The sequence below is a fragment of the Thalassophryne amazonica genome, chromosome 10, assembly GCF_902500255.1.
Source record: "Thalassophryne amazonica chromosome 10, fThaAma1.1, whole genome shotgun sequence".
In the NCBI taxonomy this organism is placed as follows: Eukaryota; Metazoa; Chordata; class Actinopteri; order Batrachoidiformes; family Batrachoididae; genus Thalassophryne; species Thalassophryne amazonica.
In genome coordinates this window covers 10,476,413-10,548,501 of record NC_047112.1, presented here as the reverse complement: position 1 = coordinate 10,548,501, position 72,089 = coordinate 10,476,413, and the positions used below count along the sequence as shown (strand labels likewise).

The following is a 72,089-nucleotide window of genomic DNA, read 5'->3' as shown; positions in this document are numbered from 1 at the left end:
AAACTATAATTTTGACATGTCTTTGATAAAAATATAATTGATTGTGACATTAAACCTTTAACTTATATCTATAACTTGTCATTGGCAGATTTCCTTCCAAATGAAAGTAGCTAAAGTGGTACCGCTGTTCATATCTGGCAACAAACACATTTTTTTCAAACTACAGGCCAATCTCACTATTACCTCAATTTTCAAAAATTCTGGAAAAAATATTCATTATGAGGTTGGATGATTTTATATCCAAACATCACATGAATGAGCAGCAATATGGATTTAGGAAAATTGTACCACTGCACTGGCAGTAATTGATTTTGTGGAACATATCACAAATGCAATTCAAAACAAACTATTCACTGTAGTTTTTTTACTTACAGAAAGCTTTTGATACTATTGATCATACTGTATTAGTGGATAAATTATGTAAGTATGGCATCAAAGGATTGGCACATGATTGGATAGCCCACAACTTGTATAATGGGTATCAGCTTGTTCACTTGGATGGGATAAATTCAGAACTTTTGAGGTGAACTTGTGGGGTGCCCCATGGCTCAGTTCTTGGGCCTTTGCTGTTTCTTTTATATATTAATGACATATGCTTGGTTTCCAAGTCTGTGAGTTTATTTTATTTGCTGATGATACGACTGTGTTTTGTAGTGGGGATCATTTGGGACAGGTTCTGGACACGATGAAGAGGGTACTACAGAAGTTTAGGTAATGGTTTGATTCGAACAAATTGTCACTTCACTTTGGTAAAACAAAATGCATTGAATTTGGTAATGAGCCCAGGAACGCATGTAGAAATTTACGAATATGCGATGTTGAAATTGAACTCGTTAATGGAACTCAGTTTCTTGGGGTCTTTATTGACAATAACTTTGTTGGAAAGAAAACACATATAAATTATGTTAATCTATGTAAAATGTTAAAGATCATTGCCATTTTGTATAAAGGACAAGACTTCCTCCACCAACACTCATTAGTTACTTTATATCATTCATTACTTTTTCCATACATGACCTAGTGTATTGAAGTTTAGGAAACCACCTACAAATCTAACCCAAATCCCATATTTTACTTCAAAAGAAAGCTATAACAATTTGTAACAAATTTTTATTTTTGTTTTGTTCCTGGGTACAAAGTGTGTTTTCCTAACCTGTTATGCCTTAAATGGATAGAAAATAGCTACTATTCCACAGAAACATTGAAATAAAATTTATTTGATTACTTACTATGGCATGTTATAGTATGTTTATTGATTCTGTTGTGTTGAGATTGATTGTGTTCTGATTATGTTGTGCACTGCTGCTTGCATGTTTGTGGGTTTTTTGGGGGTTTTTTTGACATTCAAATTCATGGATCAATGTATACTTTGTAGCAGTATGATGGATATATATATATATATATGCATAAATTTTGATTTTGGTTAATGGCGTAGGCGTTTACAAGCTTTTGCTTCTGCGTACATCCTTTCGGGCACATGGGTGCATTGTTGGACTATTTCTCTCTTTCGTTGTAAGTTTTTGTTGTTCTGGACCTGTGTGTGCCGAATAAATTCATTCATTCACTCATACTGGCTCACTGACTGTGGCTGGATAAATGAAAGAATCAAAACGAGCGAATGTGACGACAGCAATCGGATGTTTAATGACCATCATGTAGAACTTGCAAATTCCTCATTACGAAGCAAATTCCTTGTCTGTGAAAACCTACTTGGCAATAAACTTGTATTCTGATTGTGGAACTTTGAAATATGTAAAGTTATAAAGTTGGGGAGCAGTGTTGGACAGGGGACGATCATCTCTGTGTTTACTGTGTGTCGCTTTGAGAGAAGTAAAATCAAAGGGGATGCAGTTGTGTTGCCAGATATGTATTTAATATATGTTACGTAGTTTGTCCCGTCTGGTTTACATGTATTGGATGTATTTTTAAAGCTGGTGGCGCCACAAATCCCTTCACAATAAGGTAAGTAATCATTATGTGCCCTCTATGGTGTCCCGGATGTAACAATGTGTGGTCAGGAGAATTGTACGTCATGCCCCAGTGTGGGAAGTGAGTTTTTCCAGACGTTTCTCCTTGTTGCTGACTGAGAAACTGTCACGTGGACACGCACAGAAACTGGGACACAGCAGATTTTCGTCAGTAAATCCACCGAGAGAAAGGACTGAGCAGAGCACCTGAGGAGAGGACGTGGAGACGCCGAGGAGGAGGAAGAGGAGGGGCGCAGGCCAGAGGTTCCCATCTGGACCTTTGGCCCAGTTAACGATCTGTGAACTCAGAGGACTTTTCCAAAAAGCAGCTGAAGACTCGTCTTTTTAATTCGGGTCACATTTTATGGCTTCTGTCTCATTATAACAAACTATTACTATAAAGTTTTGCATCTTTTTATTGTGGTTTTATTCTCTGTTTATTTTGAAGGGAAGCACTTTCTGATTTGTATCTTGATGCTATATCAACTGAAATACAATATATTGGTTACATATATTGCTAAGACAGGCACAGAATTTCATAAATGTTGCTTTTGTGAGTTGTGTGAAATTGTTACAAATAACACAAAAGGAATCTGCACACTACCAAGGTGAACTGGTTTAATTGTGACTCCTGTTGAGTAACCTGTTGATCCTCGAGCGCCAAATAAACACAAATAAAGAAAAAAGTCACAAAGGCATCGGGTGCACCGTGTAGGAAAAATAGAAAAGATGAAGAGGAAAAACAAGCAAAAGACTAGAGCAACATGCTTATAGAGCGCAAACCTCCGCCAACACTAGTTTCCAATTCCACAAATTTTACCTTGGAAAAAATTTTCAAGGTCGAGGTCCAAGTGACTTTTCATAAGCTAAATTAGATGTGATCAATTGCCAGGAGTAGGTATTGAATTCATACACTTGAATCAAAGTTTTTCTTTGTGGCATTGTCAGGTTTTTTTTGTTGTTGTTGTTTGTTTGTTTGTTTGTTTCAACTTTTTCGGTTTCTGAATTCTTTTTCAGATAATTTTCACAGAACATTGCTTATCTCTGCTACGCACAATATGTCATTGCTTTTTGCCACTTGGTTTCTGACTGATAACTGGAAGACAAACAGGCATAAAATTGGAACCTCCATCCAATTTGAGTGGGGTATGTAAATCCATAACAGCAAAATGAGAGTAACTGAAGCACTTTTGATTGAAATATGATGCAAAATGTACACCAAATGGGCTTTTCAATATTAAATTCAAATGTCCAAAAAAATCCACAATCTGGATCAGGTCAAACTTTGCCAGGTGATGGCGAGTGCCGGTCTGCACCGCACATTCAAATATGAGAGTGATTGGAGCATGTTTGATTGATTTGATTTCATGTAAAATATACATTAAAGGGGGTTTTCAATATTAAATTGAAATGGCCACAAAATCTGTAATCTGGATCAAACTTTGCCAGTTGATAAAGGACACCATCCTCACAACACTCCCAAATATGAAAGAAATTTGATCTTTTTTTGACAGAGTTATGAATTTTTGAAAACTCATTCAGTGTTAACTGATAGGGATTTTTTTACAATTTCCCAAGATTTTTCTTGACTTTGACCTTTGACCTATGACCTTGAAAATTAAATCAGTTCGTGCCTATTGGGATATGTTTCTGTGAAGGCTCTCTGTTGTCCATGTGGTTTCCATAGTAGAGAAGCTTGAATCTTAGGCTGGACCGGGCTGCTTGACGCGAGGACATTTTGCTTCTAATCGCAGAAGCTTCCTCAGCTAAATTTCTTGCTCTGGTAGTCGGACTGGAGTTATAAACCTAACCAAACCCCTCCTACCGAGAGGCAGACTGCTTCAACACAGAGCCCTACAGGTGCCCATAACTACAGAGGGAAGGGCTAAAGAACATCAACATGTCCGGAAAGCCCTCACAGTATGTGGGTACCCACATTGGTCCATGGATAAAGTGCAGGTTAAAGTGCAAGTCCCAAAGAAACAAAGAGACCAGACAGACAGGAGACGAGCCAAGAAGAAGAGGGGTGTCAATCCCTTATTTAGCAGGAGTAGGGGAAAAAACTACAGAGGATCTTCAGACAGCACAAAATCCCAATTTACTTTAAACCCGTTAACACCTTGAGACAGAAATTAGTTCACCCTAAGGACAGGATCCCTAGTTACAAACAGAGCAATGTGGTGTATTCTATCAGATGTCAGGAAAACTGTAACACTGCATAGGTGAGACTAAGCAGCCATTGCACAAAAGGCTATACCAGCACCGCAGAGAGGGCACCAGTGGACCTCAGTCTGCAGTTCATCTCCACTTTAAATACACTAACCACACATTTGAGGACAAGGAAGTTAAAATCTTAGCCAGAGAAAAGAAATGGTTTAAGAGGGGAGTGAAGGAAGCATTGTATGTGAAACAGTTTAAACCCAGCCTTAACCGGCCTTAAACACGCTTTGTCCCCTGTTTACAATGGGGTATTCAGGGAAAAGCAGTTTCAGTCTTTTGTTCATGGTAATGTGTTATTCACGTCATCAGGAGAGGCGTCAGTCCCATTGTTAGGAGGGACAGCTGCCGTGTCATTAGGAGGGTGCTAACTAGAGCACAATAGGTGCTAATTAGAGCAGTTGTTAGTCACTAGCCAATAGCAGTCTGCCTCTTGGTAGGAGGGATCTTCTTCTCTACAAAAGTCAAGACAGAAGTCAGACTACCAGATCAAGAAATTTAGCTGAGGAAGCTTCTGCGATTAGAAGCGAAACGTCCTCGCGTCAAGCAACCCAGTCCAGTCGAAGATTCAAGCTTCTCTGCTATCGGGATATGAATCCTCTGTAAAAAAAAAAAAAAATTCACATCGATATATGAAAAACTGTGGGTTCCAGGCTGTTCACAAACAAACAGGTGCAAAAACTAACATCCACCCAACTTCACTGACAGAGGTGATAAAAGGTACAATGTGGGAAAAGATAATTTACAGTAAACTACAGTGCTCCAGTATGACAATGACAGAAGCATGTCACCATGTACGGTAGAAGGTCGTCAGAAAATCCTTGAAAGGTTATCAAGCTTTGTCTTCACATCAAACTGAAGAAGACTCAGATCCTGTGCAGTCTCCACCCAACATGGTCAGTCCAGAGCTTCCTGCTGTGCGACAGGTCCTGAAGACCTACTTTGCTTTCCATACCTCGGGCAGCCATGTGCAGTCAAACACTGACAATGACAAGATCCAACACCAATTCAAATGTGCAGGAACTGTGTTTCACTGGCTTCCACTCATGTTTTCAACAACAGAGACCTTCAACATGAGATGAAAATCCTTGACTACAAAGCCATCGTCATGCCATCCCTGATGTATGGATCAGAGACCATCCCATGGGAGAGACCATCCCATCAATGATCAGAGGCCACCACCTGTAGACCCTTGAGCGATTCCACCAACGCTGCCTGAGGAGTATCCTCTGCATCAGGTGGGAAGACGGCCATATCAACGTCAGCATCCATGCTGAAGCCAAGCTCCAGAGCACTGAGTGTGTCATCATCAAGAACCAACTTTGGTTGGTAGGTCACATTGTTGGGATGGATGACAGATGACTTTAGAAGCAGATCTTCAACCCCCAGCTGAGTGAAGGAAAACGGTCCAGAGGATTGTAGAAGAAGCAGGACAAGGACCTCCTGAAGCAGAACCTCAAGAGCTGCTCCATCAACTGGAAGATCTGTGAAGAACAAGCGAGGCACTGAGCCAGCTGGGGAGCAATGATCACTTGAAGAGGTCATGTTGCCTTATGCTGAAGAGGACATGCCCTTGAAATGGGTGTTTCAACAAGACAATGACCCCAAGCACACTAGTAACAAGCACAATCTTGGTTCCAAACCAACAAAATTATTGCCTTGCAGATGTGAAGAAATCATGAAAAACTGTGGTTATACAACTAAATACTAGTTTAGTGATTCACAGGATTGCTAAAAGGCAGTTTGAACAATGTCTTGAATGTCCCATTTTCCTCAGGCTTTCAAAAGAAAAGCATGTTCACAGGTGCTGGCTTCATCCTTACATAGGGGACAACTGATTACACCTGTTTGTTCCACAAAACTGATGAACTCACTGACTGAATGCCACACTACTATTATTGTGAACACCCCTTTTCTACTTTTTTTTTTACTAATAGCTCAATTTCATAGCCTTAAGAGTGTGCATATCATGAATGCTTGGTGTTGTTGGATTTGTGAGAATCTACAGAATCTACTGGTACCTTGTTTCCCATGTAACAATAAGAAATATACTCAAAACCTGGATTAATCTTTTTAGTCACATAGCACTACTATTATTCTGCATTCTACTGTAATCTGGCATATTTACATGTAACTATGTTCATTAATATGCATTGTCCATTTCAAATAAAAATATGTATATGTGTGCATGTGCATGTGCATGCGTGTATGTGGTGTGCGAATAAGATGCTTTGACATGATTTCAGGAGGGTACAAAAAAAGGGGGGGGGGCAGCAGCTTAAATCATTTCACAGTAATTTTCCAGCCTTGTCCTTGCATATCCTCCCTCCTTTTGTTCTGAGTCCAACATCCTCCCTCTCTCCCTCTCTGATTGGCTGACTGGGATGATGACACACCACAGTCAAGTCTATATAACCCTGTGCCAGCTGGCTTCAGATGTACAGAAACACAGAGCTTGCATCTGAACTAAACGGATATTAAACCGGCTGACTGCTCCGACCTGCTGCTGCGATGTGCAAAGAACTCGCCTCTCTGCCTGCCTGCTGCTTGGAAAGGTACAAGAAGCTTCACGCAGACATGATCATCATTGCCACACTCACAGGATACAGAAGGCAGCACTGCTGCTGCATTTGTGCATTTTTAATTTGTATTTTTTTGCATGCATGTCCTGAGTCGTAAATCTGCGAGGTTTTGCAAACGTAATGCAAAGACCTCTTTGTGCCTTTGTGGTTTTTGTCAAAAACTATGACTAACCTGTTTTCCCTTTTCTGTGTGTGACAGGGCCAAGGAACTGAAGGCGAGGTTGGGAGGCATTTTGCAAAAACCTGATTGGAGTCTATTCTGCTGCAAAATTGGGAAAAATAAGTAAGCTGGCACTTCTATGGAAATAGTACTGCAGCTGCAAAACTTGAGGTTCAATCTAATCATTCTGCATGTTTTTCTTCTTCTTCAGACTGACCCTTGAAGAATGTCTCAGGTGGAAAGAGTCTTTTGAAAATGTGTTGTCCAGTAAATGTAAGTGGGCTTTCTGGCTCTTGTACACACATGCACACTCTCCTCCTACCTGAACTCCCACTTATCATAAAAAAAAATACATTTTTCTCATTTTCTTAGATGGGCTGTGCGCCTTCACAGCATTCCTGATGTCTGAGTTCAGTGAGGAGAACATCGCCTTCTACTACGCCTGTGAGGAATACAGGAACACCAAGTCTGCTGGCAAACTGCCCATCAAAGCCAAGAAGATCTACAACGAGTTCATCTGCAGTGATGCTCCCCGAGAGGTAAAGAAACCCCCAGTCAAAATGCCCCCCCCCCCCCCCCCCCCCCCCACACACACACACACACACACACACACACAAACACAAATAGAGTGCTTATTCCAAAACTCTGATTTCCATTGAGTGGCCAAAAAAACATGCATTACAACAATAAAACAATAACATATTTCATTGTTTTATAACATTAAAACAATCTGATTTCTTATACAATAATTTTAAAAAATCTTTAAAAGTAAAAATCCTGGATGCATCTGGACTTGGATCTACGTCTAAATTCATGTTTATATATCAGCGTAAATATTTGTGATTTCTTTTTGTTTTGTCAGTTTCTCAAGATCTTCATGAAGAACACAGTTAGGCATGTGTAGAGTGCTACCATGCAAGATCAGATGAGACTTTTGGAAAATCTGGACAACAGTCCAGATTTTATCAGTTCACAAAAATGGAAAAAGAAAATTAGAGAAAGCAAGGAAAAATATTCCTGGTTCCACCTCCTTAATTGGATGGACTCCAAAAGTTTGTGGTTTCCTCTTTGGCCCCGTACCCTACATTTCCACAAGTTTCATGAAAACCGGTTTAGTAATTTTGGTGTAATCCTGGTAAAACACAGGCAAAAAATATCAAATGTGGACTCGTGCAATTTATTGAAGATATAGGGACACAAGTCTGAGGACACGTAAAGCATTAAAAATACCTGAAAAAGTTTGGAACGGGCACCGGAGGTGAAGAAAGTTAATTTGGTTCTGGTTTGTCAGAAGGCACATTGAACAACATTTCTGAAGTCATGTATTGTGTCCAAAAACAAGCAATACACTTTCAAACTAAACTTCTTGTACTCGCTTCTTTTTCCAGGTTAACATTGACCACGAGACTCGGGACATCACCAAAGCCAACATGGTCATTCCATCACCAAATTGCTTTGATCTGGCCCAGCACAAGATCTACATGTTGATGGCCAAAGACTGCTACCCTCGTTTCCTGCGATCTCCAGCGTACCGGGACCTTGTCTGCCAAGCCAGCGCCAAGGCCACCAGGCAGGAGAAAAAAGCGTGACTGAACCCCACAAGCCGATGGATCAATCCTTGGTTGCCTTAAGTGTTGAGAAGGCAGGAGAGGTGTGGCTTCAGCTGCTGCAAAGATGGAGCCGGACGCAGATGCAGACGCTGAGGTAGTCGTAGCATCGGAAAGCGATGGCTGGGCGTTTTCAGAAGAGAAGCTGGAAGAAGCCTTACGTTCCCGACTGAGCGCAAACAGCGTTCTGATAGAAAAGTCGTACAAAAGTGTATCATGATAAAGACTCAAAGGCCGAGCCGGAGGAGGGCGGAGCAAGCATTTGTGATTGTGATGCACCATGTTTCATTGGGTTACATTCTTCATGAATTTGTATTTAATTGTATTTATTTGCCTGTATTGTACTGTTTTGTTTGGTGTTTTTTTGCACAATGTAAAGAAAAAAAATACAAGCAAATGTGCAAAATATATTTTTTATTTATGTTGCTGGGTTTTTTACACAATATGAAATAAATAAGTTATTTAAAAATAAATAACTGACTTGTCCTCATTGGCTGTTGAGTTTTCAAGTATGTGCAATACAGTTTATTTCACCAGTCACAAGAAAGACATTGGGAAAGAATAATGTTACTGTATTTTCTAGAGTATAAGTGACACATGTCAAAAATGCATCTTCAAGAGGAAAGAAGCATAAATAAGTTGCACATACTTTTCTGTGCCTTGATGTAGCGCGCTTTTTGTTATTGGCATTTATTCTTTTATCGTTGTAGTCTTGTGATTATTATTATTATTATTATTATTATTATTAATGAATTAATGGCAGCACGGTGGCTTAGTGGTTAGCACTGTTGCCTCACGGCAAGAAGGTCGGGGTTCAATTCCCGTGGCCTTTCTGTGCGGAGTTTGCATGTTCTCCCCGTGTTTGCATGGGTTTTCTCCAGGTGCTCCGGTTTCCTCCCACGTCCAAAGACATGCGGGTTAGGTGGATTGGAATCTTTAAATTGTCCGTAGGTGTGTGCGTGTGGGTGTGTCTGTGTTTGTTTGTCTATTTGTGGCCCTGCGACAGACTGGCGTCCTGTCCAGGGTGTACCCCGCCTCGCGCTCTATGGCTGCTGGGCTAGGCTCCAGCCCCCGCGACCCTTAATTAGACTGAGCGGTAGAAGATGAATGAATGAATTAATTAATTAACACTGGATTTTTCGGTATATACATATTTGGGGAGCACGGTGGATTAGTGGTAAGCACTGTTGTCTCACATCAAGAAGGTCATGGGATCGATTCCCACCTGTGGTCTTTCCGTGTGGAGTTTGCATGTTCTTGCTGTGTTCCCGTGGGTTTCCTCTGGGTGTTCTGGGTTCCTCCCACCCAAGACATGCTGGTTAGGTGAACTGGAAACTTTATATTTGCCCAGGTCTCCCTTGCAAAAGAGATCTTGGTCTCAATAGGACTAACCTGGTTAAATTAAATAAAATTACATGTAAGTTGTACAGACATAAAATGTGAAGAACTTGATAAAACCCAAAAAAACAATAACTCATATTCTGGAAAACACTACACCTACATACATGTGATTTTTGTTTTTATTTTTAATAAATTTGCCAAAATTACAAAAAAAATCATGTTGTCATTATGGGGTGTTGTGAGGAGAATTTTGATGGTAAAAATTCATTTAAAATTTGAGGGGAAAATTATTTACTCCATTTTGTAATAAGGCTGCAACATAACAAAATGTGTAAAAAGTGAAGCAACGTGAATACTTTCTGGATGTACACTATTTTACACACTTATAAAAATGTCATGCTTCATCTTTGCAGCACAAACTTGTTGCTCACTTTGGAAACGGCTCCTTTTTAAGTTGTAAAGTATTTTAGGAGTATGATGATATACGCCAGTCATTTGGCCTGCATCAACCACGAGCAAATTGTATCAATAAAAAAACGGGTCTTTCTCACAAACAGGAAGTTGAGAGCGATGATGTGTGTGCACCAACGTAATGGCGAGTGCAATAAATCCATATTATTCCCCTCACATGTGTTTGCACAGGCTAATAAAAGTCACAATGCTGCAGAATTACCCCCCCGCCCTGTAAAACACCGCGGTCCCATCACTGGGAGGAAGGCCTCGGCTCGGGTAATAATGTCACCGATGGTGATATTTAACCATCAACACGTGCTCGTTAAACGCGGCTGGATTTCTGCTTTGTGTATTCAGATGTCATCAGTGCAGAGTGGAGAACAGATGGCCTTCAGGTTTGCTGAATATGAACTTCACTGTCTCGCCATAGCAACCCCATAATATTTTGATCTGGTGGCGGTGACAGTAACGATCCGTAATATTTGTTTTGTCACAGCTGCCATTTATTGTTTAGGAGACATCCAGACACTTTCCAAGGTTGAAGGTTTGTTTGAACGCACTTCTATTTATAGTCCTGCTCTTGTTTTCTCGCTCTCCGGTCCATCATTCCTGCGTGTAATAATATTTCACTCGGTAGCAAGCGAATGGGAGGTTGGTTTGGAATAAATCCTTAATTGTTGTTTGGTTGTGAAGACAAACTAAACAAAACTGCACCTGGAATAAATGCCATGTGTAGGAATAATTATTTTTAACCACACAAATGATTACACAAGATAAAAATATTCCTCATTAACATCAAGCATTTCTAATAATAACCTTCGGAATTCCAAGCGGATTCTGGACATATTTTTTAAAAACTGTGGGTGCATTTTTCACCGTGCCTGCAAGTCCTGCATCACCACTCTTTCACCTGGCTGGGACAGGTGCTTACTGTGAAAGGAATGCACCAGTTGTCTGTCTGGGTGGTTGTCATCCAGGTGTGATGGGTGCATTGAATGCTCCCAGACTGACCTTGACTGTGGGCTCATTTTTCACTGCACCTGCAAGTTCTGCACCTCCGTTAAAACTCACAGTCATGCAATAACACTGAATCTATATGTACATTTTTTTAACAAGTTCCCAGTATATCAGAAAAAAAGGAACTCTATGTGCTATTCTATGATTGTTTCTTTTTCTGTTCTTTTTTCTGAATTTTTTTCATGACTTTTTTATGGCAGCTGCAGAATAAAGTCGTGTCAATGCTGTAACACTGGTTTAATCTTGGATAAATTTGGCTATTAAAGACAGGAGCATTTGTTCCCGTATTAGTTTGAGGACTGTATGAAATTTGAAAACCTAATGCTGATTTCTATTTTTTTACAGTTTCTGGCTTTGAAAAATGTTGTAATTTCAGCAAAATTCTTGCAAAAAAATGTGAATTACCTAGAAGGCTCCTTTCAGCAAGCAAACATAACCAGGTGTTCCTAAAACAGACATTAAAATAATGGAATGAAAGTACCTACATATGTTTTGGTGTTTTCAGGTCTGAAAGAAAACAGTCTACTTGTGCCTGTTCCTTTAACTGGAAAGGAGCTGCTGCTGACCACGCCCCCTCCCTTCAGGGAAAGGGCAGCTTTTCCATTTCTCTTCTACAGACTGTTCAAAATGTTGCAAGAAACAGAACGTTGCTCCTTGAGCATGTCTCGCGAAAAGCAAGTTCAAGATGTGCTTCTGTGACGTATGCCACAGATGTCGAAATAAACTGTTTCAGATCTGAAATTTCTTAAAGTTAGATCATTTCTACATGCAAAGTCAGAGCATTATGGTATTTTGACAGTGTGTAATAAAACAGTACAACAAATTAAGTATAAAAAGTAGGCATAAATTGATATTCAATGTGACCCCTTTAAATAAGAAGAAGGGAGGATTCATGTTAAAATAATGTTAAAAAGACAGAAATCTGTCTGTCTGTCTGCCTGACTGACTGAGAGGATAAAACAGAGCTGGAGTTTCTTCATTGTCCATTTCTGGACTCTGCAGAGTCACAAAAAGTTATAATTTGAAGGTTTCGTCGTCACACGTGGAAGTAGTCATGAAAGAAGTACAGATGCTCGGCATGTGGACAACATGTCATGGAGACAACCGTGTCCACGTCCTGGTTGTGCTGAGAATGCAGACGGTCACTAATGCTGATAATGTCCCATCCTTCAATGTTAAAATAAATTTTTTAAAAAGTTAGCATAATTTCCTACCTCTGTCCCGTAATCCGTGTATATCTGCATTAATCATGACCTTTCATCCAATGTAAAAAAAAAAAAAAGAAAGAAAGAAAGGGATCAGAGGGTTGTGCACTCCACACATCATAAGTTAAAGGTACAGGTTAATGTACATATATATCTGTAATGTTTTTCACTATGTATGATGTCACATGAGTTCTCTGTGATTTCATTATGAGGTCATCCCTACCATGCTTCTTAGGCTTCTTGGTTGTTGAGTTCTAAAAAAAAGTGTTTTTTTATTTTTTTTTATCCACATTTCCCTTGACCCGACCTTTGACCAAACTGCTCCAAAATCTAATCTCCTCTAGGTATCTGATCAAGTAATGTTCCCATCACGTTTGAAGGAAATCGGTAGAACCATATTTGAGTTCTCTTGGCCACAGACACATGCCACTGAAAACAACAACCACGCTGCTGCTGCTGCTGCTTCGCCAAATGCAGGGTAACAATGTCCTGGTTTTGCTTGAATATTTTGATCCAGCTCAAACTATAATGAATTTTTTGCAGCACGGTCCAACTATTTCATTACACATGATGGCATGTGACTGCATCTACATCAGTGCTTTGGTTTTTCCTTTTTGTGTGTGTGTGTGTGACATTTAACTTCTTCACTCTGAACATTTTTTTTATTTTGATGAAAGTTGGTTAACCCCCCCTTGGACCAGTGTGAGTGAGTGTAGATGGAGAATACAAACTGACAAAGCAGCACATGTTGTCCATGTTTGCATCATGCTGGAAGATGAGAGGCAACAAAAGGATCAGAAGCTCTCTTTGTTTGTTTGTTTCCATCCCCCTCATTACCCCATCCCCGTAGAGACGGTGCCTGCTCCCAGACCACCAATAACCAGCAAAAATCTATTAAGCATAAAAATTCAAAAAGAAAAAATAATATAGCACCTTCAACTGCACCACAGACTAAAACGTTAAATGTGGTCTATTAAACATTAGGTCTCTCTCTTCTAAGTCCCTGTTAGTAAATGATAATAATTGATCAACATATTGATTTATTCTGCCTTACAGAAACCTGGTTACAGCAGGATGAATATGTTAGTTTAAATGAGTCAACACCCCCGAGTCACACTAACTGTCAGAATGCTCGTAGCACGGGCCGAGGTGGAGGATTAGCAGCAATCTTCCACTCCAGCTTATTAATTAATCAAAACCCAGACAGAGCTTTAATTCATTTGAAAGCTTGGAAGTCCCAAAAACAGTTTATTTGTTATTATCTATCGTCCACCTGGTCGTTACTGTGAGTTTCTCTGTGAATTTACAGACCTTTTGTCTGACTTAGTGCTTAGCTCAGATAAGATAATTATAGTGGGCGATTTAACATCCACACAGATGCTGAAATGACAGCCTCAACACTGCATTTAATCTATTATTAGACTCAACTGGCTTTGCTCAAAATGTAAATGAGTCCACCCACCACTTTAATCATATCTTAGATCTTGTTCTGACTTATGGTATGGAAATTGAAGACTTAACAGTATTCCCTGAAAATTCCCTTCTGTCTGATCATTTCTTAATAACATTTACATTTACTCTGATGGACTACCCAGCAGTGGGGAATAAGTTTCATTACACTAGAAGTCTTTCAGAAAGCGCTGTAACTAGGTTTAAGGATATGATTCCTTCTTTATGTTCTCTAATGCCATATACCAACACAGTGCAGAGTAGCTACCTAAACTCTGTAAGTGAGATAGAGTATCTCGTCAATAGTTTTACATCCTCATTGAAGACAACTTTGGATGCTGTAGCTCCTCTGAAAAAGAGAGCTTTAAATCAGAAGTTCCTGACTCTGTGGTATAACTCACAAACTCGTAGCTTAAAGCAGATAACCCGTAAGTTGGAGAGGAAATGGCGTCTCACTAATTTAGAAGATCTTCACTTAGCCTGGAAAAAGAGTCTGTGCTCTATAAAAAAGCCCTCCGTAAAGCTAGGACATCTTACTACTCATCACTAATTGAAGAAAATAAGAACAACCCCAGGTTTCTTTTCAGCACTGTAGCCAGGCTGACAAAGAGTCAGAGCTCTATTGAGCCGAGTATTCCTTTAACTTTAACTAGTAATGACTTCATGACTTTCTTTGCTAATAAAATTTTAACTATTAGAGAAAAAATTACTCATAACCATCCCTAAGACGTATCATTATCTTTGGTTGCTTTCAGTGATGCCGGTATTTGGTTGGACTCATTAGTTACTTCATCCAAACCATCAACATGTCTATTAGACCCCATTCCTACCAGGCTGCTCAAGGAAGCCCTACCATTATTTAATGCTTCGATCTTAAATATGATCAATCTACTTTATTAGTTGGCTATGTACCACAGGCTTTTAAGGTGGCAGTAATTAAACCATTACTTAAAAAGCCATCACTTGACCCAGCTATCTTAGCTAATTATAGGCCAATCTCCAACTTTCCTTTTCTCTCAAAAATCTTGAAAGGGTAGTTGTAAAACAGCTAACTGATCATCTGCAGAGGAATGGTCTATTTGAAGAGTTTCAGTCAGGTTTTAGAATTCATCATAGTACAGAAACAGCATTAGTGAAGATTACAAATGATCTTCTTATGGCCTCAGACAGTGGACTCATCTCTGTGCTTGTTCTGTTAGACCTCAGTGCTGCTTTTGATACTGTTGACCATAAAATTTTATTACAGAGATTAGAGCATGCCATAGGTATTAAAGGCACTGCGCTGCGGTGGTTTGAATCATATTTATCTAATAGATTACAATTTGTTCATGTAAATGGGGAATCTTTTCACAGACTAAGGTTAATTATGGAGTTCCACAAGGTTCTGTGCTAGGACCAATTTTATTCACTTTATACATTCTTCCCTTAGGCAGTATTATTAGACGGCATTGCTTAAATTTTCATTGTTACGCAGATGATACCCAGCTTTATCTATCCATGAAGCCAGAGGACACACACCAATTAGCTAAACTGCAGATTGTCTTACAGACATAAAGACATGGATGACCTCTAATTTCCTGCTTTTAAACTCAGATAAACTGAAGTTATTGTACTTGGCCTCACAAATCTTAGAAACATGGTGTCTAACCAGATCCTTACTCTGGATGGCATTACCCTGACCTCTAGTAATACTGTGAGAAATCTTGGAGTCATTTTTGATCAGGATATGTCATTCAAAGCGCATATTAAACAAATATGTAGGACTGCTTTTTTGCATTTACGCAATATCTCTAAAATCAGAAAGGTCTTGTCTCAGAGTGATGCTGAAAAACTAATTCATGCATTTATTTCCTCTAGGCTGGACTATTGTAATTCATTATTATCAGGTTGTCTAAAAGTTTCCCTGAAAAGCCTTCAGTTAATTCAAATGCTGCAGCTAGAGTACTAACGGGGACTAGAAGGAGAGAGCATATCTCACCCATATTGGCCTCTCTTCATTGGCTTCCTGTTAATTCTAGAATAGAATTTAAAATTCTTCTTCTTACTTATAAGGTTTTGAATAATCAGGTCCCATCTTATCTTAGGGACCTCGTAGTACCATATCACCCCAATAGAGCGCTTCGCTCTCAGACTGCAGGCTTACTTGTAGTTCCTAGGGTTTGTAAGAGTAGAATGGGAGGCAGAGCCTTCAGTTTTCAGGCTCCTCTCCTGTGGAACCAGCTCCCAATTCAGATCAGGGAGACAGACACCCTCTCTACTTTTAAGATTAGGCTTAAAACTTTCCTTTTTGCTAAAGCTTATAGTTAGGGCTGGATCAGGTGACCCTGAACCATCCCTTAGTTATGCTGCTATAGACTTAGACTGCTGGGAGGTTCCCATGATGCACTGAGTGTTTCTTTCTCTTTTTGCTCTGTATGCACCACTCTGCATTTAATCATTAGTGATCGATCTCTGCTCCCCTCCACAGCATGTCTTTTTCCTGGTTCTCTCCCTCAGCCCAACCAGTCCCAGCAGAAGACTGCCCCTCCCTGAGCCTGGTTCTGCTGGAGGTTTCTTCCTGTTAAAAGGGAGTTTTTCCTTCCCACTGTCGCCAAGTGCTTGCTCACAGGGGGTCGTTTTGACCGTTGGGGTTTTTACGTAATTATTGTATGGCCTTGCCTTACAATATAAAGCACCTTGGGGCAACTGTTTGTTGTGATTTGGCGCTATATAATTCAATTGATTGATTGATTGATTGTTTGTAAGTGGTCACAGTTTGCAGACAAAAGCTGTCTCATGGATGCTGTGGACATTTATAACGCCATACTGACATCTGGTGGCAACATATGCAACTTCTGCTTCCTGTTGGAGGAGCAGATGACTGCAACTCTGGCACATCATGTGATCAGTTCTGTCTGTGGAGGCTGATAGGTAGACTGATGGTCCTTTGAAGCATAATTTTGGGGCGATGCTCGTGTCCCCTTTTCATAGACTGATCTTTGCTCCACTCCACCATTCATCTGTGACTTTTGGTGCAAGAGACAAGTTGCACTGTGCACAGTTTCTCCAACCAAAGCCACAGAAGACTGTAAGTCCTTCGGACTTGTCAGCAGTGTCTTGGTGGCTTCCCTCATTTGTCTCCTTCCCTCACTTGTCCCATTAGTGCCATACCATCCTACATGTATTTCTTAGTGCTGATGGCGATAAGTCCAAGACATATTACATGACTTGGAAATTTCCTCTATCATCCTGATTCTTCAAAATAAAATAATTAATTAATTAAAAAAAACTGTCAACTATACATATGATTTGAAGTTTCTTATACTTAATTATTATATGAATTATTTTTGGCATGTGAAAATACAAAAAAATATAAAAATTGTGTCACTCTCCAAACGCTTGCAGACTTGACTGTAGCACTGCAAAGGTGCCTTTGAGCAAGGTCCTTATAACCACAATGTTGGCACTACGAGGTCTGTCCAAAAAGTATCGTACCTTTTTATTTTTTCCAAAAACTATATGGATTTGATTCATATGTTTTTACGTCAGCCAAGCTTGAACCTTCGTGCGCATGCGTGAGTTTTTCCACGCCTGTCGGTTGCGTCTTTCGCCTGTGAACACGCAGCTGTAATTTAATCGCCAAGACTCAGTGGGGAGAGGAGCTCTCATGGCGCAGCTGTGTGTCGTGGATTATTTATTCAGATGAATCCCACCACTGAAACTAACAGGTAAGAATTTATATTTACTACATGTATTTTACTCTGCCAATCAATGCATTAATGGATGTATTTTGGTTGTTTAAGCCGCAGGGTTCAAAGCGTGTGAAAAAAGCGGCAGCTTTTAGTTTGTAAATGACGGTGTATCTAATACTGAGATAAACTGTGACTTCTAATACTGTGTTTTACTGCTTTGAAAGATGATGACAGTGTTTGGGGTTTTATTTTTTATTTTAATTTACTCATTTTTTGTGTGTTCTCTTTGTGTTTGTGATCCTTGAATTTACCCAGAAGCCCCTGCGGCGCTTAAAGTGAAACCGGTTTATCAGAAGCCAACAGTGTAGTCTGATGTGGCCGCGTCCAAATCAGTACTAATAGTTATCGGTTATCTGTAATAAAGATTAATTTTTTAGCAGTTCATCGGTTTATCGTCATAAAAGATAACTTTTCAGTTATCAGAGTAATGGTTATCGAAGCTAACGTTTTGGTTAGCTGTGCCCACCCCTGCATAATAACCGTCAGCTCCTCCGTCATGTTTGGATGAATCACTTCCTGTTTTAACTCTTCAGACATTAAACTTTAATAAAGACAAATAAACCTGCAGCTTTGTGTATTTATTTTTAATGGAAAATCTGATTTTAAATGAAGATGTTTCCTTCTTCCCTCATGAATATAAGGGGTTAGTGCACTTGGTTGCAGTGCAGAAGGTTCCAGGTTCAAACCCCACCTCTGCCACATTTCTCCAGGTAATGTGGAGTTGAGTCAGGAAGGGCATCCGGTGTAGAACTTGTGCCAAAATCAACATGCAGATCCGCCTTAGACCTGCTGTGGTGACCCCAAGTGAAAACAAGGGAGCATCTGAAGGGACTTATATTAAAAATGACAAAAAAGCTTTGAGTGCATTTTTAGTTCTGAACACTGGGTGGCGACAAAAGCCTGGGAATAAACTTGGAGGCCTGCATGTTTGTGTTTTTGGCCTTTTAAGATCACCTTACTTACATTATTACAACTAAAGTGTTTTGGAGGAAAACATAAAAAAATTGAATGACTATATATCATCTTTAATTTTGTGTGGAAAAAAATAAATGTGCTTTGAACTCTCCAAACCCACTGAAGAGTTCACCCTCACACACCTGAAAATGTGATTTTAGACCAGATTGAAGGGCTGCTGAGGAAGGAGTTGTTTTTTTAATTTATTTATTTATGACATCACAAAGACATCAAAGGATTCTGTGCTTCATGCAAACAGGCTGCTGTCAAAGCTTTGCTTCACGGCCAACATGAGCGTCTTTGTGTGTTTGTGTGTTTGCAAAAGGTGACTGTGTTAATGTGACAATTTTACAGAACAACAGAGAGCGTGAGGTCAGTTTGATGTGCCATCTTCGTCGCAAACTGATGTCACATCACAAAAACAATTCCCCCTCGTCTTACATCTGCTGCTGTCTTCCTCATTGGGCGGGGCTAAAATGCAAATGAGGACAATGTGGACAAGAGAAATTCAAGTTATCCTTCAGTCAAGGAAAAGAAGTCTGCTGGGAATGACAGAACAAGACATGCAATGCAGCGAGCAGACAACACGATATTGACATTATTTCATCACCTTCCTAAAATAATGGCCAAAGTCAAACATGACTTAGGCCGTTATTTTGGGACGGTGACGATATGAGAAAGGAACAACAAGATGTCGGGCTGCAGGCGTGTCAGACTGCAGGTTGCAGGTGTTGTGGGCTGCAGGCATGTTGTGTCTGGTTCACGTCCTCTGTCGTCTCAGGATCAGAAAAGAAGCTAGTATTCAGGGGAATCCCGCTTAGATCAGGCGCGACTTATTCTGAAGGACCAAAAAGTAATCTGGGTGCAAGGCTACAGGCCAAAAGAAAAGTTTATTGTAATAGTGCTGGTGATATGATGCAGTGGACGACAGGTTGCAGGTGCGAGCAGCCAGGTGGGCCCGTGGCGCTGGTGGTAGCTGCGGACTGCACGAAAGACAAAACCACAAAAATGAGAATAACCAAATAAATCCAAATGGGGAAAAAACAGAGAAGGAGCAAGAAGGTTAAATCTGACTAAATTCGAGGCCACCGTTACCACTATAAAGATGGAAAGATCTGAAAATGTTTCTCCTATTCAGATGAGGCTTAAGTGGGATGCCGGTGTGCCGCAAACACAGGTGTAGATGATGAATCAGCTCCACTGGCAGAGAAAATACAGGAACGAGTGGAGAACAACAAAAAGGAGCCGGACCGATTCTGCAGACCACAACAATTGCTCCAATAAATATGCTTAAACGTGACTGAAGGTCGGTTCAGGTGTGTTTTCTGAGATGTTGCTGCTTTAGTGCAACACTGCTGGAACTAAACCTTTAAGGCCACGTGTTTTTCTTTGTGTGTAACACATGAAAAGCTCAAAAAGAAATGACCACCAAATGTGCACTAATTTGTCCATTCTCCTTATACTCTCTTTTTTGTATCGTCAAAGTAGTAATAGTAATAGTAATTGTATCAGTAGTAACAATAGTAACTGTATCACAGTCAAAATGGGGAGTGCTTCCAAAGTGGATAGTTACCTACTTGAACATGCAGCGAGGCCACAATGAAGTATAATAATTGGTTTATTCGGCAATAGATTCGGGTGCTCAGTGGGACCGGATGTGGAGTACAGATATGTAGACTGGGTTTGAGTGTCTTTGCCTGTGCCTTTGACAAGACACATCATCTGTATTATCTCAGTCCACCCAACTCAAAATGGGTACCAGCCTTACCTGGAGAAGTGGGTGTGGCTTGTGTGACGGGGCCAGCAGGAGTCGCTGTGCAGTTGAAGTACGTACACCTCACTCCCCAACGCCATGGGTTTTAGCCTCGCGGTTAGAGTGTCTGCCTCGGGGGGAATACAAAGCAAGAGTAAAACCGCTACACTGGCATCCCATCCAGGTGGACACATGGACTCCCCTTTGCCTCCTGCTATGGTGTAGATAAGCTTCAGCACCACTCAGGGACTTCATAGGACTTGCATCAAAAAAGTAGAGCCAGTCAATGTCAAGTCAAGCGTGCAGTGGTGCCATGCATCACTATGGGTCCAAGGTGGCAACCACCAAAGCAGCCAGTGAGTCTGCTGGTTCATGAACTTTGTCAGTCAGGTCAACACCTGAGCACTTACTGTCAGTCCCTTTCCCAGCATGCATTCTGACTGATTTATCCTGTATTTGTGTATGTCTGGTTAATGACGTTGAACTCCTCTGTGATTTGAAAAGGCATTTTTGTCTGTAATTAAATCCAGATGTCTGCACAAAAACATGACCCGCTTTCCAGCATAAAACAGGAAGTGGAATGAAGTTTCTTCGTTTAACTGTATATTTGTCAAGCTCTCTGTCATGTCTACTGAAATGTATGGCCTCTGCACCTCAGTGCCTTCATTAAAAATCCAAACCCGAGGATGCGTCACGCACGCGGTCAGGTGTCACCTTTCAAACACCACATCAGTCACGCTGGACCAGTTCCAATAAAATAGCATGTTGAATATTAGCTGGAAAAAACTCATTTATACAACAGCGCAAGAGGTCAGAAGTTTGGAAAATAATGACATTGAACATAAATAATCTGCATCAGACGAACAGCTGTTACACAGAAAAATACATCGTCCAAGGAAATTGATTGATCTATTTATTTATTTTACAAATTGTGTCTAGTAGCATCTGTTACTGGAATTTAGGAAAGTGATGACATCACCAGGCGAGAAGGACGAGTGAAATGATCAGAAGTCGACAGTTTAGATAAATTATTGCAGCATCTTTTATCGGTAAATTCACATGACTCATAAATATGCTTAGAATCCATCATAAAGTTAAACATAATTGGAGCCAAATTTATTTATTTCATTGAGAATCTATTTGGCTAATATATTGGTTATTTGTGTTTTGGCATAACTTCACTAGGTTGTACGACAGGTCAGTAAAATGTATTAAAAGCAGGATTTATATGAATATACATTAACTTTACTTTTTGTATTTTACTGATATGTTCAATGGAAATTTATATTCTGCTTTGATGTTGATGCTTCAAACAATTTACATGGTCAAGTTTAGTCTCATTGGAGGGGTGGGCCGCTAAAGGGGTAAAATATGACGCATATGAATGTAGTTTCTCTACTTCCGGGGACAAAAAACATGTCATTTTCTGTGAGTTTTTGGGCAAATTACACGCAAAAACAAAGTGAAATGCAATAAAAAGTGACGATGTGGTGGGAAAGTGGACGTGTTGCGGTTTGTTTTATGACCCGGAGCTCAAACGTGTCGCACGCTTGAGCTCCGGGTCACCTCGTCTTTCTTTTTCCACGGGGAACCAACAAAAAAAAAAAACACTTTTCGCAAACTGATTTGATGATTGCAGCTGAAAACAAAGCAGTACACCATGTTCCCGTCTGAAGTTGCGCTGTGTAACGGGAGTGGCATAAGTGGTCAAATCTCACGATATCACACAGTGTTTAAACGAGAATGTGCTGCCCTATTTGTAACCCTAACCATAACCATAACACTACACGTCACCTCAAATTCGTGATACCATCATGAATAATCTTCTGACACCTTTACAAAAATGCAACATGTTTTGTGGCGGTATCCCAAAATAATAGATTAAATCACTTTTCATGACGCCATCATGAACTGGCGTGAGATCAGGTTACCCTACCGCATAGAGGGGGGAAAATAACCCAGAATGCATTGCTCTGTCAACATCCGGGTTTGTTTTTTCCAGTCAGATGAGTTTCGGGTCCCGTTGTTTACTTTACTTGACATCCACATTTTATTTTTATTTTTATTTTTCATGTGTCTAGGAGAAAGCCGCGCACGTTTATCCCATTTTACAAGAATTTTACAAGAGCGTGACCATAAAGGCTTGGAGAGGAAGTGACATCACAGAACAGCTGTGGTGCAGATACAGGACCTTGAAGCATTTATCGCTACTAGCTGCTAGCGACGTCTGTGCTTACTGTTGACCAATATTATGCAATCTTGCAAAAGGCAGTTGTTATGTGCCGACGCGGGTTGAGGAGCGGACCTGCGTCTGACTGAACCCAGCGTTAAATAACCAGAAAGCGGTTCCAAAAACAAAACATTTATTTCCCTTTGGGCTCTCCAGCGCCCAAAGGGATCGAAGCCCGGTGCTTCTGGACTCAAATTCACCGCCAAACACCCCCCAGGTGGACACGACAAACTGACTCTCTGATGTGTGCTGACAGCATGTGTCCCTCACCCGTCCTCCTTCACAGGCACGATGTGTCAAACCCAGGCGCGGTCCTCAACGTCTCACAAACGAACGTCACAAGGTCGAGTTCCCGGCAATTCTGCTTGAACAACTCATGGCTTAAATGCAGAACGCCATCTAATTATCTGCTTCAGCTGAAAGTCCTTAAGTCTGCACGTGGACATCCTCCACATGTGCAGCCAATAATGTTGATCAGGGTGAAGGATTCTTCTGCCAGCACCTTCTCCACAGACAAAAACCAGTTTGCATACCACCTGGAGAGCAAAGAAAAGAAACAACACAAAACATCCAGCCAAACCCCCCAACACACAACAGCAGTATTACAGTGATCTGTTGGAATAAATCAATCAATCAATCAATTTTATTTATATAGCGCCAAATCACAACAAACAGTTGCCCCAAGGCGCTTTATATTGTAAGGCAAGGCCATACAATAATTACGTAAAAACCCCAACGGTCAAAACGACCCCCTGTGAGCAAGCACTTGGCGACAGTGGGAAGGAAAAACTCCCTTTTAACAGGAAGAAACCTCCAGTAGAACCAGGCTCAGGGAGGGGCAGTCTTCTGCTGGGACTGGTTGGGGCTGAGGGAGAGAACCAGGAAAAAGACATGCTGTGGAGGGGAGCAGAGATCAATCACTAATGATTAAATGCAGAGTGGTGCATACAGAGCAAAAGGAGAAAGAAACACTCAGTGCATCATGGGAACCCCCAGCAGTCTAAGTCTATAGCAGCATAACTAAGGGATGGTTCAGGGTCACCTGACCCAGCCCTAACTATAAGCTTTAGCAAAAAGGAAAGTTTTAAGCCTAATCTTAAAAGTAGAGAGGGTGTCTGTCTCCCTGATCTGAATTGGGAGCTGGTTCCACAGGAGAGGAGCCTGAAAGCTGAAGGCTCTGCCTCCCATTCTACTCTTACAAACCCTAGGAACTACAAGTAAGCCTGCAGTCTGAGAGCGAAGTGCTCTATTGGGGTGATATGGTACTATGAGGTCCCTAAGATAAGATGGGACCTGATTATAAAAAACCTTATAAGTAAGAAGAAGAATTTTAAATTCTATTCTAGAATTAACAGGAAGCCAATGAAGAGAGGCCAATATGGGTGAGATATGCTCTCTCCTTCTAGTCCCGTTAGTACTCTAGCTGCAGCATTTTGAATTAACTGAAGCTTTTCAGGGAACTTTTAGGACAACCTGATAATAATGAATACAATAGTCCAGCCTAGTGGAAATAAATGCATGAATTAGTTTTTCAGCATCACTCTGAGACAAGACCTTTCTAATTTTAGAGATATTGCATAAATGCAAAAAAGCAGTCCTACAGATTTGTTTAATATGCGCTTTGAATGACATATCCTGATCAAAAATGACTCCAAGATTTCTTACAGTATTACTAGAGGCCAGGGTAATGCCATCCGAGTAAGGATCTGGTAGACACCATGTTTCTAATATTTGTGGGGGCCAAGTACAATAACTTCAGTTTTATCTGAGTTTAAAAGCAGGAAATTAGAGGTCATCCATGTCCTTATGTCCTTAAGACAATCCTGCAGTTTAGCTAATTGGTGTGTGTCCTCTGGCTTCATGGATAGATAAAGCTGGGTATCATCTGCGTAACAATGAAATTTAAGCAATGCCGGCTAATAATACTGCCTAAGGGACAGCATGTATAAAGTGAATAAAATTGGTCCTAGCACAGAACCTTTGTGGAACTCCATAATTAACCTTAGTCTGTGAAGAAGATTCCCCACTTACATGAACAAATTGTAATCTATTAGATAAATATGATTCAAACCACCGCAGCGCAGTGCCTTTAATACCTACGGCATGCTCTAATCTCTGTAATAAAATTTATGGTCAACAGTATCAAAAGCAGCACTGAGGTCTAACAGAACAAGCACAGAGATGAGTCCACTGTCTGAGGCCATAAGAAGGATCATTTGTAACCTTCACTAATGCTGTTTCTGTACTATGATGAATTCTAAAACCTGACTGAACTCTTCAAATAGACCATTCCTCTGCAGATGATCAGTTAGCTGTTTTACAACTACCCTTTCAAGAATTTTGAGAGAAAGGAAAGTTGGAGATTGGCTATAATTAGCTAAGATAGCTGGGTCAAGTGATGGCTTTTTAAGTAATGTTTAATTACTGCCACCTTAAAAGCCTGTGGTACATAGCCAACTAACAAAGATAGATTGATCATATTTAAGATCGAAGCATTAATTAATGGTAGGGCTTCCTTGAGCAGCCTGGTAGGAATGGGGTCTAATAAACATGTTGATGGTTTGGATGAAGTAACTAATGAAAATAAGTCAGACAGAACAATCTGAGAGAAAGAGTCTAACCAAATACCGGCATCACTGAACGGGGAAAGCGAACTGTAAGAATTTTTTTCTCTCTCTGGAAAATAAACATTGTGCCTTTTTTTCTTTCATTATTCTAGACTTTCTTTAATTGAAAAAAAAACATTGCAGTTTTGAATGAATTTAGGCTACATGAATTTACACAACAATGTAAATTAGTTTTTATTAATGTAGACTTTTTTCCCATGAAAAAAGTCTACATTATTGTGGCTTTGAGTGGATTTACAGGAATTTACACAAGAATGTGTGGCTTTTATTATAAGGTATGTTATTGATATTTTACCATGATTTTCAAATATTCTACAATCTTTAGCTGTGGTTTTTGAAATACTTTAACAGTCTTTTCAGTCTTCATGAATTTTATGTCATTTAAATGTTCTGAGTAAATGCATAATTGGTTTACAATGAAAAGGAAATCATTCCAGGTCCTACTTCCACATCGTATTCTGTTATTTCAACATGATCACTGATGGTTCAAATGAAAGGTTGAATCTAGGATCATTTAAATATGCACTAATTTTGAGATTTGTTCTTCCAGGAGATGTTGAAAATGTATCAGTAGATGAAATTTAATTTGGTTTCTGGGCCCCACAAGGCCCTAGACCCCGGCTCCTGGGGGCGCCGCCCCCGAGACCCCTGCGAATTTCCTCAGAGTTTCACAATTTTCATTTCACAGCCCTGAATGTGGGGAAAAAATTAGCAAATGCAACTGTACCTTCTAATATGAGCTCTTGGGATAACAGGACAACCAACCATTCAGATTCAATATTTATGAGAGAAACTGATGAATAGGAAATAATTAACATAGTACATAAACTAAAAGGGAAAAACTATATTTTGACATGTCTTTGATAAAAATATAATTGATTGTGACATTAAACCTTTAACTTATATCTATAACTTGTCATTGGCAGATTTCCTTCCAAATGAAAGTAGCTAAAGTGGTACCGCTGTTCATATCTGGCAACAAACACATTTTTTTCAACTACAGGCCAATCTCACTATTACCTCAATTTTCAAAATTCTGGAAAAATATTCATTATGAGGTTGGATGATTTTATATCCAAACATCACATGAATGAGCAGCAATATGGATTTAGGAAAATTGTACCACTGCACTGGCAGTAATTGATTTTGTGGAACATATCACAAATGCAATTCAAACAAACTATTCACCTGTAGTTTTTTACTTACAGAAAGCTTTGATACTATTGATCATACTGTATTAGTGGATAAATTATGTAAGTATGGCATCAAAGGATTGGCACATGATTGGATAGCCCACAACTTGTATAATGGGTATCAGCTTGTTCACTTGGATGGGATAAATTCAGAACTTTTGAGGTGAACTTGTGGGGTGCCCCATGGCTCAGTTCTTGGCCTTTGCTGTTTCTTTTATAATTAATGACATATGCTTGGTTTCAAGTCTGTGAGTTTTATTTTATTTGCTGATGATACGACTGTGTTTGTAGTGGGGAATCATTTGGGACAGGTTCTGGACACGATGAAGAGGGTACTACAGAAGTTTAGGTAATGGTTTGATTCGAACAAATTGTCACTTCACTTTGGTAAAACAAAATGCATTGAATTTGGTAATGAGCCCAGGAACGCATGTAGAATTTACGAATATGCGATGTTGAAATTGAACTCGTTAATGGAACTCAGTTTTTGGGGTCTTTATTGACAATAACTTTTGTTGGAAAAGAAAACACATATAAATTATGTTAAATCTATGTAAAATGTTAAAGATCATTGCCATTTTGTATAAAGGACAAGACTTCCTCCACCAACACTCATTAGTTACTTTATATCATTCATTACTTTTTCCATACATGACCTAGTGTATTGAAGTTTAGGAAACCACCTACAAATCTAACCCAAATCCCATATTTTTACTTCAAAAGAAAGCTATAACAATTTGTAACAAATTTTTATTTTTGTTTTGTTCCTGGGTACAAAGTGTGTTTTCCTAACCTGTTATGCCTTAAATGGATAGAAAATAGCTACTATTCCACAGAAACATTGAAATAAAATTTATTTGATTACTTACTATGGCATGTTATAGTATGTTTATTGATTCTGTTGTGTTGAGATTGATTGTGTTCTGATTATGTTGTGCACTGCTGCTTGCATGTTTGGGTTTTTTGGGGGTTTTTTTGACATTCAAATTCATGATCAATGTATACTTTGTAGCAGTATGATGGATATATATATATATATATATGCATAAATTTTGATTTTGGTTAATGGCGTAGGCGTTTACAAGCTTTTGCTTCTGCGTACATCCTTTCGGGCACATGGGTGCATTGTTGGACTATTTCTCTCTTTCGTTGTAAGTTTTTGTTGTTCTGGACCTGTGTGTGCCGAATAATTCATTCATTCACTCATACTGGCTCACTGACTGTGGCTGGATAAATGAAAGAATCAAAACGCTGCGAATGTGACGACAGCAATCGGATGTTTAATGACCATCATGTAGAACTTGCAAATTCCTCATTACGAGCAAATTCCTTGTCTGTGAAAACCTACTTGGCAATAACTTGTATTCTGATTGTGGAACTTTGAAAATATGTAAAGTTATAAAGTTGGGGAGCAGTGTTGGACAGGGGACGATCATCTCTGTGTTTACTGTGTGCGCTTTGAGAGAAGTAAAATCAAAGGGGATGCAGTTGTGTTGCCAGATATGTATTTAATATATGTTACGTAGTTTGTCCCGTCTGGTTTACATGTATTGGATGTATTTTTAAAGCTGGTGGCGCCACAAATCCCTTCACAATAAGGTAAGTAATCATTATGTGCCCTCTATGGTGTCCCGGATGTAACAATGTGTGGGTCAGGAGAATTGTACGTCATGCCCCAGTGTGGGAAGTGAGTTTTTCCAGACGTTTCTCCTTGTTGCTGACTGAGAAACTGTCACGTGGACACGCACAGAAACTGGGACACAGCAGATTTTCGTCAGTAAATCCACCGAGAGAAAGGACTGAGCAGAGCACACTGAGGAGAGGACGTGGAGACGCCGAGGAGGAGGAAGAGGAGGGGCGCAGGCCAGAGGTTCCCATCTGGACCTTTGGCCCAGTTAACGATCTGTGAACTCAGAGGACTTTTCCAAAAAGCAGCTGAAGACTCGTCTTTTTAATTCGGGTCACATTTTATGGCTCTGTCTCATTATAACAAACTATTACTATAAAGTTTTGCATCTTTTATTGTGGTTTTATTCTCTGTTTTATTTTGAAGGGAAGCACTTTCTGATTTGTATCTTGATGCTATATCAACTGAAATACAATATATTGGTTACATTATATTGCTAAGACAGGCACAGAATTTCATAAATGTTGCTTTGTGAGTTGTGTGAAATTGTTACAAATAACACAAAAGGGAATCTGCACACTACCAAGGGAACTGGTTTAATTGTGACTCCTGTTGAGTAACCTGTTGATCCTCGAGCGCCAAATAAACACAAATAAAGAAAAAGTCACAAAGGCATCGGGTGCACCGTGTAGGAAAATAGAAAGATGAAGAGGAAAAACAAGCAAAAGACTAGAGCAACATGCTTATAGAGCGCAAACCTCCGCCAACACTAGTTTCCAATTCCACAAATTTTACCTTGGAAAAATTTTCAAGGTCGAGGTCCAAAGTGACTTTTCATAAGCTAAATTAGATGTGATCAATTGCCAGGAGTAGGTATTGAATTCATACACTTGAATCAAAGTTTTTCTTTGTGGCATTGTCAGGTTTTTTTTGTTGTTGTTGTTTGTTTGTTGTTGTTTCAACTTTTTCGGTTTCTGAATTCTTTTTCAGATAATTTTCACAGAACATTGCTTATCTCTGCTACGCACAATATGTCATTGCTTTTTGCCACTTGGTTTCTGACTGATAACTGGAAGACAAACAGGCATAAAATTGGAACCTCCATCCAATTTGAGTGGGGTATGTAAATCCATAACAGCAAAATGAGAGTAACTGAAGCACTTTTGATTGAAATATGATGCAAAATGTACACCAAATGGGCTTTTCAATATTAAATTCAAATGTCCAAAAAAATCCACAATCTGGATCAGGTCAAACTTTGCCAGGTGATGGCGAGTGCCGGTCTGCACCGCACATTCAAATATGAGAGTGATTGGAGCATGTTTGATTGATTTGATTTCATGTAAAATATACATTAAAGGGGGTTTTCAATATTAAATTGAAATGGCCACAAAATCTGTAATCTGGAATCAAACTTTGCCAGTTGATAAAGGACCACCATCCTCACAACACTCCCAAATATGAAAGAAATTTGATCTTTTTTTTGACAGAGTTATGAATTTTTGAAAACTCATTCAGTGTTAACTGATAGGGATTTTTTTACAATTTCCCAAGATTTTTCTTGACTTGACCTTTGACCTATGACCTTGAAAATTAAATCAGTTCGTGCCTATTGGGATATGTTTCTGTGAAGGCTCTCTGTTGTCCATGTGGTTTCCATAGTAGAGAAGCTTGAATCTTAGGCTGGACCGGGCTGCTTGACGCGAGGACAATTTTGCTTCTAATCGCAGAAGCTTCCTCAGCTAAATTTCTTGCTCTGGTAGTCGGACTGGAGTTATAAACCTAACCAAACCCCTCCTACCGAGAGGCAGACTGCTTCAACACAGAGCCCTACAGGTGCCCATAACTACAGAGGGAAGGGCTAAAGAACATCAACATGTCCGGAAAGCCCTCACAGTATGTGGGTACCCACTTGGTCCATGGATAAGTGCAGGTTAAAGTGCAAGTCCCAAAGAACAAGAGACCAGACAGACAGGAGACGGAGCCAGAAGAAGAGGGGTGTCAATCCCTTATTTAGCAGGAGTAGGGGAAAAACTACAGAGGATCTTCAGACAGCACAAAATCCCAATTTACTTTAAACCCGTTAACACCTTGAGACAGAACTTAGTTCACCCTAAGGACAGGATCCCTAGTTACAAACCGAGCAATGTGGTGTATTCTATCAGATGTCAGGAAAACTGTAACACTGCATAGGTGAGGACTAAGCAGCCATTGCACAAAAGCGATACCAGCACCGCAGAGAGGGGCACCAGTGGACCTCAGTCCTGCAGTTCATCTCCACTTTAAATACACTAACCACACATTTGAGGACAAGGAAGTTAAAATCTTAGCCAGAGAAAAGAAATGGTTTAAGAGGGGAGTGAAGGAAGCATTGTATGTGAAACAGTTTTAACCCAGCCTTAACCGGCCTTAAACACGCTTTGTCCCCTGTTACAATGGGGTATTCAGGGAAAAGCAGTTTCAGTCTTTTGTTCATGGTAATGTGTTATTCACGTCATCAGGAGAGGCGTCAGTCCCATTGTTAGGAGGGACAGCTGCCGTGTCATTAGGAGGGTGCTAACTAGAGCACAATAGGTGCTAATTAGAGCAGTTGTTAGTCACTAGCCAATAGCAGTCTGCCTCTTGGTAGGAGGGATCTTCTTCTCTACAAAAGTCAAGACAGAAGTCAGACTACCAGATCAAGAAATTTAGCTGAGGAAGCTTCTGCGATTAGAAGCGAAACGTCCTCGCGTCAAGCAACCCAGTCCAGTCGAAGATTCAAGCTTCTCTGCTATCGGGATATGAATCCTCTGTAAAAAAAAAAAAAAAATTCACATCGATATATGAAAAACTGTGGGTTCCAGGCTGTTCACAAACAAACAGGTGCAAAAACATAACATCCACCCAACTTCACTGACAGAGGTGATAAAAGGTACAATGTGGGAAAAGATAATTTACAGTAAACTACAGTGCTCCAGTATGACAATGACAGAAGCATGTCACCATGTACGGTAGAAGGTCGTCAGAAATCCTTGAAAGGTTATCAAGCTTTGTCTTCACATCAAACTGAAGAAGACTCAGATCCTGTGCAGTCTCCACCCAACATGGTCAGTCCAGAGCTTCCTGCTGTGCGACAGGTCCTGAAGACCTACTTTGCTTTCCATACCTCGGGCAGCCATGTGCAGTCAAACACTGACAATGACAAGATCCAACACCAATTCAAATGTGCAGGAACTGTGTTTCACTGGCTTCCCACTCATGTTTTCAACAACAGAGACCTTCAACATGAGATGAAAATCCTTGACTACAAAGCCATCGTCATGCCATCCCTGATGTATGGATCAGAGACCATCCCATGGGAGAGACCATCCCATCAATGATCAGAGGCCACCACCTGTAGACCCTTGAGCGATTCCACCAACGCTGCCTGAGGAGTATCCTCTGCATCAGGTGGGAAGACGGCCATATCAACGTCAGCATCCATGCTGAAGCCAAGCTCCAGAGCACTGAGTGTGTCATCATCAAGAACCAACTTTGGTTGGTAGGTCACATTGTTGGGATGGATGACAGATGACTTTAGAAGCAGATCTTCAACCCCCAGCTGAGTGAAGGAAAACGGTCCAGAGGATTGTAGAAGAAGCAGGACAAGGACCTCCTGAAGCAGAACCTCAAGAGCTGCTCCATCAACTGGAAGATCTGTGAAGAACAAGCGAGGCACTGAGCCAGCTGGGGAGCAATGATCCAAGTCTTCGAAAAAATGTGGATGAAAAACACAGAGGAGAAAGAGGAAGAACAGAGAGCAAGATCCTAACCAGCAGAAGCTTCCCAGAGCAACCACGTGCAGCATCGGTCAGAAAGACTGAGCCTGTAAAGAATCGATCAAGAGACAAGTATCCTCACCACCGTGGGATTGCCACAGCAATGTAATACTACAGACTGTACTGTGTCTACTGTAAGATACAGTAAGCAACTTGCTTCTGACAGATTGTTTGTTGCTGTGACGCCACTCTGAACTTCACACGGTTGTATACGCTTCTTTTATTTCTGTTTAGCACTCTTCTGGTTATTAATTGTATCTACTCTGAACATTATTTAACAACAGTCCTGTTGTGAATCGCTAGTAGTTAGCATTTGCTAGCGGTTAGCTTTCGCTATCGAAGTCGACCCCTCCCCTCTCTATTTGTTACTTTTTATAGTTGTTTCTTTTCTACCCATTTAATACTTCTGTTCATTTTTTAGTTGAACTGCTGTGAATTTTAAGTAATTATTTTACTCTGTGTAATATCTTAGGAGCAGCTAGCATTTTCGCTAGTGGTTAGCTTGCGTTAGCTATTTCAGACCCCTTCATCATTTTTTCATTTCATTTTTTTACACTTCTGTTAGTTAATTAACTAACAGTGTATTTTATAGCTGCTGCTTTTTTGCCTAATACTTCTGTTAGTTTTTCAGTGTAACTGCTGTGAATTTTAATACATTTATTTGTGTCTGTGTGAGCCTTAGGAGTGGTTAGCTTATCCATTATTGGTTAGCTCGTGTTTGCTTGGCTACATTCTCAAATTTCTTAGTGCACAAAGTGCACTACTAATTCTACTTTACACCCTCCGTAAATCCTGCGTGATGTTGCAAGATAGGGTGGCTCTCTTAGAGAGCCGTGTCCATAAGTTAGAGCAGCTTCTTAGCACAGTGGAGTTAGATGTTACGGGCATTCCAGATGAGGTTAGTGTTGGGCCAGCTAGCAAGCCCATTAGCATCAGCTTAGAAACGCCGGCTGTGAAGGACGGCTTTCGGACTGTGGCAAGGTGGAGGAAGCCCCGTAGGCCTTGGTGCCCGGTTATGGCACCCCGATCACACTCGCCAGTGCAAACTGTGAATCGGTTCTCCCCCTTGGATTTGCCAGATGTGAATTCTCTGAGCCCACAAGTGACTTCCACTCCTGTCTCCAGGCCAAAACACCGGACTTTAGTGATAGGGGATTCTATCACCCACAAAGTCAGGTTACAGAAGCCAGCTGACATTAAATGTATTCCTGGGGCCAGAGCTCCCGATATTGCATCTCATCTTAGGGTGCTGACGCTGCAGTAGGGAAGACAGACGAAGGAACATGACATGAGATATAGTCACATAGTTATTCATGTTGGCACCAATGATATCAGGATAAATCACTCAGACGTCACAAAAATGGACATAGAGAGGACTTGTGACCTTGCCAGAAAGATGTGTCGGCATTGATTAATAGTCTCTGATGCCCTCCCCTCCTGGGGTACTGATGAGGCATTTAGCAGGCTGACATCGTTAAATAGGTGGCTGGCGCAGTTTTGTAGACAGCAAGGCTTTAGCTTTATTGATAACTGGCCTTCGTTCTGGGGCCGCTGTGGCTTGCTGATGCCGGACGGCCTCCACCCTACTGGGAAAGGTGCCGCCATCTTGTCTGCAAACATAGATAGAGCTCTACAGGGAGGGTAACATTAGGAATCTACAGCAGGCCACAGAGCAAGTGATTAGAGACCCTACAAGGCTTATGACAAATATGGGTGTGGAATCCATTAGCTTAGCGGGGAATTTAGTGCAGAAAATCCACGATGGTGATAGTGCAGTTTATGTGCCAGGGAGGGAATTTCAACAAGTTGAGACTGTGGCCTGCTTCTGTAGTCGTGTCCATAAAAATCATAGAGGGATATGCTTTCCAAACTTAATACCATTACTATATTGGATGATGTTGAAATTGAGGATGGCCCAGTGGTTGTTCCAGCAATAGCAAAGATTTCATGTCTGCTACCTACAACGCGCGTGGAATGTCTTAAACCTAAACCTACTTCTATGCATCTTATATATGCTACTCTGGAACCACCCCTAAACCCAAACAGTTCAACTGTCAACCCCACTGAGGTCCTTAGACTGGGTTTCACTAACATAAGATCACTGTCCTCAAAATCATTGTTGATCAATGATCTAATTATTGATCATCACTTCGATATGATTGGGCTATGTGAAACCTGGCTTAAACGAACAGCTGTCCTCCCCTTAAATGAGGCCTGCCCACCAGCATATACATTTAGTCACGTGATGTGAAGCAAGGCGTGGGTGTTGCTCTTATTACTTACTAGGTCGTATTATTTTGTCACTGTATACGAGGTCTATGAGAAAAGTAATGGACCTTTTTATTTTTTTCAAAAACTATATGGATTTGATTCATATGTTTTATGTCAGCCAAGCTTGAACCCTTCGTGCGCATGCGTGGTTTTTCCACGCCTGTCGGTTTGCGTTCATTTGCCTGTGAGCACGCCTTGTGGGAGGAGTGGTCCAGCCCCCTCATCGGATTTTCATTGTCAGGAAAGGCGGAATGATTTGGGCTTTTTTTCCATCAGAATTTTTTCAGAAACTTACAGACAAGCAGCTGGAAACATTGAAAAATTTATCTGGCTTTCGGTGAAAATTTCACGGGCTTCACAGAGAGATAAGGACTGTTACTACAGCTTTAAGGACGCCCCATAATGGCGCATGGCGCGCCGCGCTCCGAGCCGCCTCGAGAGGCAGAAAACACCACATCATTTCTAAACAGATGACTGTGTGGAGCTGGGTACCGTCTTGAGCAATTTCTCTGGTATCACAAAGCTGGACATCAGCCAGTTTCCGGCAGGTTTCACTTTAACAAGAGATTTTGTCATGGAAAGCTGCGCGGAGGCTTCACGCGTCACGACCGATTCGCTGATCGAGCGAGACAAAGGAACACCTCCGTTTCGGAGTGCCAGGGGACAAGTTGGGACATGCCCAGCTCTCCACAATTTCTCTTATACTCACTGAGCTGGTAAGCATTGAAAGCCGAGATAGACAAAACTCACGCATGCGCACGAAGGTTCAAGCTTGGCTTACGTAAAAACATATGAATCAAATCCATATAGTTTTTGAAAAAAATAAAAAGGTACGATACTTTTTCACAGACCTCGTATAGGCCTCCTGGCCCATATTCTGATTCTTAGATGAATTTGGTGTGTTCATCTCTCTAACTTGTCAACTAGTGTAGATAACATTCTGATCATTGGTGACTTTAACATTCATATAAATACGTGGTCTATTAGATAATAAACCGACCCTTTTATTTTTTTTTAACTATATGGATTTGAATGACGTGCTATTACACCAATCCATGCTTGAAACCCTCGTGCGCATGAGTTTTTCACAGCGTGTCAGTGCATCATTTCCCTGTGGGCAGGCCTTGAGTGAGATGTGGTCCCGCCCTCTCGGCTGAATTCCTTTGTTTCACATGCTGCTCGAGACGGCGCGCGTTGCTTTATCAAAAAATTTCTGGACCTGTGAGGAATATCCGAGTGGACCACTATTCGAGAAATTAAGCTGATTTTTGGTGAAAAGTTTAACGGCTGATGAGAGATTAAGGGGTGTTTCTGTCAGTGTAAGGACTTCCCACAGAGCAGGACGTTGTGCAGCGCTTCCAGGCACCGTTGTCGGCCTGTTTCGACCTGAAAACATCCTAATTTAAGGCTTAATTCACCCAGGACATCGTGAGAGAACAGAGAAGAGTCAGAAGAGGCCGGCATGAGGACTTTATGCGGACATTCCACTGTTTAAGGACATTTTTTAATGAAAGACGTGCGCGCAAATTCGCTGAGTCATTTCCGTGGAGCTGAGGGAATTCGTGCGTCGGGACGGAGCCGCATGGCCGTGATGAACCCTCACAGGACATGTTCTGGCATGTCCAGCTCATCCAGTTCTGTGAGACCAACAGGAGGTGCTTTTGTTCCGCGCCATTCGCGGCTCTGTGGCGCATTCCTCTGCTTCTCTTTCATGACAAAAACTCCTCTAACAGTGGAATGTGCCGAAAAAGTGCTGATGTCCACGTCTTTTCCTAGTTCTGTAGTAGTCAGACGACGTCCCGGATCAACAAAGCCTTCACTTTGGAAATGATCTGGTTGTTTCAGCGGGGTATCAGCCTGTCGATCGGCGCTCGGAATTGCGCCGAGCTCTCAGACGCTGCGGTGGTCTTTTAAACCGGCTGTAACACTCCTTAATCTGTGTGATCCCCATAAAATCGTCCCTGGAAAGCATCTGAATTTTCCGAATGGTGTCCATCCTACCTGTCTCTCTCAGTTTCTGGAAAATTTGAGCAGCCAAAGCTCCAAATCATTCAGACATTTACAGACAATAAAAATCCGATGAAGGGTGTGGACCACTGCTCACACAAGCCTGCTCCAGGCGAATGACGCCAACCGACAGGCGTGAAAAAACTCACGCATGTGCATGAAGGTTCAAGCTTTGCTGATGCAATCACACGTGATTCAAATCCATATCGTTTTTGAAAAAAATAAAAAGGTCCGTTACTTTTGGACAGACCTCGTATAAGCATGCATTATTGGCTACAAAGCGGACTTACTACTCTGATTTGATCAACAAAAACAAGCATAACACAAAGTTCTTGTTCAACACGGTGGCAACACTTTTGCATGGACAACCACCTGTAGTTCTCTCTCCTTTTACAGCACAAGATTTCCTGGATTATTTTGGGAAGAAAATAGAAGACATTAGGTTAAACATATCCCAGCATGCCTTAATCCAGCCACACACTGCTATTGATGTGGGCGCCACTACTGAGGTATTACCTAGATTTACAGAATTTGACACTATCTCACTCGGCATGCTGACAGAACTTGTAATGTCAACAAAAAGCACAACCTGTTTATTTGATCCTATACCAACAAAACTGTTTAAGGACCTGTGGTCCACTCTTGGGCCGACTGTGCTGGAAATTATTAATCTTTCTTTAACTTCTGGATCTGTTCCTAAATGTTTCAAATCTGCATAATCCAAAAACACCTTTTCTTGTATATCTCAATAACCAAGAAGCCCAGATGGATCAAACATGGTGGCAATATTACATGGCTTGATATCTAGGAGTGATTTGATTTTGGCAAAGATTGGTGAAAGTCAGAGAAAACACGGACTGAGAAGCACCTTTTTGTGTAGCTCAAGATGGATGCTCAAAAGTATATATTGTACAGCCCAACCGATATATCAGCCAGCCGATATTATCAGCCGATATAAGCCCTTTTCAACTCAGTTTGATAACTCAGTTTATGTAGTAATGTGCTCATTTTGTCGGTCACGCTTTTTATTAAGCCCATGTTGTGTAGACCTTATTCTAGCATGAAAAACTTTTGTTTACTGCTAAGAGGTTGAAACATTCAGATTCACTGGTCGTCCGGGAAGGGTTCTGGGAATTACTGCCGTTTGCCATTAACCCTCTGGGGCCGACGCCATCGTATACGATGGGTGGGACCAAGCTTTACTAAACTGTAAATAACTTTTTAATGATATGAGATAGAAACTTACTTTTTTTTGCTGAAAATTTAACTCCGCAGACCTTCGATTCACCGTCGGCCATCTTGCTACTCCTCATAGAAGATGTGTGATGACGTGCGCAATATGAGTGTCTAATCAGAATTGGTTCTCTGTCACATGGTTTTTCAAAATCTAATCGTAGGGCAGATTTACCTCACGTGATATGGCAAAGATCATTTTCAGGAGTGATATCTTACTTGTTGGCCCGTTTTGAATAGCAATAAATCGGCTGATTTATCGGCTATCGGCAAATCAGCTGATTTATTGATATCGGCATTTTTCCTCAAAATCCATATCGGTCGGGCTCTAATATATTGATCAGCAAAATATTTGTGATTGGATGACTTATTAATGAATTCACACAGAAATTGTATGATAAAGTCATACAAACTCAGTGGCCACTTTATTAGGTACACCTGTTCAATTGCTTGTTTATCAAAATAACTAAACATTCAATCACATGGCAGCAACTCCATGCATTTAGACATCAAGATGTGGTGAAGACATCTTGCTGAAGTTCAAACTGAGTATCAGAATGGGGAAGGAAAGAGCATTTAAGTGACTTTGAATGTGGCATGGTTGATGGTGCCAGACAGGCTGGTCTGACTATTTCAGAAACTGCTGATCTACTGGGTTCTTTAACCAGCAACCATCTATAGGGTTTACAGAGAATGGTTCCAAAAGGAGAAGATATCCAGTGAGCGGCAGTTGTGTGGACAGAAATGCCCTTGTTGATGTCAGAGGTCAGAGGAGAATGGACAGACTGGTTGAATGGCAACTGCGTGATGCCATCATGTCAATCTGGACCAACATCTCTGAGGAATATTTCCAACTCCTTGTTGTATCTATGCCGCGAAGAATTAAGGCAGTTCTCAAAGCAAAAGGGGATCCAACTTGGTACTACCAAGGTGTACCTAATATAGTGGCCGGTGAGTGTAGATTTACTGTAAATTTATATTCCAGTGTGTTGAGCAATGCTATATTCTGTCTTCAGTGCTTGAGTTGGCTCGCTCCCATTTTGCCTGTTTTGATGTCATTTGATGTAATTTGTCTGCAGACGGCTACAAGCCAAACACAGACGGCTGCTATAATGGCTCGAGATAATCGCCGTTATTACAGCGTGATCAAATACTGACATGGAAGCTTTTAGCCATCAAAATACAACCTGTGTGACTGAAAATCTCTTTCCACACATTTCTTGTTTTATGCAGCTGAAAATACTAAAAGTTTAAGTTGTCAGAAAACCGCTCTGATGTAAATTATGAAAATGAGGAGCAGATCTTTGCCGATCGCGTGCTGATTTCACTGTCAGACGTTGAGACATTTTTCACTGACGTAATCTGTTATACAAAATTCAATCTGGCTGCACATCAGTCACATTTACACCGATCTTGCCAATGGAAAATTTATTTTCTCTTGAATACAGTTTTATATTTGTTCAGCAGGAATCCTAACAGACACATCCTTATTAGTGTTAATTTCTTCCCACACGTATTACAACACATACCCTGTAAACTCCAGTTTCACCGGAAAAGACCTCTGCAAATAAATACCACAGCAGCAGTAATTAACGTCTCTGTGGGTTTTGCACTTTAGTTTCCTCCTTCAGGCCACTGCACAGAGACGCTGAGGAACACGGCGCTTTTTAAATCCACGCTTGCAGTTCAGACGTGAGCTTAGCAAGAGAACAAGTATATACATTTGTGTTGGATGTGAAATTCCCCCAGGTTTTATTGAAATGGTCAAATTCACACCTGATACTGTCTAATATGTGTCTTCTGGATGTGTTTTTGCTCACTTCATTGAGTCTGTGACTTAATGTAGCCGGCTAACTAGCAACATAACGTACGAGTAGCTCTTACGCGGTATGCTAAAAACACCCACAGTCAAAGGTTTCTTGTCACCACTTAGAAGGCGAAAATGTCCATTACAAGTGTCCGGCAGCATGGAGAGGTAAATGTTGTGCTAAATGTAAAAAAAAAAAAAAAACTTTGAAAGAACTGATTAAAGTGCATCAGGAAACAATTTACAGTGCTTCACTTTTTCCACATTTTATGTTAAGTTATAGTCTTATTCCAAAATGGATGAATTTCACTTTTATCCTCAAAATTCTACACAGAATACCCCATAATGACAATATGAAAAAAGTTTGAGATTAATGCAAATTTATGTATAAGTATATAAATTATTTTTTGTTTGTTTGTTTTGTTTTTGTTTTTTTTTTTACCTTTATTTAACCGAGTAAGTTATTAAGAAAAAATTCTTAATTACAATAACGACCTGGTGGATAGGGAAAGTCACAGAGGTAAATCACAAAAGTGGATCAAACAACACACTTTACAGTATCAGACTAGAGTTAGTAAGAAATAATAACCTTTTCAGTCATATTCAAAAAAACCTAATTACTTCATTTTAGCCAAGACATGAGCAAAGTTTCAGCCAGCAGATTCTTTTAAACACGCTTAAAAATTCAAAATAAGTATTCACAGTCTTTGCCATGAAGCTCAAAATTGAGCTCAGGTGCCTCTTGTTCCCACTCGTCATCCTTGAGATGTTTCTGCAGCTTAATTGGAGTCCACCTGGGGTAAATTCAGTTGATTGGACATGATTTGGAAAGACACACAACTGTCTACATATAAGGTCCCACAGTTGACAGTCAAGAGCACAAACCAAGCATGGAAGTCAAGGAATTTTCTGTAGACCCTGAGACAGGATTGTCTCGAGGCACAAATCTGCTGCTTTGAAGGTCTCAATGAGCACAGTGGCCTCCATCATCCATAAATGGAAGAATTTCAGATCCACCAGGACTCTTCCTAGACCTGGCCGCCCGGCTAAACTGAGCAATTGGGGGAGAAGGGCCTTAGTCAGGGAGGTGACCAAGAACCTGATGGTCACTCTGTCAGAGCTCCAGCATTCCTCTGGAGAGAGGAGAACCTTCCAGAAGGACAACCATCTCTGCAGCAATCCACCTATCAGGCCTGTATGGTAGAGTGGCCAGACGGAAGCCACTCCTTTGTATAAGGCACATGGCAGACCACCTGGATTTTGACCAAAGACACCTGAAGGACTCTCAAACCATGAGAAACAAAATTCTCTGGTCTGATGAGACAAAGATTGAACTCTTTGGTGTGAATGCCAGATATCATGTTTAGAGGAAACCAGGCACCATCCCTACAGTGAATCATGGTGGTGGCAGCGTCATACTGTGGGGATGTTTTTCAGCAGCAGGAACTGGGAGACTAGTCAGGATTGAGGGAAAGATGATGCAGCAATGTACAGAGGCATCCTGGATGAAAACCTGCTCTAGAGCGCTGTTGACCTCAGACTGGGGCAATGGTTCAGTTTCAATTTCAATTTATTTTCATTTATATAGTGCCAATCACAACAGAGTTGCCTCAGGGGGGATTCACACAAGTAAGGTTGTAACCTTACTAACCCTCAGAGCAACAGTGGTAAGAAAAACTCCCTCTGAGGGAAGAAACCTCAAGCAGACCAGGCTCAAAGGGGTGACCCTCTGCTTGGGCCATGCTACAGACACAAATTACGGAACAATTCACAAAATGAATATACTTGTACAGGAAATGCTGTTCGTGCACAGGATAAGAGGGTCGCCAGCACAAATACAACTGCTGCACCTTAAACAGAGAGAAAAAACAGAATCAGGCATCAGAAAGACAAGAATACTGTATAATTTGTCAGCATTAAACAACAAAAAAAAACAGGAAATAAGGTGATCGCCAGCCACTAGCCCTAAGCTTCACTAAAGACCCAGAATTAGGTAAAGTTGAGGCCGTGGCATGCTCTGTTTTCCTAATAAAATGAATTAAAAAAGTAAAAACATAAAGCAAAACTGTACCAGTATGCTAGCCATATGAAAGGGAAGAAATAAGTGCGTCCTAGTCCTGGACTTAAAAGTCTACCACAGAATCTGCTGTTTTATTGACGCAGGGAGACCATTCCACAGAACAGGGGCACGATAAGAGAAAAGCTCTGTGACCCACAGACTTCTTATTCACCCTAGGGACACAAAGTAGTCCTGCACCCTGAGAATGTAAGCCCGGATATAAGGTTTAGATTAGGTCAGCTAGGTAGGGAGGTGCCAGTCCTTGAATAATTTTATGGTTTGTAGCAGAACCTTAAAATCTGATCTCACTGGGACAGGAAGGCCATTGAAGGGATGCCCAGAAATGGGTGTAATGGTGGTCGAAGCTTTCTGCTTCGTTGTGCAAAAAGTCGGCTGCAGCATTTTGAGAACCAATTGGAGAGCCCTAATGCTGGACTGGCAGTAACCAGAAAATAGAACATTGCAGTAGTTCCAGTCTAGAAGAGATAAATGCATGGAATCAGGGTCTCAGCAGCAGCCATAGACAGGATGGGACGAATCTTCGCTATATTTCGCAGGTGGGAAGAAAGCAGTTCTCATAATATTTCTAATGTGGAGGTCAAAGGACAATGTAGGATCAAAAATTACCCCAAGGTTCCTCACTTTGTCAGTGTGATGTATGACACACGAGCCTAGGCTGAGCATTAACTGGTCAAATTGATGCTGATGTTTCACTGGACCAAGAACCATCATTTCAGTCTTATCAGAGTTTTAAAGTAGGACATTTCTAGACATCCAACTTCTTACTGATGCAAGGCAATCTTTTAAGGATTTTATGTGAACGAGATTATCAGCAGTTATCGACATATATAACTGAGTATCATCAGCATAGCAGTGAAAGGTAATCTGAAAACACTGCAATATGTGCCCAAGGGGAGCTATATAAAGGGAGAAAAGCAGGGGGCCTAAGACGGACCCCTATGGAATCTCAAATTTCATGTCACTGAGGTTAGAGGTAGTGTTACTCTACAAAACACAGTGAGAACGACTGGTCAAGTATGACATCAGCCATGCAAGGGCACTCCCAGTAATCCCAAAATGATTTTCCAGCCTGTGAAGTAGAATATCATGATCCACGGTATCAAATATAGCACTGAGATCTACCAGCACCAGAACCGTAGTGGTGTCCGAATCCATTGTAAGCAGAAGATCATTCACCACTTTAGTGAGAGCCGTCTCTGTGGAATGATATTTTCTAAAAGCAGACTGCAGTGGCTCAAAGAGATTATTCTCAGTTTGACAGTCCACGAGCTGCCGTGACACCACTTTTTTCCAGAATTTTAGAGCAAAATGATACATTTGATATCAGTCGATAGTTTTTCAATACACTAGGGTTAAGATTAGGTTTCTTCAGTAATGGTTTAATCACTGCAGATTTGAAACATTTGGGAACAGATCCAGAAGTTAAAGAAAGATTAATAATTATGGTTCATCTTTAAGCAGGACAATGACCTAAGCACTCAGTCAAGATATCAAAGGAGTGGCTTCAGGACAACTCTGTGAATGTCCTTGAGTGGCCCAGCCAGAGCCCAGACCTGAACATCTCTAGAGAGATCTGAAAATGGCTGAGCACCGATGCTCCCCATCCAACCTGATGGAGCTTGAGAGGTGCTGCAAAGAGGAATGGACCAAACTGCCCAAAGATAGGTGCACCAAGCTTGTGGCATTCTTTTCAAGATGACTTGAGGCTGTAATTGCTGCCAAAGGTACATCAACAATTGAGCAAAGGTGTGAATACTTATGCACATGTGCTTTCTTAGTTGTTGCTGTTGTTGCAGTTTTAATAAATTTTCAAAAAATTCAAAATAACGTTTTTCACATTGTCATTATGGGGTGTTGTGAGTAGAATTTTTAGAGAAAATATGAATTTCCTCCATTTTAAAAATAAGGATGTATATAAATTTTGGACAAAATGAAGCACTGTGAATACTATCCAGATGCACTGTGTATATCCATGTATGAACAATGACAATAAAGGCCCTTCTTCTTTCTACGCATGTGTCAAAGAAAACCCCCTTGTTCTCCTTTAAATCGTGTGCTCCTCCTTCCCTTTATGCCACAATTCAGTCTGTTTTGTCATCTGGTTTCCATCAGTTGGTTTTCGGCAGCGTAAACAAAGACATGGGGTGGTTCATTCTGAAAAAAGTCAAACCGCTTGGGTGCTAATTGGCAGTTTTTCCACCAGTGGTAACTCCTTCCACATGTTGCCATGACCTTGATAAGCTGGCTGTGATCAAAAACCTGAGTGTGTTTGCATGAAGGAGACATCACCAAGAAAGCAACTTATATTAGCAATTATATACATTTTTGTGCCTTGTTTCTCTCTGACACATATTGTGTATCTACATATGGCCAAGTGGTTAGTGTGCTTGGTTTCAGTGCAGAAGGTTCCTGGTCTGAACCCCAACCCTGCTGGTTTCTGCATGTGAAGTTGTGTCAGGAAGGTCATCTGGTGTAAAACTTGTGCTAATTCAACATGTGGTGACTCCGAGTGCAAACAAGGTACCATCCAAAGGTAGTTACTATGTACTATATATATATCATGCAAATGTATTTGATTTTGCTCTAAATTGTGAGTTACACATTGTGGACTGAGTCTTTGCCTATTTGTATTTATTTCCTTCACAAATTTTCACCCAGTTTGTCGTTCCTGGAGTTTCCCGTCAGCCTGAGTTCATGAAGGGATGGACATATGAATGGATATTTACTTTGGCACAGCGGTAACAGCTGGACTGCTGTTCAAATAAATGCCACCATTTGGTGTCCAGGTGCTTGACGTACCTCGCTGACAGAAGCTCGGCGCTCAGTTTGTTGACATAATTGTCAAGTGTAAAAGGCTTGTATTCGAAAGGTTGACCGTGTAGCACTTTGTGCAGCGTTCTTGTTATTGTAACTTTCTCCTAATTAATACAGCAGTACCTGCATATTAGGGTTTTTATGATATAAACTTTGTTGTTGACTTACCTGCTTACTTGCTGAGAATTCATGGGATCCATCAGCCGCCTACACAAAGAGTCCTCTAACTACTCTCTACTGATTCTAGTGTTCGTCAAGAATTAGGTTTAGATGTGACCCCAACGCAGAGAACAGACAGATGAACAAACGTAAAGGAACACAAGGAGGGAAATGAAAACCCAAGGACCCAAAACAATCACTAAAAATAACAGACTGGAAGGGCAAAGGGTGTCAAAGTCTGGTTTACACAAGACGGGAACACAAGGGACAAACCAATTATACACAGCTCTGTGATGGAGTGGACCAGATGAGCATTTTCTTAAAATAAAGACATGAAGTTCAGACACAGATTGGCAGAAGGCACATGGGAAATGCAAGCCTAGATTTGATTCTGTTTTGTTGGGGTTAAAGTCCTTCTCCACTCCGCTATGATCGTAACTGGTGATGCAGCAAAACAAAAGCCGCAGGAGCACAGCTTTCACCACTCATGCCACAGCAGCTTGTAACTCCTTCAAAGCTGACATGGGTGTGTTTTGGTGGCTTCCCTCACTCCAGACAGATTACAGTACAATACAGTGCCATATTTTGTATTTCTTAATGAGTGATGGAAGTGAAGTCCAAGACATGTCATGTGTTCATGTAAACGTTCACTGTGCACCAGCATTTTGGCAGCCCTGCATGCACATCTTTATCCAGGTCTGGTTTTAATTTTTACAAAATCGACCTCCCAAACAAACAGATTAGCTGTGAGAGAAACGTAACCTTTCTGGTGGACGTGACGAACCTGCTATTATAACAAACGGCTCTGTGCTAGACTTGATAAAGGTCTTGGAATTCAAAACACCACAGTCTGATATTTGGGTCCATTCTGGTACGTGCTGCAGTTTTCTAACGGGCTGGCGTCCATCGTCTGGCTCCAATAACGAGATACTGAAACCTGTTTTCTGAGTACAAAATGATCCCTGCAGATCCTGAGCACAGGTCACGTCCCATTCCAGAGAGGCACACGACTCACTTTCTGGAACACGCATGTTTTGTGTGCTTGTTATTTTAATCAAAGTGTGTGAAATTAATCATTTCCAGCGTGTCTGTGGAGGACAGACAGCTTGAAATAAAAACTAATCGGAAAAAACAAAAATGTCTTGGCACCCTAGGAGCATTTCCAACCTGCAGGTTAATAACCAACTGACACCTCAGCGAGTGTATTTTTTAAAATAAGTATCAACAGCTTGCGTCTGATTGGTCGCATCAGAGGTTTTTATCCATAACTGCTGGAGATTTACGTGGAGGCCGGTTTAACAAAGCTGGCAAAATAAACATCTGGAGAGATTTTAAAATGTGATGCGTCCTTCTGTTTCTTCATCATTTTGCATGAATACATTCTAGATTTCCACATAACAGCACCTGGCTAATGTACTTTATTTTGTGAATATTTTTAGTGTTGGTTTAGTGTTATTCTATACATTATCTCCAAATCTGTCATCATGGAGGTTCGTGAAAACTTCAGGATATAAAAAAATGTCACACTGTAAGGGGTTGTTCCCTGCTACTCAAAACTACACTGGGAGGCAGGCGAGTCTCACAGAGAAAGCCACATGTACAGTTTATCCAATTTTGGAGAAGTGTGACCCTGAAGAGTCGGAGAGAATCCTTAGAAGATTGCCATGCAGCAGTGAGAAGTTGGATGTCTAGAAACTTCCTACTTTTAACTCTGATAAGACTGAAATGATGGTTCTTGGTCCAGTGAGACATCAGCATCAATTTGACCAGTTACACTCAGCCTAGGCTCGTGTGTCATACATCACACTGACAAAGTGAGGAACCTTGGGGTAACTTTTGATCCGTCAGTTGTCCTTTGGCCTCCACATAGAAATACAAAGAATTCAGCCACCATCACACCAATAACACCAACGGGATGTATCCAGACTGGAATTTGAGCTGTGTTTGCTTGTTGGTTCACCTGCTCCTTAACTAGTCCTTTGGTCAGTTTCTAACAGATTTGGTATGTGGATGACCTTTGACCTCTGAATTAGCCTGAAAGGGTCCATTTTGGCAAAGGTGAAGTACACTGGGCCTTTATTTTTAACTCAGATTTCCACCAAGCATGGCACAGACATGTGGCTGTGACACTTGAATTGTCCACAGAGGTCACTTTGGCGAATAAGTATTCATTGGGATCAAGGTCATTGGGTCCAAGGTCAAAAACTTGATTTCCATCGCTATAGAAACACAATTAGCATGGTCAAAATACTGTAAACTAAAGTTTTCCCTCTTTTTGAACATTGGATATTTATTGATTTTATATCAAAGATAAATCCACTACTAACCTGGAATGTACCCAGTTTTCCTAAAAGAGTCAGATCAGTAAAGTGGTCCATTAATCGCGGCGTGTGGATTTGGACTGTGTACTGAGGAGTTGAGACCTACTTTCATGACAGTTTACATGACCCAGAACAAGCTGTTATATACACTGGCACTTGAAGTGGCGGTCCTGATTAACGGCAGATGATTCATTGTCCTGTGACTCACTTTTTTTCCCCACCACAGAAATTTTCCAGGTATGACTTGATTTTGCACAACGCTTCACGTTTCCTGTTTTAATTGAAGCAACTATTCAGGATTGAAATCCCGCCGTTCCTTGGCTACGCATTCCAGTCTGATGGCTTAGCTGTTGGCCTGCAGCCCAAAGCGCGTCTCTATAAAATTCCTGGTGCAGTGAAACACACAGTCAGAAAGCCAAAGAAGCTGTGAGAGACTCAGCGGAATACAATCCTCGACTCAGAACAGTTGTCAAAATGTGTAAAGGATTAGCTGCCTTACCTCATCCTGCCTGGAAGAGGTGAGCATGCATCATCACGTCACCTTGACCAACAGAGAAGAGAAAAACCACAAAGCTTTCTCATGTTTGAATCTTGTTTTAACTTTCTGTGCTGAGGCTGTATAACGAATCTCAAATCACTGTTGACAGCTATCCAGAAGGACGGAGTTCTAAAAAAAAAAAAGCTTTTCTGTTCCTCAGATTTTCTTTGAGGTTCCTTATCTAAAAGATAAACTTCATCAAAACACTGTTCATGTGGGTTTGTTGTTTTTTGTTTTGTTTTTTTTTTATGTTTTTCTTTATTGTCTACAGTTTACACAACCAGACCTAGAAGTTTGTATTTTATGAGCTTCAACCTGAAACCTGTCGGGGAGCAGTAAAAGCAGAAAGATTGTTTGATTTGAAACACTACTTATTGAATAATTGTTTAAAATCATTTTAAAAGATTTAAATTCAGTTCTTGTAGACATATTGAGAAATTATTTTAGTTATAACACTTTAATCTGAGTTGGTGTCAAATTTGTCAACTTTAGAATGTTTTAGCTGAAAAATGGTCAAATTTACAACTAGGTTTCGATGTGTGAATGCTTTTGTTGTGTAGAATATATATATTTGTAAAAAAAAAAAAAAACAACAAACATAACTCACAATTGTGTTTGTTTTGGGTGAGCAGCTTTTGTTCTGCTTTCTTTGCTCTTCTCAATGAGATTTTTTTTTTATGTGTGAAGAATTCCATTTGTATTGTAAATTTACAATCAATCAGGCAACAAACTCACTTCTACACTTTAACGAATTATCTCATTCATTTATTGGAACTGTTTAACTTTTTATACTCATTTGCTTGACTTTATAGTTTAAATGTTTGCATGAGTAATAAAATTTTGTTTAGCATATTTCATACATTAATTGTAGTTTAAAGTGTTTTACAGTAAGATGAGGAATTTAAAACACTCAAAAATTAAAATTAATCTCAAATAATGCATAAAGAAGTACAATTAAACACTGAAGAGAAAACATACCTTTTTATATTGCTAATACTTTTCTTTTTATTATTATTTAATCACATATGTCCCACTTAACATGAAAGAATAAAATAAAATCACATTAAACAACAGACACCTCAAAGTACAATCCAACCAAAGAACAGAGAAAACACAAAATCAGAAAAAGTTGGGACCAGATGGAAAATGCAAATTTCAATTTGAATTGTATTTCAGTGAAGACAGTAAAAACAAATTCCCCCCAAAAATTGAGATGGGGCGATGTTTTCCCAAATACAAGGACTAAGCCATCACTTTTGCAGCCAGCTTAGTTTTTGACACACATTGACCACACGGTGTCAGACCAATTGTATATATATATATATATATATATATATATATATATATATATATATATATATATATATAAAATGGAAATAATGTCCAAGAGCCATTCAGTGACTTGGAAATGTTCATGCATTCATCCCAAGACTTGTCTCAAGAAAACTGCCTCAAAATCAAAGTATCTTCCCAATGTTTCAGTTTGTTGTGCCTTCTGGTACATATTAAAGATTTCAAAGTGATTTTACAATTAAATTACCAATCAACATATTTACAGATTTCAATAGAGACAACAGACTTTCATATTATTTAAATTAATTTATTGAAACGAGGTCCTGGATTTGGAATTTATTCTGTAGGTTATATTGCATAGGCAGCATAGAAAACATACCTTAATGCGCTTTAATATTTACTGTTTTGCGCATTTTGTGAATACGACGGCGTTTTAGGGCCACATAGATTTTTTTTTTAGACTTTGAGAATAAAGTCGTAATTTTACAAGAAAAAAGTCGTAATATTACGAGAATAAATTCGTAATTTTACGCAAATAAAGTCATAATATAATATTTTGACTTTTTTCTCATAAAATTACGACTTTATTCTAATAATATTGTGACTTTTTTCTTGTAATATTACGACTTTATTCTCGAAGTCCAAAAAAAAAAAAAAAGAAAGAAATTCAATGTGGCCCTAAAACTCCGTCGTATGTGAACATGGGTGAGGTGGGATTTTTTTTTTTTAACTCATTTATTTTTTGTTTCATTTTTTAAACTTCTGAGTCTAGACATCATTTCTGGAAGTGCTTCAGGGGTCTGAACAAGGCTTAAAACCAGTATCTGCTGGAAAGTATTTATGCTAATTATTTTACCTTAAAGGCTTCGGGCTGGGGTTAGATTTAGAATAGGAGTCTGGTTCTGGCATCTCATTTTTTTAAAATGCATTATAAGATTAGAAATTTGAACAGTACATCTAGTTCTGGACCTTGACTCTGCACAATTCCAGGAGTCTTGAGCAGCAGCACCAGTCCATATGGTCCAAGTCCCATTTTGGAACAGTTCAAATTCACAAACTGTGTGCCACAGCGCTGCCTGATTTCCATTATTTCCCCTTTATTTGAGGTTTTTCCTCATCCAGTCTCTCAGTATGAGTCCAGAAGGTCGTCATATTTGTCATAAAGATGTTGTTTCAGCAACATAAATAAACCTGACTAATGCAGGTCGACATCTCCAACAAATCACAACAGATGCAAGATTATCAGAGACATTTTTGGAAATGTTCATATGAATGTTGACAAGTACAAAGGGTGATTGATAAGTTTTGAGCCTGACCCAGAAAAAGTAGGATGTCATTCTCCATCTTTTGCATTCTGAGACACCAACATTTCTTGAGAATGTGTGAAGTTTTAACTCACTGGGTGCAATGTTGAGAAATGTTGGTTTGTTCAGAATGCAAAAGATGGAGAATGACGCCCTGCATTTTCTGGGTCAGGCTCAAAACTTCTTAATCGCTCGTCACAAGTTGCCCATGAGGGAAAGAGACACAACTGCAGATTGAGAGTTTTACAGTAATCTGGCAGCACGGTGGCTTAGTGGTTGGCGTTGTTGCCTTATGGCAAGAAGGTCATGGGATTGATTCCCATCTTTGGCCTTTCTGTGTGGAGTTTGCATGTTCTCCCCATGTTTGTGTGGGTTCCCACAGGGTGCTTTGGCTCCCTCCAACATTCAAAAGACATGCAGTTTAGGTGGATTGGAAACTTTAAATTGTCCGTAGGTGTGTGTGTGCAGGTGTGAATATTTGTTTGTGTCTATGTGGCCCTGTGACAGACTGGTGTCCTGTCCAGGGTGAACCCCCTCATGCCCTATGACTGCTGGGATGCTGGGATAGGCTCCAGCCCCCCAAGACCCTTATTGGAGTAAGCGGTTGAAGATGAGTGAGTGTTTTACAGTTCTTGAGTTTTAAGATATTAAAGTTTTGCCAGATACCAAGGTGATGTGGTGCTGATGGTTAAGTGTTGGGCTTGAGAGCAGAGAATTGTTGGTTCAAACCCCAGACAGACAATCACTAAAGGCCACTAACAGCCCTCAGTTGCCCCCAGTGTGTTGTGAGCGTCTTGCATGGAAGCACTCAAACATCAGTGTATGTGCACAGATGAATGGGAGGTATCATTGTAAAGCGCTTTGAGCTTCTGATTCAGATGGAAAAGCGTTATATAAATGCCGTCCATTAAGCAGAAGTCTGTCGCCACCTGCTGCACACTGTTGGTAAAACAGGAAGATAGGCCAAACCAACAGCAGCGCTGTTAATAAATGTGATTACTGCCTGCAACAATCGTGCAATAATCATTTTTATGAAGCACTAAATCAGAGTGCCTTTGGAAACAAGTATATCTTCACGAGCGGTAAACATCACAGTCTGGTTGTCGTTGAATTTCATTAAATTTCTCTTTAAATCCTCTCTGTTTTCTGTCATTCAGGGCAAAAGGGATCAAGTCCAAGTTAGGTGTTTTACTGCAGAAGCCAGAGAACGGCATCACCCTCATCATCCCGTACCCTGAGAAACCTGAGAAGAAGCCTGAGAAGTTGCAGAAGTGAGTGATTTCCTCCCAGAGTTTAATTTGGATGGATGTCTGTGAATGTTTAGCAGAGACTTAATCAGATCACTGATGGTGAACTGGCAGAACAGAGACTCAAGCAGGTACACAGTGGACAGATCAAACGATGGGAAATCTCTGCAGCATCCCACCAGGCTCGGATGTGACTTCTTTTCTAAAACCTTTCATCTGGTAAACATGGTCATCACAGGAGAGCTTGAACTGCTCCTCACCAGTCCACCGTTTTTGCATGTGAACCTTCTGCCGTATTTAACAACCTTTGAAAACAGGCCTGATTTTCTTCAGTGGCTACACCAGAGTCTGTTCCAAAATTATTCTTCATCAAAGAAATTCACAGTGGGACTTCAGCAGAAAATGCGACAACATCTGGTTTTTAAAGACACAATGCTATCACATTTTGCAGTATGTGAACATTATAATGTGGTGCATGGAGCCGTTTTGCACGTGTGCACTAGTGGTGCATCCACATCTTTCTCAGGATCTGCAAAAAAAAAAAAATGAGTTTGTTAAATGTCTGTCAAGAGTTACGTATCTTGCAAAAGTAATAAGCACGAATCTACATTAACTCACCAACTGAGACTTCAAAAGAGTTCCTGGAGCTCAATTGCAAGACTTTGTGATTTTTTTTTTTTTTTTTAAATAATAATAATTCAAAAAGACACGTGTGGATGGTTGTAGAACACCTCTCTAAAATTTGCATAACAATTACAATATCCCAAAATCAGTGTTTTCCCAAAGGGTTGTATGAAAAAGGTAATCACCCCAATTAGTCGCATTAGTGTTTCGAGTTGCCCGTCAAAAAATGTCTCTGGGGGAGACATGAATTGCCAGCCTTTTTCTGTATTTTCAGCTTTTTCATTTGTGGTATTTTGTACATTGTTGTAGTATATTTTTAATATTGCACATTATTATTGAAGTTGATTTTGTTTAGTGGTGTTTGAATCTTTGGTATAAATCGTTAAACTTATGGAACATGTGTTTTGTTTGTTTGTTTTCTGGTATATAAGTCGTACTGGCATATATGTCGCAGGGACCTCCAAAACTAGGGGGAAAAAAGAAAAAAGTGAACTTATACTCCAGTTGTTGCTAGAATGGTTGTGTCTGTTTAGCTTGTTTTTAGTTTATGTGAAGGTTAATTTTAATGGATTTTTCCTCTCATCTCGTCGCTCTCTCTCTGATTAAAGGCCCACTCCTGAGGAAGCTGCCCAGTGGCGTGAGGGTCTGGATCGGGTCCTGAACAACAGCTGTACGTCTGTCACTCTTTCTGTTACACACTAATTATCTGAATCGTTTGCCATTTGCCGTACAGTGGCCATCCCAGGGTGGTAGCTGTAGCCAGCTAGGGATCAATGAAGAATTACACAGGGGTCAAAATTTAAACATGCTCTGATCACATTGAAGAGTATGCCACATTATTTGTCTGACCATAAAGATTCCAAAAACATATAGTTTGGACTATCTATAACTGAATGTTATAGGTTAAAAACACTAAAAATGGTGACAAAGGTCAATTTCAGTTTGTATAGGGGTTAAAAGTTGCAGTAAAAGCTGCTCCAATTTTGTTAAAAAAAGTGATGTGAGGTATTGGTTGAGCTAAAAAGAATAATAAATGGAATAGTTTTGACTGTGTGAAATATTTGGTTTCCAAAGTAAAGGTCAAACAAGGTTGCCATCCATTGGATTATATGATATATGTTACTCTCTAACTTGATAACTAAGCATGACAGATGGTGTAAACTATTCCTTTTTAAAATCCTATTAGCTCAACATCACTTTTTACCAAAATTGGAGCAATTTTTACTTTTTATCCCCAAATAAACTGAAATTGACTTTTGTCACCATTTTTGCTGGTTTATACCCCAAACTCCACATATTCAGTCATAGTTAGGAAGAAAAACTATACCTTTTTTCAAATCTTTACGATCAGACAAATAATGGATAATTGGAGTATTTTTACATTTTGGCCCCTACGTAATTCTTCATTGACCCCTATCTGGCTACAACTCGCACCATACACCATATATGGCCACCATACATTTGTGTAGTCCAAGTAGTACCAAAAACCTGTGTTGGCCTATGGACTAATACTCTGGGGCTGGATTTTATAAAACTGAGCAGCACAACATAAAAAAAAAATCTATGAAATTATTGAAATTCAGTTTTAAATTTGATATAACACTGAAAATGCAGCAAACACTGAAACAAAATCATTCTTGATGCACCATTAAGATGTTCTCAAATCCCATTTTGATGCTGCAAACAGACATTTGACTGCATTTATGTCGGAGACCAGCTTGTACTCGTGAAGTTTACAATGTGGAAAACTGGGTTAGACTCAGCAGACGGAAGCTGACCTGCTGCGCCTGACCTCACAAAGTGCACAAAAAACCGGAGCGCAACAATTAACTCTATTTAATCGTTTCTGAGTAGGCTCTCAGTTGTCCAGGTGGTTTCCATAGTAGAGAAGCTTGAATCTTCGACTGGACTGGGTTGCTTGATGTGAGGACGTTTCGCTTCAAATCACAGAAGCTTCCTCAGCTAAAATTCTTGCTCTGATAGTCTGAATTCTGTCTTGACTCTTGTAGAGAAGAATAAACCAGAAGCCAACAAAAGCTGGAGTTTTTAACCTAACCAGACCTCTCCTACTGAGAGGCCGACTGCTGTAGGCTAGTGAATAAACAATAGCTCTAATTAGCACCTATTGTGCTCTAGTTAGCACTCTCCTAATGATGGGATGAAGCCTCCCCTGATGCTCCATTGATGACTTTCCTGATGATGTGAATGACTCATTACCATGAACAAAAGACTGAAACTGCTTTGACCTGAGTACCCCATTGTAAACAGGGGACAAAGCGTGTCTGAGACCCGCCCCCAGGTTAAGGCTGGGTTTCAACTGTGTTTACCAAAGAATGCTTCCTTGACACCTCTCTCAAACCATTCTTCTCTCTGGCTAAGATTTTAACTTCCTTGTCCTCAACAGTGGTTAGTGTCTTTCAGGTGGAGATGAACTGTAGACTGAGGTCCACTGGCGACCTCTCTGCGGTGCTGGGTATAGCCTCTTGTTTAAAGGTTGCTTAGTCTCACCTATGTAGTGTTCGTTACAGTTTTCCTGACATCTGATATACTACACTACACTGTTTACAAGGGGGTACTCAGGTCAAAGCAGTTTCAATCTTTGTTCATGGTAATGTCCATTCACGTCATCAGGAGAGCCATCAGGGGAGGCTTCTGTCCCATCATTAGGAGAGTGCTACTAGAGCACAATAGGTGCTAATTAGAGCTATTGTTTAGTCACTAGCCTATAGCAGTCGGCCTCTCGGTAGGAGGGTCTGGTTAGGTTAAAAACTCCAGCTTTTGTTGGCTTCTGGTTTATTCTTCTCTACAAGAGTCAGACAGAAGTCAGACTATCAGAGCAAGAATTTAGCTGAGGAAGCTCTGATTTGAAGCGAAACGTCCTCACGTCAAGCAACCCAGTCCCGTCGAAGATTCAAGCTTCTCTACTTCTAGTTAATCGTATTATACCCATGTGGCATGTAAACTCTGTCAGTAATCTGTGCATTAAGATGCCTGTGTGCATGCAACTGACGTGTGTGCGTCGTTTTTTCGGTAGCACTCAGCCGGTGCAAAGACCTATTTTTTTTTTCTTCTTCAGCTGTCCGACCCTGGCAGGGGTGTGTGTGTGTGTGTGTGTGTGTGTGTGTGTGTGTGTGTGTGTGTGTGTGTGTGTGTGTGTGTGTGTGTGTGTGTGTGTGTGTGTGTGTGTGTGTGTGTGTGTGTGTGTGTGTGTGTGTGTGTGTGTGTGTTATAGCAGCATCTCCAGAGAGAAGTGGAAATGATTCTGCTGGCATTGATTTATTGCTCTGTTTCTGTGCACCGCTGCGCTGTGATTATTTATTTATACAAAGACCTACATTAATGTTGTCCCTCATGGATGCTCCTCCTTTATTCCCGTGGGACTGACAGTGAATTATCACTGCATCACCACACAAAATTGCATAATGCAAAGTGTATCAGACAATACACAGTTAATGAGCACTTTCCCACAAAAAAACAACAGGTTTTAGATGTACAATATAAAATGATGTATTTCAAGTTCATGAGGTTTTTCTATTACACAATAAGCAGTGGAATTGAGGGCCAAAAGATCTAGGATTCAGAAACAAACAAGCTCATTACAAGCAATATGAAATATTAAAACCACAATTATGTTGAAAGCAGAGTGCCCAAAGTCTTTCCTTTGAAGAAGAAGAAACACATCCTGTATAGGCCCTGAGGAACATTTGTGCCGGTGGTTATTTCCGCATTTTGTAGCATGATACGGATGAGGAAAGCCACCAAGATACTCACGACAGCTCTGAAGGAATTATGAGTTTCTGTGGATGCGAGTAGAGAAACTTGGAATGGTGCAAATATTGGCTGTTGCTTCCCCATTTACACCTTCATGTTGGATTGAATCTAGGCTATGGGTTTACCATGCAGCTTCTAGCAAACTGCAGATGAAATTTTGCACATTCTATTAAAAACATAAAAAAAAATCATCCTTTATGCCACTTCATCATGAAGTTCTACAACTGGTGATGCACAGTTCCCCAACCACAGTCACAGAAGCCTATAACTCCTTCTAAGTTGTCTGGGTGTCTTGATGGCTTCCCTCACCAGCCTCCTTCCAACTCAGACACTGGATTTTTTGAGAACTGCCTACTTGACACAGCTTTACCACACAGCACTATACTCTGTATTTCTTAATGATTGTCGATGTTCATATCAGTGCTGTCAAAGTTCATGCATTGACATTTCTCAAGAAAACTGGCTGTAAAAGTGATAATTTAATCCTTACATTTCGAATAAATTGCCCCATCCCATTTTTTTTTTTTTAATGTGTTGCATTTCATATTGTCCCAACTGTTTGTGATTTGGGGCTCTAATAAATACATTACTGTTTTAATCTGCCTAACACAACTTTATTAATGTGCAAAAAAATAATGGATTCGTGACCATTTTATTTGAGTTTTCAAATGTAACCACTGTGAAACAAGAGGAAAATAATGATGTGGTAATGCTCTCTCTCTCACGGATCCCATTCTCTGTGTACCTGGCTTGACCACAATTTAACAAACAAATTTATTAAAATATGTAAATGCTAACGGGGTGTTAACCTTTTTCATTGCACTATAACTTGTGTGTAAATGTATATTATTGGCTCAGATACATTGGTTCAGTGTCATATTTTATTTAACGCCCCTTAAATTACTTGGAAATTTAGCTTAATTTTTTTCAGTAGATATGACAGTAATGACATTCACAGTGGTACATGACACAAGAAAATTGAATTAAAATCAAGACGTGTTCTCGGCGAACCTCATGACTTTCCTGTTTCACTATGAAAAGTGCGACTGCAGCTGCTTTACAGCAAATGTTAGACTCTCTTGCGCTGATGTTACAAGCTGATGTATTGCACAAGTAATGATCTGATTGGACGATAAAAGGCTTGAAAACAAACAGCAGGCGGTTTGTGTTTGTTGTTCCTGCTATGGCACAAAGCAGCTTGCCATCAGGGCTTCTCTTCTCTTTGTTCAACTTTTCAATAAAGCTTTTTTTTTTTTTTTTTTTTTTTGCAGCTTGATTGTGATTTGTGCTCTTTGGAATCAAACCAACCGTTTAGATCGTAGATAAAAAGGCTGAGACGAGCAGAGTGTTGATCACCTGTTGGCGTGCTTGTTGAGGCGGCGGCTCATTGTTCAAGCGAAGATAGATGTATCACAACACAGTTTGGAGCCAAATTTTGGACAAGCACTCTGTGTCTAGTTATTAACTTTATACGTTTTTAAAGGCATTTTAAATTCATCTCTTTTTCTTAAAGTTGTACTTTATTTTCCCAAACTATAAGATCAAAACTCGTCTTTCAGGAGAATAATTACTTGATTTAAAATGAATAAACAGCAGCTCATCAACAATCAAAAATTATTTTTGAGTAAGTCCAATAAACTCTGTTTATATACGTGTGAAGTTATAGAATTTGGTCCAATTTCCACCCCAAATAAAAGTTGCCAGTATGTTGGCATGAGGATCCTCATCAGCGTGCCACATAGAGAAAAGAAATATGCTCAAGCTGATGAAATTTAGTATTTCAAATTAAGTGACAGAAAATCAAGTGCATTGACAACGTGTTGATTGTGTGATTTTTGTGTTGACTTTTGTCCGTCTGACATACTATATTAATTATTACTATTATTATTCTTTGCACCAGATGGTCAGGTTGCCTTCCGTAACTTCCTGCAGTCCGAGTTCAGCGAGGAGAACATTGAGTTCTGGGTGGCCTGTGAGGAGTTCAAAAAGACCAAGAACCCTGAGCTGATGGCTGCTAAGGCCAAGAAGATCTACGAAGACTTCATCCAGTCAGATGGGCCCAGGGAGGTCAGACACTTCTTATTCCCCTTCTGCTTCCATGAAAAAAGAAAGTTTTTCTGGGCTGGGAGGTGATGGTCTAGTGGTTAAGAGTTGGACTTAAGACCAGAAGGTCCTCTGTTCAAAACCTAGCCAGACTAGAAAAATCACTAAATGGTAAATGGGCTGCATTTATATAGCGCTTTTCAATCTGCATCTGACACTCATAATTGTAAAGCGCTCAAAGCGCTTTACAATTATGCTTCACATTCACCCTGATATGAGGGTGCTGCCATACAAGGTACTCACTACACCCTGGGAACAACTAGGGGATCAGGAACCCTTAGTGATTTTCCGGTCAGGCTGGGATTTGAACTGAGGATCCTCTGGACTCAAGCTCAACGCTTTAACCACTAAACCATCCCCAAGTTGTTCCTGGTGTGCAGTGAGCACCTTGCATGGCAGCACCATGACATCAGTGTGTGTGAGTGTGAATGGGAGAATGTGCAGCATCACTGTAAAGCGCTCTGAGCATTTGATGCTCTGCTATATATAAATGCAGTCTATTTACCATACCTCATGTCTCCCAAAATTATTATTTAAAGTTTTGGTAATATGAAATTAAAAGGGTTTAAAATGTTTTTTGTTGTTTTTTTTTTGTTTTTTTTCTGCTCTGGTGCTCTTCAGCAGCTCAGTCTGAATTTCAGTATTGTTTAATGTAATTGACTGTGCTTGGATTTGCTTCCATAGATAATGGAATATTGTATTTTCCAGAGCATAAATCACATTTATTTATTTATTTATTTACTAGTTTGGGATGTGCTCGATTGATACTCCAGTGTGACGTATATTTCAAAAACTTGTGCATTTGCTATTAATAACAAGAATTGTCATCATAGTCGCAATTCCTCAGTGTGCGAGGAAGATTGTCTCATCATTGATTCCCAAAAATCTACACCCATGGTTGATTCAGAGGGGCCTGTGCGTGGGAATGTCATTGCACTTGTTTAATCTTTGTTTAATGTGGGAATGTCATTGCACTTGGACAAACACGTGGTCCTTGACAGATCCTTTAGCCTGGTCCGATGGCTGGGAAATCCCACACGATCAAGGTCTGAGGACCTGCTGCAGCCTTCATCTGCCTTCACAGCCGTCGGGTTACAAGCCGTCACCTCCACCGCCTGATCTGCCATTGAGGACTTCTTCTTTACCCAGGAATCAAAGCACTAAACAAACTGCAATAATAAAGGAATAAATGGCAATCACAAAAATTACATGAGAACAATACACACACACACACACAAGAAATAAATGAATAAATTAATTAAGAGCTGATAATACAAAAAAAGGTCTGACTTAAACTCAGATGCAACTTACATAATTTTTTTCCTGTTAAAAGGGATTTATAAAAAAAATTAAAACTAGGTGCAAGTTATCCGGTTGTTAAGCACTGACTTAACGCATCACGTGATAAATCTGTTTCCAGGTCCAAAGACCTCCAAGTTTACAATTAAAGTTATGTCTGTTTGATCCTTTTAAGGATTTACAGTTTAAGTTTAGTTTGTGTTTACATTGTGCGCAAACCTCCGTCCATCCCTTCTCCGCCTCCACCTCCGTTAACCGCATTCGTCTGGTTCTATGGTCAGAACACTTAATAAAACTTTTTTTTTCTTTTACTTTACATATTTTATTATGCACAGGTACAATATACATGTTTGTTTGTCAATAAAAAAATTATTTATTACAATAAACAGGACGTTAAAGTGCAAACTTCACTTTCTCCCCGAACGACATGAACAGGAAGCGATCGCAGCTCGCAACAAATCCCTTTGAAAATAACGGAGAAACAACCTGAGCGTCTGACATTTTTACATAAAACAAACGCAGTAACAACGTCTAAAACCCAGTTAATATATCCAGGAGAGTTTTAGGCACAATATACAAAGAGTTTTATGTTGCGATGTTAATGCTGTTGTCCGTGTGCACCTAGTGTTACAGTTGTAACAATGAAATGTATGTGTGATAATTAGCACCACAATGACAACACAGTACTCATAAAAGGTCCTGCAAGAAGTCACTATGTCAGCAAAATTTCAGCCGTGCCAATAACATTCACTTTGGGAATTGTGTTACCGCCAGTTTCTCTTGCTCGGCGCAGAGTAATACATCAAATGTGCAACGGTTGAATATTTTGCCACCATCAACGTGATATTTTACAGTCTGAAATCTCACACGGTTAACCAATCAGATTTGAGGAACAAATATAATTGGATTAGAATCACACATAATTGATATCATAAGTCATCGGGGGGGGGGGGTATGTAATATATTTAATTTGGTCTTGTTGGTTGGTTGGTTGGTGGGTTGGTTTGGGGGCAAGTATTTCTATTTTTATTTTCTTTATTTATTTCTTGACATAGTAAAACTACCCAAAAAGCTAAAAAAAAATCTATTAATAAAAATAATAATAATAACAATAATAATGAATGAATGAATGAATGGAAACTGTTTATTTCGAACATTTGATACAACAACAATTACAAGATAGATCAGTAAAGACAACAACAAAAAAGTTCCTACTGTGTACCCAACATGTCCGAAAAGGGGTAGGGTGAAGCGTCAGCTTATTTTTCCCTACCCCTTCTTCCCCACAACCAGTAATACCCTTTGCCACATATACACATAGATTCCTATACACCTAAACCGATATCAATATATATATATATATATATATACACACACAAACATAAATATACACCTACACATACCTACTTACATACAAAATACTATATATTTACAAGCCGAAGCAAAAAAACAAAAACACCCTAACCCTCATTACCCTTCCTCCTCCCTATACCCAGAAAAAAACATATTTTTGTACCGCTGTTTGAACTGGTTCATGCTTGGACATTGCTTGAGCCCCACTCCCAATCTGTTCCACATCCTCACCCCACAGACAGAAATACAGAAACCTTTTAATGTTGTTCGTGCCCACTGATGCTTTAAATTAAATTTCCCCCTCAGACTGTAATCCCCTGATCTGTTAAAAAAACATATTTTTAATATTTGCTGGAAGTAAATTGTTTATTGCTTTATACACAATTTGTACTGTTTGAAAATGAACCAAGTCTGTGAATTTTAAGAATTTGGATTGTAAAAATAGTGGATTTGTATGATCTCTATAGCCAGTATTATGAATAATTCTTATAGCTCTTTTCTGCATTACTGATAGTGATTGTGTTGTACCTTTATAAGTATTACCCCATACCTCTGCACAGTACTGTAAATATGGTAAAACCAGTGAGCAGTAAAGAATGCGGAGTGAGTTGTGGTCCAGAATATGTTTCGCTTTGTTTAGAACTGAAATGCTTCTTGACAGTTTACTTTGTATATGTTTTATATGAGTCTTCCAGTTTATCTTATCATCTATTATCACCCCCAGAAACTTATTTTCATGTACCCTTTCAATATCTACCCCCTCGACTTGTAACTGAACCTGTATGTCTGTATTACAATAGCCAAATAACATGTATTTTGTTTTACTTAAGTTTAATGATAATTTGTTTCTGTCAAACCATATTTTCAATTTTCCCATTTCTATACTGATCCTCCTCAGTAATAATAACTTTGCAGACAGATTTGCCTTCTAATTCGATTTTTCCATAATATCACACTTAGAAAATAGTGAAAAATGCTCCGTACGTTGTCGTTTTACAAATGCAATTTTTGATGAATATTGTTCAAACAAATCCCTTGTCACATAGGATTTTATGACACTTTGTTTTTAAGAACAAACATGAGAGACTGAGACTTAAACTGAGATTCCTGGGCTTTAGGTAAAGTATTCTCATTTGACCTAAAATGGCCTTTAGAATGATGCTGCACTGAAAATATGATACAAACATTCTTTATCTCTTCAGTCTGCGTCTCCTTGGGAACCGTGGTGCAACAATCCCATCATTCATTTCTCCTGTTGTCCTCCTCTTCCTCTCTTATCTCATATCTCTCTCCTCTGCACCTCACAGCCCCCCCCCCCCCCCCCCCCATTTACACCATGGGACAGACTCTCATAAACTCTTAAATCTTCTTCTTTCGGCTGCTCCCATTAGGGGTCGCCATAAACTCTGAAATGAAAAAGCCGCAACACCGCCTTTAAATCAGGGGACAGGGCCCTGTACAGCGCGGCCAGGTCCAATCTGAAAAGAGTCATCAGAGAGGCCAAGGCTGCCTACAAGGAAAAGATAGAGGACCACTTTGCTGTAAATGACCCCAGAAGGATGTGGGAGGGAATAAATCATATAACCAACTACAGAAGCAGCAACCAGGAAATGCTCGGTCTGACGCCTTGCTGGCAGAGGAGCTGAACCGCTTCTTTGCCCGCTTCGAAGCAGACATACCAGCAGCAATGCCACACCCACCACCCTCCAGCACTAGCAGGCTAACACTTCAGGAACACGAAGTGAGACATGTGCTGAAGGCGGTGAACCCCAGGAAGGTGGCCGGCCCCGATGGTGTACCTGGAAAGGTACTGAAAGTGTGTGCTGACCAACTGGCTGGAGTTTTCACCTGCATCTTCAACCTGTCCCTGTCGCAGGCCACCATTCCACCCTGTCTCAAATCCTCCACCATCATTCCAGTCCCAAAGAAGTCAGCAGTGGAGAGCATAAATGACCACAGGCCTGTTGCACTTACACCTGTGGTCATGAAGTGCTTTGAAAGACTGGTCTCTCAGCACATCAGAGCTTGTCTGCCTCCCACTCTGGACCCCCACCAGTTTGCCTACAGGGCAAACCGCTCCACAGAGGATGCCATCACCACAGCTCTCCACACCGCGCTGAGCCACCTGGAGCACCAGGGGAGCTATTTGAGGATGCTCTTCCTGGACTTCAGCTCAGCCTTCAACCACATCATCCCGGAGATCCTGGTCCTGATCTCCATGCCCATCTGCCAGTGGATCAAGGACTTCCTCACAAACCGCCCACAGTCTGTGAAACTTGGCCCCCACCTTTCCTCCACCATCACACTCAGCACCGGTTCCCCTCAAGGCTGTGTACTGAGCCCCCTCTTGTTCACCCTTTACATGCACGACTGCTCTCCGACCCATCCCAGAAACACCATCATAAAGTTTGCGGATGATACCACCGTGATTGGGCTCATCTCAGGGGGGATGAGACTGACTACAGAGACGAGGTCAATCGACTGACAGTGTGGTGTTCAGCTAACAGCCTGCCGCTGAACATCACAAAAACAAAAGAAATCCTGGACTTCAGGAAGAACAGGGCTGACTCAGCCCCGCTCTACATCCATGGGGACTGTGTGGAAAGGGTCAGCTCCAACTGGTTCCTGGGAGTGCAGCTCTCTGACAGCCTCTCCTGGACTGCCAACACAACAGTGGTGGTGTAGAAAGCCCAGCAGCGACTCCACTTCCTGAGGGTGCTCAGGAGGAACAATCTGGAGGAGAAGCTGCTGGTGTTGTTCTACAGAGCCACCATCGAGAGCATCCTGACGTACTGCATCACAGCGTGGTACGGGGGGTGCTCAGCAGCAGACAGAAGAGCGCTGCAGAGGGTGATCAAAACGGCCCAGGGGATCACTGGCTGCTCTCTGCCCAGCCTGGAAGACATTGCCAGCTCTCACCACCTCAGCAAAGCTGCCAGCATCAGCAAAGACACATGCCACCCCAACAACCACCTGTGTGACCTACTACCCTCCGGCCGACGGTATAGGTCAATCAAAACTAAGACAAACAGACTCAGGGACAGCTTCTCCCCAGAGCGATCACTGCACTGAACAATAACAAATCGCTCTAATCTGCACCTTTCAAGTTTCTTGAGCAATATCTGTAAACCATGTGCAATATGATTCCACAGTTGTATATGTTTCACATTTTACATTTTACTTAGTCCACATTTCATTTTATTTTATTTTATTTTACCTTATGTTTATATTAGTTGTACATATACTCTGAATAATTCACCGTTAAATTTCACTATCTTTTATTTGGCTAAAAATTACTCGCACCACGGAAAGCCCCTTTCTGGAGTTGCATTCAAATCTCGTTGTAATGCAAATTACAATGACAATAAAGGTGATTCTGATTCTGATTCTGAAAATAATTGTAACATCATTATCGCTTATACTTTGATGTTATCAGTTGTTTTATAATATATATGTCAGCACCTCATAAGAGCAGTTTTACAAGCTGCAGACATCACGTTCAAGGATGCGCTTAAATGGCAAAGAATCCAAAATAGCATCCAGATACATCTTCTCATAACACGCCACAAAATTCTTGCATGTTGCGACGATCGCATTTGCACAGTTACGTTCTGTCTTGTATATGTTGCCTTTTGATAAACTTTCCATTTTTATTAATAGGGTTTTTTAACAATTTTGCAAAACAATGTGTTTATGACCTATGCAGATGTATGCAATCAGAATGCCTTTTTTTTTCTATTCTTGTAATTTATTTTTAACTTTTTCTATGCATTTCCTCCATGAAAGTTTTTATTTTTAACTTCTGCTGCACTTTACCTGCAGATGATGTAACTTCTATGTCCATCCTAAACATAAACTAGAAGCACTTGGAGAGCACAAACCTCCGCCAAGGCCACAGGGTCACTGACGTCACATGGAATACCATTTGGCAAAGAGACTTATTCCACGTCGTTTCACGCATCTGCCATCATGTTTCAGATTCAGTTGTTAAACCCTTAGATCTTCAGCAAATGTATTTATAAAGAGAAACTGCATGAACTAAAGGTTTTTTTTTTCTAATAACAAGTTTATTCAGTGGGGAGAAACAAATGCTAAATTATTGTTGTGTGGTAACTTAATTTTTGTTCAGCCTTTGTGACCCGTCTTCATGAAGTTAAATGCAAAAATGTTGAAATTGGCCCTATCCTGCAATGATAAAGAATCCTTAAAAAAATTACTGGATCAGGATCGTGTTCCAGATCATTACCAAAATTTAATGACTTCTAAGTTAGGCCAAGATACACCCCTGGTAAAAATTTCATTGAAATCCGTTGAGGATTTTTTGAGTAATCCTGCTAACAAACCAACTAACCAACCAACAAACAAACGGACACGACCGTAAACATAACCTCCTTGTAATAAGTTGATTTAAATATTGGGAATCCCAAAGCTGTGGCTGAGTCAAAGACTGAAGGTTGATTCTGCAGAAGTTGGATTCTTCACATCATGTGGACCTTCTGTGAACAAACTGACAAAAAACATGAGACCGGATCGTGAAAATACTGTTTTTAGAATTCAGTCCACCACCTCTTGATAACACCATCTACTTTGTATTGACACAGAACATATAAAAGTTTTGCTTTTATTTGACTGCATTTATGTAGCACTTTTCCATCAGCATGAGACGCTCAAAGCGCTTTACAAAATATGCCTCACATTCACCCCGATGTGAGGCTGCTGCCATACAAGGCACTCACTACACACCGGGAGCAAGTAGGGGATTAAGGACATTGCCCAAGGGCCTTTACTGATTTTCCTGTCAGGCTGGGATAGGAACCGAGGATCCTCTGGTGTCAAGCCCAACGCTTTAACCACTAGACCATCACCTCCCCTAAACATCACCTTCCTTTACTTATGATTCATCTCCATTCTCACTTTCACGGGGAAGCCACCATTTGAAACCTTATCTATACCTTGGAAAACCTTAGCTGGTCTGGGTGGGTGCTGTTTTCCAGACACACCAACAATGGGCAGAAGTTATATTTTGGGCATGCCCGCAGTGCTCGTTATACTATTAAACCACATGACAGATCCCATTCTGTGGCATCTGTGATCTTCAGAGACCAATTTGTCGCGGTTATAGACTGCAAGTTTCCAAGCTGCATATCTCTCAAAGTGGAAACAGATTTTTACTGTCTTGCATTGATATTTATCATATTTTCTGAAGAATAAGATGCACAGACTTTTAGTTGCACAATTTTTCTGGATTATCAGCTCTGTGAGATTTTTGTGCATTGTTGTAGTGGACTTTTATTATTGCCATTTATTCTTTTATGAGTGGAGTTTATTTTGTTTAGTGCTTTGATTCCTGGAAAAGGCCAATATGAAAAGTTATTATTATTAGTAGTAAACAGGCCAATTCAACATGCAGATCCACCTCGGATCTGCTGTGGCGACTGTCAGTGAAGGGAGCAGTCAAAGGGGCTTACTTTACTTACTATTAATGAATTAATTAATTAATAATAATAATAATAATAATAATAAAATAATAATAAATCTGTGATTTTTCTGTATATAACACACAGGAGTGTAAGTCACAGGAGCTCCTAAACTAAAACAAATCCTGTACAGTAACACTGTGTTATCATACTTCTTAACATATCTGGATTTATAAGCATTGTTATTTAATATTTCTGTTCAATATTCAGTTTTGTGTTTTCTTTCCCAACAGGTCAACATTGACCACGTTACAAAGGATGTGACCCTGAGGAACCTGGTGACTCTCTCCTCCTCAACCTTTGATCTGGCTCAGAACAGGATCTTTTCCCTGATGGAGAATGACTCCTTCGGGCGTTTCCTTCGGACGGAGCAGTACCAGGAGCTCGTGGTCTCTTAAAGAGTGGCCATGGATTCAGAGGAGCTGTGGTGGGGGAAAGGGGTTTTCAAATAGCAGTTCTTCAACAAGAAAATTGGACAAAATTCAATAATAATGGTTAATAAACTGTGTGGTAGCTGATGAAGCAAAGGCTGTTACTTTACAAATAAACTACAACGTCGTCAGCAAAAAATATGAATCTTAAAAAATTTCAAATTTGATTTTTGTAAAAGTCTGTCTTTTGAAATACCCCAAACCCTCACCCATCACACACACCCCAGTGTTCTTCTGCCCCTCAATAAGAGAACCATCAAAACATCAAAATAACCCTGTATACTCCTGAAAATACCTTCACAATAAAAGCCTGCAAAAATAGCAAATGGTTCTGTAAAAGCTAAAATGTAAATCATGGATGTATTATGATAGCATAACGTCACTCAGTGTCACGTTTGCCCAGTCGCCACTTGGTGTAAGAGAGCAAATGTTTTCTTGAGATTGGTGACCTGTAGGGGCAGAAGTTTATCTCAGGTTAGTGTCGAGTGAAGCAAATAGGAGTCATTGACTTCTTCTGGATGGAATTTGAGTCCACAACTGCTTTACTGTTTTCTTTCCTAAAAAAAAAAAAATAATAATTACTCTCCTCAATATGAAGTCTATGGGACGAGTGAGATTTTTTTTTTTTTTCCCCTTGTGCATGTATTGCGCAAAATTCCTAAAATCAGTCTTTGCCATCATGGCCTTTTGCAACACAAATGTGAACTCCACATACAAGCAGATACAAACTTGTTGTGAATAACAGATGACAAATTGATGTTCACATTGGGTTATATTGGAAAACAATCCAAAATATCCAAAGTGTTTCCCAATCCTTGGCCTTGGGACCCAAAATACTGCATGTTTTCCATTTCTCCCTGATGTACTCAGACCAGGTCAGTCCTGTTAGGTGTGTTTAACCAGTCAACAGCTGGCTGAACTGTGAAACACACCTGTTATATATAGCTCATTGTGTGACGTTAGAGTAGAGAGGATTGGAAATACATAGTCATTTGGGTGCCAAGGACAATTTTCACCATGCAAGGTCTCTGGTCCTTTACAATGAAAAAAAGTGAAACTTGCATCAACTTAAAAAAAAAATTGCTGTAATTTGTTACACCTAAATTTATTAATTTGTCTCAAAAGTATATAATTGAATGTTTCAACTCATATTTATAATACAGTTTGGGAAAACTACTACAGTAAAGTATGAAAAATTAAAACAACTTTCAACTTTTTCTCGATTTAATTTTGCTTAATGGACTTTTAATGGTTGATAAACCTGACTTTAACTTTTTTATTATTCATGCATTCATTCCGTTTGCCTGCTTTTCCAATTAAGGGTCACGGGGGTGCTGGAGGCCTATCCTAGCAGTCAAAGAGCAAGAGACAGGGTACACCTGGACTGGACACCAGTCTGTAGGGTATTATTATTATTATTATATTATTATTATTATTATTATTATATATTATTGTTATTATTATTATTATCATGACTTAGTGCACATTATGTGCAAGATGTAGCTGCAAGGTTTATTTTCAGCTGTGTTCCTTGCAAAGGCTGGTCTAAAAAGAAATCTTTTGACCCCAAACAAAAGCTCCACATAATTATAAGACCAAAAACGTTAGGAGATAAGACAAAAAAAAGTGATCAATGACATTGTGTGCAGTGACTGTAAGGCCTCAAATCCCTCTCCGTGTAATTTGAGGTGAACCACAGCTTCCGAATTAAACCAACTTGGAAATTTCGCCACTTAATGCGAACACGCATCGTGCGACGTAAAACTGATGCACACATTATCAACTTAACCAAATGTCAACAAATTAAAATCCTCTGCATTAAAAAAAAAGCAAATTGGAATTCTATCATTCAGACTGACCCCTGAACAAACGATTTATGTTTTGCTCTCCACAAACCTTGAGACTGACAGCCTTTAAGTGATTATGTGGTTTTCCCAAATTGAGGACATAAGTGTTGTTGTCTCCAGTGTCTGAACAGGATATGACCTATAACATTTCCAGTTGATGGGAGACGACACTCAGAAATTCCTCTGGATCACACAGCGACACAATAACATTTCCAACATCAGCATTTAATACAGTCAGTGCCTTGAATCCTTTCCAACAACAACTGTGTTGCACCAAAACATGGGAATCAGTCATTGCCCAATCAACATAAAAATCACTTCTTTTTTTCTTTTAAATCTCTTAGACTTGGTCTTTCACATGCACAGAGTAAATTTGGATTACCACCAAACTCGATATCCTTGAGAATAATGCTGGCTGGTTGGCTCCTTAGCTACCGAAACTGTAAGTTGCTTAGATGGGAAAATCAAGTAGGAGGGAATCTCAGGGAAAAAAAAGACGAGAACACAGTCGTGGGTTTTTTCTTTTTCCAAAAGAATGTTCTTTATTTCCCAAGTGACATTATTCAAGTTATGTGTTTATATGTATATAAACAATAAATTTAGTAATGAATGCTGACACACACACACACACACACACACACACACAAGGTTTTATTAGGCAATCCACAAATCATGGGAAACAGAAAGCGGTGAGTTTCAGCAATATAATATTCTCACTAATATTCTCATTTTATTTTGGTCTTATGTAACAGACACAGTAACCAAAAATAGACACATCTGGTCTTTGTCTCTAATCACATGACAGACAGATTAATTCTAAATGATTGGTTTCATAAAGTTGTTACCAAGACCAGCTGTGTCTATGTTTCTGGTTATTACGCATGTAAACTCTACATTACCACGATAATATTTCACCCTTATGCAGCTGCAATCCAGACGGAAATATGTACTTCTACACTCGCAGAAATATTTGCCCTAACTTTTAAGATTTATGTATTTTATTACATGACAAATTCCATTTATCTTTTTTTTTAGATAATTTTAATACAAACCTACTGAATAAACCTTACATGATGCATATTCATTAATCCTATTTATTTGAAATGCATACTCCTCAGCTTTATGTATTTAGTATTAATAAAATATAATTACTCTAAATCAATAATAATGACAGTATTTATTTAAAATACATAAAGTATATTGTCTGAATTGCATAATAATTATGTTAGCTATAGGTAACATAATTATTATGCATTTCAAATAAATAGGATTAATGAATATGCATCATGTAAGGTTTATTCAGTAGGTTTGTATTAAAATTATCTTAAAAAAAAGTAAATGGGAATCAGTCATGTAATAAAATTACATAAATCTTAAAAGTTAGGGCAAATATTTCTGTGAGTGTAGTTTAGTTTTTGGGATTCCCATGGTGGTAAACCTGGTAGAACTTTGGACTTGTGAGTGACAAGTCTGGCATTCAAATCCCGCTAAAAGCCAACAGGACATAATCACTCGGTTACAAACTGGCATTCTTCTTGGCAGGATGTGGCAGGTGACCACGTAGTCCCAGTTACAGGAGAAGGTTCATAATTAAAAGGCACCTGTGACTGACAGATGAGGTCAAAATATGGTGGGAAGAGAGGTGGCAAAGTGCGATCCTGATTGAAGTCAGCTTGGATAGTGGGGGATTCTCATTAATATCATGAGTGAGAAGTTTGGTGTTAGAATCCCACACAGATATACCACCAGGTTACATTTTTAATTACATGTGAGCTGATAAATCACAAAGGAAATGTCTAATAAATTCAGTGTATGATGTGTAATATGTAGATGAGGATTAAAAAAGAAAACGGTTCCAAATTGTCCGATCCATGCTGCTTAACCGATTTTCGTTTTATCCACGCTGGAATGGTTTTCTGCCAGTTGTACATCGTGAAATCTGGTGGAACTGATGCCATACTCATGCATCTAAAGTCAAACTCATTTATTTAAAAATAAACGAGTGCATCCAATGTCAAATTGCATCTGCGTCTGGAAAAAGCGTGACTTCAATTCACAATGAAATAACAATAGCACTGCTTGTAATGTTGTAAAGTTGCAAATACCAGCAATCAGTTGTGGTGTTGCAATTTCCCAAATGAGCAGCATGTCCTTCACCGACGGAAAATATCTGATGTTATGGCAAAGTTAACGCCTACTTTTTTAATCAGGAGTTGATAAAGGAATCAGATCGATAAGCAGAACCAATAATGACACTGGTACCAATTATATCTTATAAATTCTCATTCCTAGTAACATGTATGGCTGTATTATGAGAACTGGGTACGGAGCAACAACAAAAATATTAAAAGTGTTTATTAATTATTATTTTAAAGCACATTCCAAGCAAACCATTTTATTAAAAAAAAAAAAAACATCCACAACACCTTGGATACCAAATACTATCAATAATAGCAGTTTGCATCATGATCTTAAATTAAATGTTGAACTTTTGATAACATTTCTTTTTGGAGAAATTTTTTTTCACTGCAGTTGATAAAGTGAAAAAAGTGACTTGCATTAAAATTATTTTGTCAGCAGGTCCCCTGTAATTGCATTATGTTAGTTAAAAGCAAAAATACTGAGTCCTTCTAACTTAACAAGTTGGTATTATTAAATTATGAAGTTGTACAAACCGACTTCATTCAATTTTTTTGTTGTTTTTTAGTACGGATGATTAACATCCACTGGTATCCACAATCCCGCTCTCATAATACATCCATGTAATGTCATTATAACACCACTATTAAAACATGTAATTAGTTTGGACACGTATACAAAAGTATTACAGCATTCACTCAATTTATAGTCATATACTTTCCATATTGCCTTTTTTCAATTAATTATTCACTAATACTATTACAAAGCATTGATATTCATTCACAGCATGACAGGAAGACGGACAGTTGATGTGCTAAAATGCAAAATTGCCTTTATACATATATATTCAGCAGAATGTAGCAGATGTAGCTTGTGATTATCTTTACTGTTTATGGTATTTGTAACAAAAGTATCTGTCATTACTAAACAAAACCTGTTTAGATCCTCAGCATATTTTAAGTCCTTATTGGTCCCCCAGATGGCAAATAGTTTGTGTAGTAAAATCGAGGAATATGACCAACAGGTCGGATCAGAATGTATTTGGAATATTGGATTTCAAAATAAATAAGTACATCTATCGGCAGGTGAAACAAATTCAGATTTCTCAAAAATTAACTGGGAGATGTGCTTATATAGCTTGAACAGCACTGATAAATTTTGTAGTGATTTGCCAGTCTGATGCAAGAACTTAAAGTGTCGTATAATTTGGCAGTGGGGAACTTATTAATAGGGCTTTATAAATGCTGAGTCTGCATTATAATATAGTGGCCTTGCATGTATACCTTTTGCAGTCAACCACATAAAATATATACGGACACAATTCCGGAAGATGTATTTATTTTTACATGTAATTATCTATTATTTACGAAGATATTCTGAAATGCAACATTGGGATTCAGTATTCTTTGGTGTTAAATCTGGCAGGAAAATTTTTCCAGTTTTTCCACTGTCGTACTGTAAAAGAGGGAGTATCTGAGTCTTGTTATTTAGGTTTTTCTTCTGTGATGCACAGTGACCAGAAAATTAGACAGCCTGTACTACTGCTGCTAATACTGCCACTACTTCTTCCATATAAAAGACCTAAATTCCTTAAAATGTTAACTCTTTGTTGAGACACTTTGAGGTTGTGCGCTGTAAACGTGTATCAGATTGTGTTGTATTCATATTCAAGATGTTTTTGGTCCAACTCATTTGGACAAACCAAAATAACAAACCTCTTTCAAATTCACCATAGGTGCTGAAACCCGTTACATGTGTGACATGGTGTCAACACCATTAACGGTGCACTTCTGGCGAAATGACCAATCCGAAGGCAAGAATTCGTCTGTCCACGACTGACCGCCCAGTGAAACACGCTCGGACTGTATGCTTGTCTGTTCAAATCAGCTGGTTTGGTTTTGTCTCTAGTTTGCTTCGAGGTTGTTTTCACCGACAAAAAAAAAAACAGCCACCAGAGGGTGTTGGGGTAATGCCCGACCTCGAGAAAGGTGAGAAAGAAAATAAAATACAATAATCAACCAAAACCGCAGAAGACGAGAAATAAAAACATGGAATAAGAAA

At 39.9% G+C, this 72,089-nt stretch overlaps 2 protein-coding genes across 3 annotated transcripts; both read left to right on the top strand.

The window, feature by feature from the left end:
- Window positions 1-6,614: 6,614 nt before the first annotated feature.
- rgs16 (regulator of G protein signaling 16) lies at window positions 6,615-8,782 on the top strand. 2 transcript variants are annotated; one of them, XM_034179426.1, is made up of 5 exons: window positions 6,615-6,739; window positions 6,966-7,049; window positions 7,138-7,199; window positions 7,299-7,465; window positions 8,315-8,782. In XM_034179426.1, exons 1-5 carry the CDS (start codon window positions 6,696-6,698, stop codon window positions 8,513-8,515), a joined length of 558 nt encoding a protein of 185 aa, XP_034035317.1. In that variant the 5' UTR covers window positions 6,615-6,695; the 3' UTR covers window positions 8,516-8,782. The 2 variants fall into 2 exon arrangements, with proteins under 2 accessions (XP_034035317.1, XP_034035318.1); XM_034179427.1 differs by lacking the exons at window positions 6,966-7,049; window positions 7,138-7,199 and having other exon boundaries at window positions 6,620-6,739.
- Window positions 8,783-31,088: 22,306 nt separating this feature from the next.
- On the top strand, window positions 31,089-68,374 carry rgs5a (regulator of G protein signaling 5a). The gene is made up of 6 exons (XM_034180786.1): window positions 31,089-31,426; window positions 47,087-47,117; window positions 50,893-51,008; window positions 52,217-52,278; window positions 57,280-57,446; window positions 65,845-68,374. Exons 1-6 carry the CDS (start codon window positions 31,089-31,091, stop codon window positions 66,007-66,009), a joined length of 879 nt encoding a protein of 292 aa, XP_034036677.1. The 3' UTR covers window positions 66,010-68,374.
- Window positions 68,375-72,089: the final 3,715 nt, after the last annotated feature.

Excerpts from the sequence above, each read along its gene's own strand:
- rgs16 (XM_034179426.1), top strand. The coding sequence starts at position 6,696 with ATGTGCAAAGAACTCGCCTCTCTGCCTGCCTGCTGCTTGGAAAG. Across the intron at positions 6,740-6,965 it reads CCTGCCTGCTGCTTGGAAAG|GGCCAAGGAACTGAAGGCGA; the intron begins GTACAAGAAGCT and ends TGTGTGTGACAG. Across the intron at positions 7,466-8,314 it reads GCAGTGATGCTCCCCGAGAG|GTTAACATTGACCACGAGAC; the intron begins GTAAAGAAACCC and ends TTCTTTTTCCAG.
- rgs5a (XM_034180786.1), top strand. The coding sequence starts at position 31,089 with ATGTCACCATGTACGGTAGAAGGTCGTCAGAAATCCTTGAAAGGTTAT. Across the intron at positions 47,118-50,892 it reads TTACCTCATCCTGCCTGGAA|AGGGCAAAAGGGATCAAGTC; the intron begins GAGGTGAGCATG and ends TTTCTGTCATTC. Across the intron at positions 52,279-57,279 it reads TCGGGTCCTGAACAACAGCT|ATGGTCAGGTTGCCTTCCGT; the intron begins GTACGTCTGTCA and ends TCTTTGCACCAG.